Raw genomic sequence first — 72,089 nt, 5'->3', positions numbered from 1 at the left:
CATAATGGTTGCACCAATCTGCATTTACACCAACAGTGCACTATAGTTTCCTTTTCTCCAAATCCTTACCACACCTGTCATTTGTTGATTTGTTGATGGTAGCCATTCTGGCAGGTGTGAGATAGTATGTCATTGTAGTTTAATTTTATCTCTCTGATGACTGGTGACTTTGAGCATCCCATCTAATAATAGACAAACATGGTAATTGACCGTACCTTCATTACGCCTCCCATTGGCTAATCAGCAAGATATGCAAATTAACCACCAACAAAGATGGCGGTTAATTTGCATACATAGGGGCCAAGCAGTGGAGCGAAGACTGAAGGCGGCTCTGGCCAGATCAGCGAAGGCTTAAAGGCAGCTCCGGCCACAGCAGTGAAGGCTTGAAGGCGGCTCCAGCCGCAACAGCGAAGGCTTGAATGCAGCTCCGGCTGGAGCAGCAAAGGCTTGAAGGCAGCTCCGGCCGGAGCAGTGAAGACTGAAGGCGGCTCTGGCTGGAGCGAAGGCCTGGGTCCCGGGTGCCAGAGGAAAACTGGTGCCGGCAGCCAGGGGAAGGGAAGGCCTATTGCACAAATCTTTTCATGCAACAGGCCTCTAGTTTTTTCATATATCTCTTGGCCATCTGTATGTCCTCTTTGGGAAGTGTCTATTTAGGTCCTTTGCCTATTTTAAAAATTGGATTATTTGTCTTACTTTTGTTAAATTGTATGAGTTCTTGCCCTAACTGGTTTAGTTCATTGGATAGAGTGTCAGCCTGCAGACTCGGGGGTCCTGGGTTTGATTCCAGTCAAGGGCACATGCGTGGGTTGAGGGATCTATCTCCAGTATGGGGCATGCAGGAGGCAGTTGATCCATGATTGTCTCTCACCATTGATGTTTCTTTCTTCCTTCCTTTCTTTCTTTCTTTCTTTCTTTCTTTCTTTCTTTCTTTCTTTCTTTCTCTCTCTCTCTCTCTCTCTCTCTCTCTCTCTCTCTCTCTCTCTCCCTTCCTCTATGAAATCAATAAAAATATATTTTAAAAAATTGTATGAGTTCTTAATTTATTTTGGAAATGAACTCCTTATCAGATGTATCATTGGCAAATGTGTTCTCCCATATAGTGGGCTCCTTTTTCACCTTGTTGATGGTTTCTTTTGCTGTCCAGAAGCTTTTTATTTTAATGTAGTTTCATTTGTTTATTTTCTTATTTGTTTCCCTTGCCCTAGAAGATGTAGCAGCAAACATAGTGCTACAAGAGATGTCTGAGATTTTGCTGCCTATGATGTCTTCTAGGATTTTTATGATTTCACGACTTACATTTAAGTCTTTTATACCTTTTTAAAATGAATTAAGAAGTTTTTTTTATCAAATAGCTAAGCATTTTTTAATTCTTTGGGGTCTGAGAAAAGTTAAAATATGACTATCTCAGCCCTGGCCAGCATAGATCAGTTGGTAGAAGCATTGTCCTATGCACCAAAGGTTGTGGGTTTGATTTCCTGTCAGGGCACATTCTTAGGTTGTGGGTTTGATCCCCAGACCCAGTCACATCAATGTTTCTCTCTCCCTCTCTCTCCTTCTCCCTCTCTCTAAAAATCAATGAAAATTTCCTCACGTATTTTAAAAAAATATGACTACCTCAAATAATTTTGCCTCTGAAAATAGAGGGACATGTCTTTTACAAAATTCCTGGCCAGCTGGGTTAAATGGGGCCTAAAAGGAGATGGGCATTTGATCCTCTAGCCTTACTTGGAGTGAAGAAAGATTCTAGAGCAAAGGTTCTATAGCACTGTGTCTGTTGGAAAGAATGAAGTGGGACACCATCTGCTTGGACCTTTTTAAAAAATTAAATTTATTGGGGTGACAGTGGTCAACATGAGCATATAGTTTTCAGGTGTGGGTTTCTATGTTACAAGATCTATGTATTGCACCTTGTGCCCATCACCCAAAGTAAAATCTTCTCCTGTCATCATATATTAGGACCCACTTCTCTCCCACATCGTCTTCCCTCTGGTAACCACTACACTGCTGATTGTATTCATGATTTTCAGTTTTATATCCCACATATGAGTGAAATCACATGGTTCTTAGCTTTTTCTGGCTGACTTATTTCACATAGCATAATATCAAGGTCCATCCATGTTGTTGTAAATGGCACTATTTCATTCTTTAGTATGGCTGAGTAGAATTCTATTGTGTTTATGTACCATATCTTCTTTACCCAGTCCTCTATGGCAGGATACTTTTGTTGTTTCCATGTCTTGGCCACCATGAATAATGCTGCAATGAACATAGGGGTGCACATATTTTTGTGAATACATGATTTTGAGTTTTTCAGGTATATACTCAGGAGCAGGATTGCTGGGTCATATGGTAGCTCTATTCTTAATTTTTTTCTTTATTGATTAAGGTATTACATATGTGTCCTTATCCACCCATTGCCCCCCCCCACCCCCCCACTCATGCCCTCACCTACCCTGGTGTCATGTCCATTGGTTATGTTTATATGCATGCATAGAAGTCCTTTAGTTGATCTTTCCTCCTTACCCCCACCTTCCCCTACTTTCCTTCTGAGGTTTGATGGTATGATCGATGTTTCGCTGTCTCTGGATCTGTTTTTGTTCATCAGTTTATGTTGTTTATTATATTCCACAAATGAGTGAGATCATGTGATATTTATCTTTCTCTGACTGGCTTATTTCGCTTAGCATAATGCTCTCCATGTCCATCCATGCTGTTGCAAATGGTAAGAATTCCTTCTTTTTTACTGCAGCATAATATTCCATTGTATAGATGTACCATCGTTTTTAATCCACTCATCTGCTGATGGGCACTCAGGCTGTTTCCAAATCTTAGCTATGGTAAATTATGCTGCTATGAACATAGTGGTGCATATGTCCTTTCTGATTGGTGTTTCTGGTTTCTTTGCTCAGGCCTCTCTCTTCTTCTCTCTGCATCATTTCTAGATTTCTATCTTTGATATCACTATTTTTTTCCTCCATCTTGTTGGATTTGTTTTATGTGCTCAGTACTTTATTCTTAATCTCCTTAAGTGCATGCTTCATTTCCAGGATTTCTGATTGGCTCTTTTTTAAAGTTTCAATCTCTTTGGTAAAGTACTCATTTTGTTCATTAATTTGTTTTCTATCTGTATTTTCTCCCATCTTGTTGAGTAGTTTCAGAACTGCAATCTTGAAATCTCTGTCACTTATCACATATTTTCATGTGTTCCAGCTTGCTTTCTAGAGATTTTTCATTTTATTTCTGTTCATCGTTGTTACCATGGTTATGCATGGTATTTGCTGTTCTCCTTTACCTATGTATTTACCTCTGTCTACATATATTGCTGATAGCAGCTTCCTCTGAAGAGGTCTTTCTACTATATTCCTGTAAATGACACTGAATCGCAAGATTTTTTACCTCTGTGATCTCCCAGTCTTGACCTCTATGGCTTCTGTAAGACAGTATAGCCATCCTGCTTGGGGTTTGGGGTATGTTTTGCTCTCATCGTAATGGCAACCCCATGACTTCTGTAGGGTCCCACCCCAAGCACCCCACTTGGCGTTCTGCCACAGAGGAAAGCAGTGGTTCTACTGGTACAGCTCTTGGTTTACAGATAATATGCTCTTTGACTCAACTCCAATGGCAACGGGAAGCGAGTTTAGGAGTCCAAGTGGTGTCAGGGCTCTGTGGTTGTTTCTTTGTCTGAAACACCACCACTCGGCCAACTATGGAGAGCCTCACTGCAGACCCTGTGCTCTGTTGGGCATCTACTGATTCAGTCACTGTTCATTCTGCTTGCTGCTTGCTCTCATGGACTGCCCCCTCCCTTGCAGCTCTATGTTCCTCTCTTCTATTGATGGCTTCCTCCCCTCTCCAGGCTGAGTCACAAGCTCCCAGCTGCAGGGCTGCATCTGAGGGCAGTCTGTATTTTCTTCTCTTCTCATCTCCCCATTATTTCCGGTTGCCACATTTAGATGTTTCAATGCTTGGGTTTCTCAGATATGCCTCTGTGTTGAACAAGGATTTTTTTTGTTGATTTATAGCTGCTAAACTTGTTGAAATTTCAGGAGATGACGTGAAGGAGCTCTCTCATGCTGCCATTCCTCTGACGTCACCTGTTTGGATCTTTTGACAGGACCTCAAGGACAACTGAGTATTGCAAAGGTGTGTCTATCTTCTGGTGGACTTCACAGGAGCTGGAGGGTGTAAAGTGGGCTTGGAATTCCAACCTCAAGACTCAGGACACTGCTATCTGTTGCATCTGGAGAGGGTATTGGCAGAGCTCAGTTACTTTGCTGAGAGCAGCTAGCAGCTCAGACAAGAAATAGATCCTGGTTTTTCTCAAGTCTGTAACACCTTTTTCTAGGATGAACTGATCCATTTCTTCCCCACATGACCTTCAGTCAGGTATGATAGCTCAAAGCCTCATTCCTCAACTCCCCCTTCCTCCCACCCTGCATTGGACTAAGGTCACTTGGGTATTGTTTAAAACAAAACAAAACAAAACAAAACACTAAATGGATGCCCAGTTTGGAGGCAGCACTAATTTAGAGCTCACAGTTCATAGATAGGGTGACCATCTGTCTCAGTTTGCCTGGTCATCATCTGTACTTATTGTTTTGGCATAATTATTAATAGCTCTCATTTTCACTCTAAATAGTGTCCAGATTTAGACAATAAATTATATCATTGCTCTAACTTCACCTGTAATGGGACCCATTCTTTGGCTCATACTGACACCTGTAAGCATACAGAATGGTTTTGAAGAACATGAAAAAGTAGAAGGCTTTCCCCATTTTCAATCGCCAGGATTTCAGTTCACTCCCTGAGTATATTGAGAATCCTGATTGTTTGTAATGTTGCAGAAAGGGGCAATGGCAGGGAAAGGTTTCCTCTTGAAGATGTTACACAGTTGGCTGCCATGAGCATCCAGCGTTATACTAACACTTGGAGTAATGTTAATGATTGAAATAGGATGTTTTGATCCCTCCTATTGGTGACAGGAGTCACAATAATTTTGGGGTTTAAAATATAAATCCAAATAGCTCTCTGAGCTATGAAAGACACTGCCTGGGTTGGGAGGTGTGACACTCAGAGCCCTCCCTGGGGGATTGGCATGGAAGGACAGAGGAAGATACCACATAAGCCATGAGGCTATGGGTGTTCACAGTTGGAAAGGCTTGGAAAGACAATGTAGGTGGGTCAGTTTCAAGGCCCCCATCCTCATCTATTAGAAATTAGGTGACTCGAGTCTGCTTTGAGGATGAAGAAGACACAGGACAATGGAGGGCAGAAGTAAGCTGTAGGACACAAGGGCCTTAGCCCCTCAGTTTCCATAATGACACCTGGATTTCAATTTGGACGTCAAACACAACACCACACCACACACTTTAAAAATTAAATCCAGAAGTCAGACAGCTTCTGGCAGGACTAATTTGTGTTCTTGGCTGTTACAATGATGAATCTGAAGAAGATTAACCTTTGGGCTCCTGAGCCCAGCTACCCTATGGGGCCACTTTCCCCTGAAGGAATCTGCCTTCCAGTGGGGCCCTCTATCCCTCACCCCCTTCTGCTGCCTCACAACCCTGAACCAATGGCTTTCAAGCCCAGAAAAATGAAAATAGACCATTACGAAGATAAGAAAAAGGAGGCTTAAAACTGTGTTTGCCCTAGTTGGAGTAAATATCAGGTTAGGGAAGGGAAACATAGGATGTTGTCTGATTTCCAGGTATTCTTGTGGGTTTTTACTGGAGCTTTTATTTTTGTCTTTTGTCTTTTTTTTAAGACAACAAAACCTTTTTTTTTTTTTTTTTTTTTTAGGTCCTGCACAAGATAGAAATCGCAGGGTTCATCAATTCCCTTTGAAAGGGTTTGCACTGAATTCTCCCAGACTCTCTGTGAGAAAATCCTGGCTATGCCCCTTGACCAGCATCTCAGGAACATGGAAGCTGAACAGGCTGCCTTCTGGCTGTCAGTTGCTGAATGAATGAACAGACCATAATGAGTCAATTCTCTGCCGTCTGCTATTTAAAACAACGGGTTCCTTCCTGTTTCCTAAGCGCTGACTGAGGCGTCTTCTGTATTAAGAAAAAAAAGAAACTCGGTGATAAAGTGTGTCCTCTGAGACTGAATGAGCTACACATCTCGGCCCACAGGGGCACAAAAGCTCCTAACTGTTTTATCTGTACAGATGGCTCTAATTTGGTGTTGGTGGCATGACTCTGTGAGCTAATTTCCCAAATACTTGGTTCATTAAAGTGGAAGAAAAAAAAAATAAAAATAACCCTAAGCTAAATTCCTCCAAGAAATAGAACAGGACTTCCTAAATATTTAACTGCAATGCTGCTTCCAGGAGAGGAGGAGGGAGGGTGTGAACATCCCAGGCTGGAACTGAGAATGTCTGTGCTCTGGTGCTTTGTCCTCCAATCCAAGGAAGTCCAATTACCCATTGGGAGAGATGGGCTGGGAGGTGTGGCTTCAGATGATGAGACTGGTGGCAGTGATGGGCTTTCTCTCCATTTCTCCAACCTCCTGTCTGGCATATTAGGAGAAAAGTCAGTTTTCCTTGGATATGTAACAGCTGAGTTTTATGTTTCAAGGGAGGAGAGAAAGTCAGTCCTGCTTTCCTGAGGATGCCGCATGGCTGCTGGTGGGGCCTGGTGGGCATCAAGATTGGGCCATTTCTGATCCTATAGAGCTTGGTGGCTCTGGGGACTGGGGCTTCCTGAGGGTGACAGAGAAGCCTTGAGAGTGTTCAGAAAACTGCACGCCATCCATCACTCACTTATGCAGTAAGTGTACTGGGCCCCTGAACAAGATGTGCAATTAGTGATTCCTGTCCTCATCCGTAGGGCTGTCATTTCCACCGTGGGTAGGAGTGTCTGAGGCACATCAGGGAATTCACTCCACCTGGGAAGCAGACAAGGTATCACAGAGGAGGTACTGTTGAGTCAGGTCTTAAAGAAAGGGGATAGGACCATATTGGGTGGGAAGGGAGGAAGACACTCCCAACAGAAGGAATAATAGGAGGGAGATCCCAGAAAACATGTATGTGACATGTTTAAGAAACGGTAACAGGCATTAGTATTGTGTCCTAAGAGTGCAAATAGTTGGCACCCTGTAAATAATTGCACATGTGAATAAATAAATGGGCACAACTAGTGGTGCACATGCATGGCATGTATATGTGTATACACATGTGCACATGGGTGTACATGGGTATGCATGGATGTGTAGGGGTGACCTATGGAGGAATATAGGGCTCAATGTTCTAGTAAGTATGCTGGAACCAGACCAAGAAAAAGCCTATTGGCAAAAGGAAGCCTAGAAAAAAGTTTTTAGTTTCAATATGTAAGAGGCAATTTGAATGAAACAACCAGACATGTATTTCCAAAAGATTATTCTAGATACTTTATGGGCAGGGGCACCAATTAGGAGGTGACTGTGGAAGTCTGGACAAGATGCAGCTTAGGCTGAGGGAGAGGCAGCGGGGATGGAGAGACATCCAAAAGGCTGGTCTGGTGCTGGAGCTGTTGGGGGCAGGTGGGGAAGGCAGGAGTCAGCAGCAGGGAGGATCTGGACCACTCACAAGATGCTGAACATGGGAGCAGCAGGTCTGGTAAATAAGATGAACTCAATGTCGTTTAATTGGAGGGTCTGAAGGACAGCAGGACCAAGCCAATCCTACATGGTTGTCAGGCACTATAAACCCAGGGGATGGGCAAGTAGGGCCTAGAAGACAATTAAAAGTCTCAGCAGCAATGAGAGGAAGGGCAGGAAGGAAGCAGAGACCAAAGAGACAGATGCCTGGGGATGGGCAGGGAGCCTCTGCCTCAAAACATGGGAAAACAGGCAGCCCACCTGATGGCTAGGATGGAGAGAGCCAGGGTTCTACAGTGGCAAAGCCAGTCTGGGTGGGCAGATGGTACAAGGCATTGAGGAGGTGGGACAGGCCTCAATCATTACCACACATCCCTCCTGCTTCATGGCTCAGGCTCAGAGATGGGACGCTGATGGGGCTAGATGGTGCAGAGGACAGAGGCTTGGGGCTGCATTGGAGTGAGGGAAGAACGTGCATTCCTCTGATATGATCACCCACCCATAATCCCCAAGGCCAGCTCCACAGTCAGGACCTGAGCTCTGCCTACAAACCTAGGGACACTAAGGATTGGCAATAACCACTAGAGACTATGATGGAGTCCTGGAACCATCTCTCCCAAAAACTTCAGAAAGGATTTAATCCTGCATACACCTTGATTGGGGCTTCTAGCCTCCAGAACTGTGAGACACTTCAGTTGTTTCAAGCCATCCAGTTTATGGCACTTTTTAAAGCAGCCATAGGAAACTGATATCTTTCCTTTTCCATTTTTCTGGTGTGTTGAGCTCAGTGATTCACAGTCTCTCCGCTTTTTCTCCTAAGGTGTGCACGCTGCTGACTTTGGAGGCCTGAAGGCCTGTGGTGTATTTATGTCTCCACCTCTGTCTTTACTTTGCATGATTAAGACACACAGAAAAAAATCATGGAAAACATCTAACTGGGGAAGTCACACAGCCTTCCACTTGGGAGGAATATAATTGGCTCCAGAGCTGGGAATTTTCTTGTGTGCTAACAAATGCATTGTCATAGTGCACCACAGGTGGGTTGTTGTGGAGCAGATGAAAATGGCCTGGGGAGATATGCATTGGGAGCTCTGCTTCTAGAGCATATCCATCTCTAGGTATCCAAACAGCTTTCAGGTAGGCAGGAATTTCCAGCTGGGTTTAGAGATAATAAAACTCATGAGCAGCAGTCACCCCATAGACTCTCTGTCACATGGCAGCACCATGGGGTGGCTGGCACCAGGAGTGGGAGCTCAGGACTCAGTGAGATCTAGGGAATACAGGTGCTCTCCAGGCTCACAAACAGAGAGACCCATATGACTTGGTGTGAGGCAGCATGTCACCAGAATCCATCTAAAAATCCTCATTCTTTCCTTAGCCTGGGTGCATGTGGCACTCCAATGTCACAGAAAAGGGTTGGCAGCTGGCTCCATGAGCCTCCATACATTCCCCGTGGAGCATTGGCAGCAGCATTCTCACAGGGAAAAGAATGGGAAGTAGGTGGTAGTTTGGACAAAGCAGAATGACCCAAATCATTTGGATCCTGGAGTCAATAGTTGTGAATGAGAAGTCCACAAGGGAATATCATGAAGTACTCAAGGTAATGGAAAGCAAGAATCTGAAACCAAGATTACTATATACAGCAAGGCTATCATTCAAAATGGATGGTGAAATAAAGAGCTTCCCTCACAAAAATGGCTAAAGGAGTACATTACCACCAAGCCAGCATTAAGATAAATGCTAAAGGGAGAGAAACCTAATCATACAGAATTAAAATGGCAATAAATAAGTACTTAGCAATAATAACTTTAGATATAAATGGATTAAATTCTCTAATCAAAAGACATAGGATAACTGAATGGATACAAACACATGACCCAATTATATGCTGTGTACAAGAGACCCACCTCAGAACAAAAGACTCATAAAGGATGAGAATGAAGGGATGGAAAACAATTTTTCATGCAAATGGAAAAGAAAAAAAGCTGGAGTAGCAATCCTCATATCCGACAAAATAGACTTTAAATTGAAGGCCATCACAAGAGACAACAAAGATCACTGCATAATACTAAAGGGATCAATCCAACAAGAGGATATAACTCTGGTAAACATATATGCACCCAATATAGGAGCACCTAAATATGTAAAAAGAAATTCTAAAGGACCCTAAGAGAGAGATCAGCAACAATACAGTCATAGTAGGGGACTTTAACACCCCACTGACTTCCCTGGGTAGATCTTCCAGACAAAAAAATTAACAAGGAAATAGTGACTCTAAAAGACACACTGGAGCAGATGGATTTAATTGACATTTATAGAACATTTCACCCCAGAGCTGCAGAATCTACATTCTTCTCAAGTGCACATGGATCATTAAAAAAATAGAACATGTGTTAGGACACAAAATAAGCCTCTACAAGTTCAAGAAGATTGAAATCATACAAGCATATTCTCAGATGACAGTGGAATGAAGTTAGAAATTAACTACAGTAAAAAAACACCCCAAAACATTCAAGGTTATGGAGGCTAAATAGCATGTTATTAAACAATGAATGGGTTGCCAATGAGATCAAGAAAGAAAGAAAAAACTTCCTGGAAACAAATAAAAATGAGCACACAACAACCCCAAATCTCTGGGATACAGCAATAGCAATCCTGAGAGACAAGTTCATAGTTCTACAGGGCTATCTCAAAAAACAAGAAAAATTAATAATAAACTATCTAACCCTACAACTTAAAGAACTAGAAAGAGAATAACAAGAAAAGCCAAAACTAGAATGAAGGAAATAATACAGATTAGAGCAAAAATAAATGACATAGAGACTACAAAAACAATACCCCCCCCACCAAATCAAGAAACCAATAGCTGATTCTTTGAAAGGATAAACAAGATTGATGAACTGTTAGCCAGATTCATCAAGAGACAAAGAGAGAGGACCCAAAATAAATAAAACCAGAAATGAAAGAGGTGAAGTAACAACTGACCCCTCGGAAATACCAAGGATCATAAAAAATACATTATGAATAACTATATGCCAACAAGCTGGATGATGGGATGAAATGGAAAAATTTCTAGAAAAGTACAATTTCCCAAAACTGAATCAGGAAGAATCAGAAAACCTGAATAGGCCAATAACAACTGATGAAATAGAAGTAGTAATAAAATAATACTCCCAGCAAACAAAAGCCCGGGTCCAGATGGCTTCATAGGGGAGTTTACCAAACATTCAAAGAAGAAATAACACTGTACTCCTCAAACTATTGCAAAAAAATCCAAGAGAAAGGAACACTTTCAAGCTCTTTTTATGAGGCCAACATTCTCCTAATTCCAAAACCAGAAAGAGAACTATGGACCAATATCCCTGATGAACATAGATGCTAAAAATCTCAACAAAATACTAGCAAATCGGATCCAGTAATATATTAAAAAGATCATACACCATGACCAAGTGAGATTTATTCCAGGGATGAGAGGTTGGTACAATATTTGGAAATCAATAAACATGATACATCACATAAACAAATTAAATGACAAAAATCATGTGATCATAGTAATAGATGCAGAAAAAGCATTTGACAAAATTCAACACCCATTTTTGATAAAAACTCTCAGCAAAGTGGGAATAGAGGGAGCATATCTCAACATGATAAAGGCCATATATGACAAACCTACAGGGAACAGCATACTCAATGGGCAAAAACTAAAACCATTTCCCTTAAGAATAGGAACAAAGACTAGGATGTCTGCTTTTACTACTCTTATTCAACATAGTACTGGAAGTCTTAGTCATAGTGTTCAGAGAAGAAGAAATAAGAGGCATCCAAATTATTTGGAAAAGGAGGAAGTAAAATGCTCATTATTTGCAGATAACATGATATTGTCCTTAGAAAACCCTAACGACTCCACCAAAAAACTACTAGATTTAATAAATGAATTTGGCAATGTAGCAGGATACAAATCCAACACCCCAAAGTTGATGACTTTTTCATTCACCAATATTGAGTTCTCAGAAAGAGAAACTAAAAAATCAATCCTATTTACTATTGAAACAAAAAATTAAGATACTTAGGAATAAACTTAAACAAGGAGAAAAAAGACTTGTACTCGGAAAACTACAGGATGTTGATAAAAGAGATATAAGAAGATATAAACAAGTGGAAGAATATTCTATGTTCATGGATTGGTAAATCAACATCACTAAAATGCCCATACTACCCAAAGCAATCTATAGATTCAATGCAATATCTATTAATATATACCAATGGGGATGAAATGGAAAATACTCAGATCTAGAACAAATACTCCAAGAATTTATATGGAACCAAAAAAGATCCCAAATAGCTGCAGCAATCTTGAGAAAGAACAAAGTTGGATGAATCACAGTACCAGATATCAAGTTATAGTACAAAGCCACCATAATCAAAACAGCCTGGTACTGGCACAAGAACAGGCACATAGATCAATGGAATAGAACAGAGAACTCCGAAATCAACCCAAGTCATTATGCTCAATTAATATTTGACAAAGGAGGCAAGTGTACTAGTACACAATGGAGTCAAGACAGTCTCTTCAGTAAATGGTGTTGTGAAAATTGGACAGATACATGCAAAAAATGAAACTAGACCACCAACTTACTCCATACACAACAATAAACTCAAAATGGACAAAAGACCTAAATGTATGTCAGGAAACCATAAAATCCTAGACAAGTGGATAAACAAGTGGATAAACAAGTGGATAAACAAATGTACAGTTGTGTCTGGTACATTTATCCCATGGAATACTATGCAACAGTAAAAAAGAGGACTCTCTTACCCTTTGAGACAGCATGGAGGGACCTAGAGAATATCATGCTAAGTGAAATAAGTCAATCAGAGAAAGACAAATATCACAGGTTCTCACTCATATGGAATCTAATCAACAAAAGAAACTGATAAATAGAGTGGATCCAGAGACATGAAAGCATGGAACAGACTTCAGAATCTTGGAGGGAAAGCAGGGGAGAGTCGTTGGGTGGGAGGTAATCAATGAAAGACCTTGTGTGCATATAGGCATAACCCAATGATGCAGACAGAGGGTGCTGAGGGCCTGGGGTGAGGGTGGGTGTGGGCTGTAGGCAGTTGATGGGGGAGAAAGGGGGACATATGTAATACTTTCAAAAATAAAGATTAAAAAAAAGAGAGAGAGAAAGAGAAGAATGAATGGCCTAGGGCAGTGGTTGGCAAACTTCAGCCCGCGAGCCACATGTGGCTCTTTGGCCCCTTGAGTGTGGCTCTTCCACAAAATACCACGTGCAGGTGCACATGTACAGTGCGATTGAAACTTTGTGGCCCATGCGCAGAAGTCGGTATTTTGTGGAAGAGCCACACTCAAGGGGCCAAAGAGCCTCATGTGGCTCGAGAGTCGCAGTTTGCTGACCAGAGGCCTAGGGGAGTCACTAATCTCTCCCCTCAAACAGATGGGTGCCATATCCAGATGAGGCAGGGCCACCTACTCTAACATAGGTATCTTAGGATCAAGGATGGAAGTGTGGGACAGAAAGTGTGGGTGGAGGGGTGCCAACCAGGTGAGATGAGAGATAGAAGGAAAGACTGGGTAGAGAGTAACTAAGATTACTGAAAGGTAAAGTCTGAGTCACACTAGATGAATTGTGGGGTAGCCAAGAACAAGGTCAATGATGGGATAGGAGCAAGTCAGTCAGAAAAGTCTAAAGCACAAGCAAATATCCCAGGGGCTTTGTACCAGGGAGAAGCAAACCAGTCCAGGGAGAGGGCTGTGGTGGGGGGCCTGGGTGTACAGGGCTCAGGTGTCAGGGTATCCCAACTGAATTTTCCACTAAGACCCAGAGAAAATTAGCAACAACTACAGAGCTGGAGCAGTAACAAACTATAGAATATTGTTTTCTTTATGGTAAGAGAGGAAAAGGTGAGGATGTCTAGCATGGTCTGGGATAAATAAGGGTGGAACTAGAATTACACGAGTGATGAAGCCAGCCAAGAGGTTAGACTTACGTGATTGTCAGTTATCCCAGTCCTTATACCCTAAAGAAAACTGGGAAAGTAGCTTATCACCTAAATTACTAATTGGGTATATGTTACACAAATTATTCCCCGGAAAACCAAGAAAATTTCTGTCCCACAGTTGTGTCTGAAGGAGAAATCCTCACTTCCTTCAAAGAGTCTGGGGGAACCTAGTAAGGAACATGTACCAGTGAGCCCCCTGGTCATTTAGAGGTTATGTGTTCCAGATGGGGTAGCTGCAGCACAGAGAGTCACCCAGATTGCTTCAAAACTCACAGGAGCAAAAGGAAAACCTGTATTTAATGGGTTTTAAATTTGTTTTGTGTGTATGTGTGTGCATACTCTGGACCATTTTATCAACTTGGAGAAGGCTATGGACTTTTTCTCAGAAATGTTTTTAAATGGATAAAATAGAATACTAGATTAAAATTTGTACTCAAATACTGTAATTAAAATATAAAAATCATGATAATTTAATGTACATGCCTCTTTATTAATCCATTATTAAATAACTAAAGGCCCGATGCATGAAATTCATGCAAGGGGCTCGGCCCTTGCAGCCCTGGCTTCATCTTGAAGGTCATTCAGCCATCCGGTCTAATTAGCATATTATGCTTTTATCATTATAGATTAGAAATAGGGTAAGGTTTAATAACCACCATACATTTGAAGTAGTGATGAGTGTAAGTGATATTTTGACATAGATGCAACAATTGTAACTTGATGTGAAAATACCTTTTTAAAAAAATGTTTTTATTGATTTTAGAGGGAGAAGGAGAGAGAGAGAGAAGAAATATCCATCAGTGGCTTCCTGCACATGACTACTGGAGATGGAATCCACCACCTGGGTATGTGCATTGACCAGGAATTGAACCAGTGACCTCTCAGTGCATGAGATGATGCTCAACCAACTGAGCCACACAGGCCAAGGTGATGTAAAGATATCTTAGATTTCCAATGGTGATAACATACAGATACTGTCAATACTAATGTGATTTATTGACTGCATTTATTATTGGAAAATAATAAGTTTAGAGAAAATAAAGGTGTAAGTTTTTCCATCTGAGTTCACAGATCCTATGAATTCCATCTAAGGATTCTTTGGGGATGCCAGACCCAAGTTAAAAACTCCTATTTATTGTATAAAGCCATGGAGATTTTGGGGTTTGTAAGTTCCAGCAGCACCTAGCATTAATTAACCTACCACATTTGTTTATCTGATTTGGCCTAGAAAGGGGCACCTCCCTGTACAAGGAACTGGACCTTCATGCAAAGTTACAGTGATAGGCTGAATAATGCCCTCCACAAATGTCCATCTCCTAATGCTCAGAACTGTGATGTTACCTTAAATAGAAAAAAGACTTTGCAGATGTGATTAAATTAAGGATTCTGAGATGGAGAGATTATTCTTGAGTGTCCAGGTGTGCCCAAAGTTATTACAAGGCTCATTATAAGAAGGAGACAGGAGGATCAAAGGCACAGTGGTTGGAGATGTGATGCCAGAAGCAAGAGGTGGGAGCGATTTGATAAGGGACCATGAGCCAAAGAATGCAGGTAGCTTCTAGAACTGAAAAAGAAAAGGGAAATAGATTCTTCCCTGAAGTCTCCAGAAAGAACTCAGTTCTGCTGATACTTTGATGGTAAAATTCTGACCTCCTGTAAGAAGAAATTTGTGTTGTTTTAAGCTACTAAGGTTGTGGTAATTTGTCACAGCATCAATAGGAAGTGAATACATGTGTGTTATACCATTCCACTTTAAAAACATTTTTGCTATCCACTTATCTACATTTACACAATGGAATACTATGCAGTTGTAAAAAAGAAGGACCTCTTACCCTTTGAGGCAATAGAGAAGGTCCTGGAGGTTATTATGCTAAGTGAAATAAGCCAGTCAGAAAACGACAAACATCCCATGATCTCACCTATATGTGGAATCTAATGAACAAAAAGATGAACAAAAAGATCCAAAGACATTGAAGCATGCAATGTACTGATGTATTTTAGAGGGAAGTGGGGTACAGGAAGAGATCAACCAAAGAACTTATAGACATACTAGAGGCCCAGTGCACGAATTCATGCATGGGTGGGGTCTGGCCAGCCCGGCCCCAATTGGGGTGGATCAGGGCCAGGCCTGTCAAGAGGAGGAGATGGTGGGAGGTTGGCTGGCTGGCCCCCCCCAATTGGGGCCCAATCAGGGCCAGGCCAGCTGGGGGGAGGGGCTGTGGGCAATGGGCTGGCTGTCCCTGACCCTGATTGGGGTTGGAGGGGGTGATCGGGAGCTGAGCTGGTTGGGGGGAGGAGCCGGAGGCCAATCTGAGTGGTGGGGGCTGATCAGGTTGGGGCCTCCCATGGGGAGGGGCTGTAGGTGGTGGCCAGGCTGGCCCCATCCCCGAATGTGGTGGAGGGGGCAATCGGGGGCCTGTGGCCTAGGGGAGGAGCCATGGGTGGTTGGCCACTGGCCCTGCCCCTGATAGGAGTGGGGCGGCCAATCTGGGGTGGGGCCAGGCAGGGGGAGGACCTGCAGGAGGTTGGCCAGCCATCCCCACCCCCCAATCAGGCTGGTTCACTGGCTGCAGTGGGCGTCATAGCGACTGGTTGTTCCGGTCATTCCAGCGTTCCAGTCGCTGGCTTTTTATATATATAGACTAGTAGCCTGGTGCATGAAATTCATGCACATTGAAAGGGAATTAATTAGAGGAATGTAATTTGGACTCACTATCTAATATCAATAATATGTGAGCGTGAAGCAGTCCGCGTTTCTGAAATTCAATGACGTGAATTTAGGTATTACTTTGCCAAATAAATGGACTTTACAGATATCATTTAAAAGGGCATTCAGCTTAATATTAAAAACTCTGGCTACTAAGTCAGGTCTGTTTTCAACTTTTTGCCAGCGTTGTAAATTGTTTGCAGTATCTGCCCATTTGGGGTTGTATGTCATAGTTATGAATAAATCGGGCTTGCCATACTTCATTACAATTGCCATAGCATCCTGATATCTCTGCTGCATATTTCTGGGACAACCCTCAGAAGATGACAGAAGTATTATCATTTTACCAATCAGCACATTGTCATTTTCAGATCTAGATTTGAGATAATCCATCAGACCACTATATTTTTCAACTCTCAACTTAGATTGGTTTGCTTTGATGAAATTTATCCAATTGGCCTCCATTTTTTTAATACAAATCCATGATAAACTGTTGAGCTAATTTTCCTGCATTTAAAATAGGATTGAACGTGTCCTGCACAGAGAGATGAAATCCATAATACAGCACTTGTGTGACTCGTGTCCTTATATTTTGTCTAGTATTATTTTTGATTACACTGTTGTCTCTGAGTCTTAATGCAATATCTGTTCTCCAGCCTTGTTCACCATGTGGAAAAAGAATAGGATATGTCATTGCATCTAATGTAGGAAACAGGATATTGATTTGTTTCATTTTAGTGGCATTTGGATTATTGGGATCTGGTTTACAATTGTAAACCAGCAAGTCCCTTTCAAAAGGATGTTCTCCATCTTCGTTTCTGAATATGACAGCAACCTCGGTTACACGGGGAGAATTATATCTACCTGGGTCACTGTTACGCTCTTATTTAATCACCATTGTTACTTCTGTGCAAGCAATACCTTTGGCTGCTGCTTCAGATTGGGCTTCCTTTTCTACTTCATGTAGCATCTTGTACGATTTTGTTAATTCATTTATTTCATGCATGAGGTTGTTGATGTTGATGAGTCTTTCTGAGCAGCCCTGGTTTTCTGGCATTGCTAATCTTTCACTTGTAGCTTCGGCTGTATCCAAAATATAGAGTTGAGCAAACTTCTGAGAAACACCATCCGAAGGATGTAAAGTTCCAGTACAGTGATAAACTTGTCTGTGTATTCTAAAACAATATGGCCCATATCCTGATGGCGATGCAGTATTTGCACCCATGGAAGCAAAAGCAAAAGAACTATTTATGGAATGAATATTTTCCATGAAATGTTTACTGTCAGAATCTTCGTTTGTCATTAATCTTTTTAAATATGCCAGGTAATCTGGAAAATGTTTATCATTTGGACAGACTTTCCGTTTGTTACAACATTGAGTAAATTTCCCATTGGATGGTTTTTCATCAGAGAAATTTAGTGATAGGCAAAATTCACATTGAACAGTCATTCCACCACAACTATGTTTGAGGATTGCATCGTCATGTACTCCATTTTCACTGAGAAGGCAGTTCCTACTGGTATTGGTAGTACTTGTTGATGACTGTTCTCTAGACATATTCTGTCGTTGCCACCGCCTTCTTTCAACTTCAAAGGCACGTTGGTCTTTAGACATATTCTGTCGATAATGCCGGTGTTTTTCGGCATCAGAGCGACATTTTTCCAGTAGCTGGTGTTCAGATACATCCTGTCATAGGCGCTGCCTTCTTTCAAGATCAGACACACGCTGCTCTGCAGACTTTTTCTGTTGATAACACTGGCATCTTTTGGCTGTAGAGCTATGTTGTATCAACAGTTGTTCTTTAGACATAGTCCCACCTCTCTACTGTCATGGTCTGAGATGCAGGTGAATGAAAGTCCTGGCTATCAGGCCACTGAGAACTGTCTGACCAATGGCTGATTCTGTGGGGGTGGGACTTCCTCCTCCCTGCTGTCAGTTTCCACAGCTGTGATGAGGAAGCTGGGGTGACAGAGGAAGCTATGCCCTCCAAGCCACCCTCTCTCTCTCTCTCTGCTCTATGTCCAGCAGTCTCCTGCTCTGCCAAGTCCTCCAAACCTCCCACTCTCCGCCGGCAAGGTCCCAGGAGCCCGTGGGCTTGGCTAGGTGTGGGCGGCCTTGGCTCCCCCACCAGCAAAAGTCCTGGGAGCCCACAGGAGTGGCTACGGCCTCGCCTCCCAGGGCTGGTGAAGGTCCTGGGAGGCTGTGGGCATGGCTAGGTAAGGGTGGCCTCACCTCCCAGGGCCAGCTAAGGTCCTGGGAGCCCGCGGGCATGGCTTGGCGTGGCAGGCCTCGCCTTCCATGCTGGCAATGGTCCCGGGAGCCTGTGTCCGCAGCCGCCATCACCTCCTGGGACGCCTGACACCTGCGTATGCAAATTAACCGCCATATTTGTTGGGTTAATTTGCATAGACACTCTGATTGGCTTGTGGGCGTGGCTTGAGGGTAGCAGATGGATGGCTAATTTGCATGTTTCTCTTTTATTATATAGAGTATGCATAACCCATGGACATAGATTTTAGTGTGGTGAGAGCCTGAGGAGAAGGGTGTCAATGGGGGTAAAAGAGAACATATGTAATACTTTCAACAATAAAAATAAATTTTAAAAAAATTTTGTTGAGGTTCACTGACTTGCAGTGAAGTACATCGGTCTTACTTGCACAGCTCGATGACTTTTTACACATCATACTCTCTGTAAGTACATCCCCGACCAACACATGGCACATCCAGCACCAGGAAGGCTCCCTTGTGGCCCCTCCCAGTCAGTATCCCAGTGGCGTCTACTCTTCTGACGTTTGTGTCCATAGATTAGTTTTCGATTGCCTGCTTTTGAACTTCTTATACTACTAAATGGAATTGTACCGTAAGTGCTCATTTATGTCTGTCTTCTTTCACTCAACATTATGTCTGTGAGATTAATCCATGTTGCTGCTTATCATTGTTCCATATTCAACTTAGTCTTTAATCAATGTGGTAGGAAATTCTTACAACCATGTAAAAAAAAAAAAAGAGGTGGAAATAAAGACAAGATCCCATATTTTCCCCAATTTCATGGCTTCCCTTAAATGGCTTGGGCTCTCCAAACCCAGACCCCAGGGCCTGGCTCAGCAGCCTGGATGAGGTGTTATTTGGACTTGGATTTCTCTCTCTCCAGAATCCTAATGCTCCAGGCTATTGGAACAGCATCTGTGCAGAGCTCCCTGTGCCATGGCCCCTGGCTTTCTTAAGAAAAACCATGTTTCTAACACTATTTCCTGAGCTTTTTCTGGCAAAGATTCTCTTCAGCACCAAAGATTCTTTTTGCATCTTCTCCCACGTACCCTCAGACCTTTCCCTTAGAGTCGCTCCATCCCACTCAGAACTGCCCTGCACTCTGTTCCTCCTCTCCCCAACGTAATCACTGCCTCTGGCTTTCCTCCTGGACTCCTCTTTCTTTCTGCATTGTCATCTACTTCAATCTCCGAGTCCCAACAGGAAGCCCGCAAATCCCTCCATACTTTGTCAACATTTCCATAAGGTGGTACAATCATCCTGGCTCTTTCAAGGTGCACCTAGAGTCTGTGTGAGCTGGAAGATGAACTTTTCCTTGTACTCGGCCATCCTCGAGGGCCCTTCTGCCTCCTTGGCCCTCTGTCCTTGCCAGGACCCAGGAGCCCTACAGCCTTCGCTTTCCATTGCCGGGGCAGGGGAGAAATAGCAGCCCAGAGAGGCTGGGCTGAAGAGGGCAGCAGGAGGAGAAGGTTTCAGGAGCCGAGGTCAAGGCTTTGAGTCTAGGATTTCAATCCTCTTGCCAGACTTCCAATCACTGTCCTTTTTGTTATATGACCAGTCTGCATGCAGTTGGTACATTCATTCATGGACAGTTCATTGTTTTTAAGATCAAAAGATCCTATTTATTAGTAATAGGACTGATTGGAGAATGGGGCCTTAGATTTGCACCAAGAGAGCTCTCCAAAATTCCTCACACCTTTTTATATTTTAAAAATATATGTTTTTATTTTTTTATCAATTTCAGAGAAGAAGGGAAAGGAAGAGAGAGACAGAAACATCAATGATGAGAGAAAATTATTGATTGCCTGTTTTCTTTACACCCCCTGTTGGGGATCAAGCCTGCAACCCAGGCACATGTCCTTGACTGGAATGGAACCCAGGACCCTTCAGTCTGCAAGCCAACACTCTATCCACTAAGCCAAACCAGCTAGGGCCCCCACAACTTTTTAAATTGAACATATCACCCCGACTTCCAATCTTCTCCCTTATTCTTAAATCCTAGGGTGCGTTTTGTTTTCACACAAGTGACCAACACAATGGAGAGTATTTATAAGTTTTATTTAGGGATGAGGAAAGTAGAATAGAGAGAAGAAAGTAATTCTGATGGTGGAAGCCCTTTCCCAGCTCAAAAATATGAGCACACACAAAGATCACAGACCGAAACCCTCTGAGACCATCTGGAGAATTTTGTTTTGAAAGCTGTTCCCTGCCCCTGGTTAGCGAGAAGGAAAAAAGGATGGGGGCTGCAGGACAGGGACCCCATCATTTACTCCTGCACCTTTTCCCACCAGGAAGTGCAGGTGCATTGGCCTCATCCAAGGTTTAAATAATAAACATTTGTTATCCTTGCTCTTGTTAGTTAACATATTTGAGGAGGAAAATAAGCTAAACAAAGCAAAGAAATCTGCACAGAAAAACCTCTCTACCCCAGCTGGAGAGGCAAGGAAGGAAAGGCCACCTACAGTGTATCTTTATAAACACCATACTAAACAACATGGATTTCAATCAATGGCTGTAAGTAATATCTGATGCTTCCACTCAAGATTGCCCAGGCTCTGAAGTGACTGCCTGGATGGGCCCAGGGGCCACCAGCCCTCCCCTGCTGGCTCCCCATCCAGGGAGGTTCACAGTTGTCAGAAGTATTTCTGCATCTTGCTCAGAGCCTGTTTGCAGGCCAGTTCCTCCCTCCCTCAGCTTTGCCTCCTCCCACTGGGGCCACCCCACCCTGGGCCATCTTAGGGACCTTCCCCTTTGCCTAAGGGTCACCTTCCTCAGCGACCAGGCCTGGGACTTGCAGATGTTCTCCTTGCGTTTGTTTTGATAGCTTGTTTTAAAAACAGTTCCTATTTACTAACTGTTCTGATAATAATGTTCCAAGTGGTAAGCAACTGTGATTATTTTAGTTGCTGTTTACCCTGACAGGGACAGCTCAGATGGAAAATATGGGACCAGGAGTCTCCTTTCTGGCTCTTCTGATTGTTGCCTGGATTGATCATAAGGAAGTCTTTTGTTTTTAGCTTTCCTGACCTGGGAACTCTGTGCTTTCTGAGGAGAAGCCAAGGGAAAAGAATCAGATGGAAGCAGGGCAGTGGGCATTATTGGAATCGATCACCATCAGGCCAGTTCACAGCCATGCCTGTGCAGAGATACAGGGAGGCCTTGCTCCTGGGTTGAGCTGGTACATTGAATTGACTCTCTAATGACCCCAACCTTCCAAACCTTCAATCAAACTTCCCAATGCCCACCCACTCCAGGCACCCCTCGCATCTTCTCTGAGTGTGCAAAAAGGCACCCATTGAATCCCAGGCACCCAGACCAGTCCTGCTGTCTCCCTCTACGGCAGTCCTCTCCCTTGACTCCAAAGTCAGTGGCTTGCCATGCATTGATCTCTTTTCTCCATCCTCACTACCTCCACCCACAGTTGGTCCCATTACCTGTTCCTTTCACTGTCTCAGCCTTCATCCCCTCCACTCCTCCTATTCACCATCCAGCTGTTAGGCACAGCTTATTAAAGCTTTACTTTGCTGTCACTTACCTGTTCAAAAAACCTTAGCAACTGCCCACTGTGTACAGAGTGGAGTCCAGGCCTTCCACACTTGGGTTCTAACCTACTTTTCCACTTCTCTTTACTGCTCTGTACAGGTTCCTCCCTCTGTCTAGTCCTGCTCACTATTTCCTGCACGTATCTGTGCTTCCCAGCAGGGCCGCTATGTAGCTGATTTCAGGGGGTGCTCCTTATTTGATAAACTCTGTGAATGTACTTTCTGCAGTTGTACAGCCTGTGTGACAACAGTGTCTCTGGGCCTTTGTACATGCTGCTTCCTCATTTTGAAATGTCCTACTCTCTCAGCTCCACCCATCAAAACCATATTATTTTCAAATGTGAAGCCTTTGATAATCATCCTTGCTGGGAAGGGTAGCTCTTGTTTATGAATATCTGAAAAAAAAGTACCTAAAGTGCTTCTAATTTTCTTTGTATTTATATGTCAGATTTTGTTAAAACACAAACTTCCTTAGGAATAAAGAGCATGAATTACTTTTGTGCATATAATTTGCTGTGCCTACCTTGGGGCTGGCATGTAGTAAGAGCTTAGTAAATTTCTGTTAGACAAATGAAAGAATAAATGATTATTCTTTTGGGCCTGTCACATTTCACGGTTGACCTCTGGTTGCCTTTGAATCCAAGTACATTTTTCAGATGTCTTCTCATCCTCACTTGCTACGGGACTGCAGAGGATTGAGTAGAGCCCTAGGTATGTTCCCTCTATAATCCAGACTCACTTTATGGTGAATCTGGGGTTCTCAGGTATATGAGTTCATGAGATACTAATTGGTCCAGTACTTCACAAACCACCTCTCAGAGGCCCGAGACCCAGGATATATCTCTAGAACCAACAGTTCAGTGGGGCTGGAGGCTATGGTTGAGGGAGCTTTGGGCCCCTGCTCTCACTTCAACCAGATAAGCTCTGCTGGTATCTGTTTCACATCTTGAGGTTGGGTAAATGCTATATTCAACCAGGGGACTCCAATTTTTTTTTTAAAATGAGAAAAACACACACAAAAAAACCAAAAACAAATAAATAAAAAAGAAATCCAAAACTTTAAAGAGACATTCCTGTCTAAACCTGTTTGTAAGGATCTGAAAGCACATTGCTCAACTTCTAATCCAGAGCAACCACTGCACTATCACAAGACAGCCAAAGAGGCATCAGGTCCAAATGTCCACATGTCCAGGGAAAGAGCAGGAGGGTAGGGGTCCAGGTTTTAGCTCCCGCTCTGCCATGAACAAGTTGTGCAACTTATGCCAAGTCCTTTCATCTCCCTAGACTCTGTATCTCATTTAAAAGTGCGGAGTGGCCCTAGCTGATTTGGCTCAGTGGCTAGAGCATCAGCCCTCGGACTGAAGGATCCCAGGTTTGATTCTGGTCAAGGACATGTACCTCAGTTGTGGGCTCAATCTTATGGCCCTGGTCAGGGTGCATGCGGGAGGCAACCAATCCATGTGTCTCTCTCACATCGATGTTTCTCTCTGTCTCTTTCCCTCCCTTCCACTCTCTAAAATCTATGGAAAAATATACTTGGGTGAGGATTAACCAAAATACATACATATATAAATATATAAGTAAATACATAAATAAAATAAAAGTGTGGAATGGCCCAGGTGGTGAAGGCAGGGTGGCACAGAGGTTAAGGGCCCTTGGTGAGCCTGGTGCTGGGCAGGAAGTGACAGAGGGTAGGAGCCAAGTGCCAGCATCTTGGTCTCAGCCTGAGCTTGTTGACCTGCAAGGCCCTCACCAGCTCTGACCCTTTGAGACTCTGATTCAGGTGGCTGCACATGGACCAGGTTGCTGGGGGAAATGCTGCCTGCACACTTATTCTGGGTTTGGATATTTAAAGAGTCTGGAGTGTTGTGAAGTTTCGGAAGTGCTTGGGGAGGGAGCGGCTGCAGACAGGCTTTTCTTTAAACAGTTATAGATATCCTGTCCTGATCTCTCGGTCCACAAAGAGTAATTTTCTTTCCCTATGAATCTGACGTGGGTCCTGCTCATTGTGTCTGCCTGGCTGACTCCTGGCTGTGGCGTGCCACCTGGCAGGAAGCAGGTGGAGCATGTGCCCACCTGCCACACTGGCCTGTCAGTGGGTCCCTGCCCACTGACCCTGGGCAAAGCCTGGCAGTAGCCCCCTAGGCACTTGGGAGGGAAGCAGAGCGATGGCCTGGTTCTGCTGGGGAGCCTGGAGTTCGGAGCTGACCCTGCACTTGGGCTGACAAGAGGAAGACCTCCGATTTCTCTGAGGTCCTGGCGAGGGGCAGTGGCAGGGGCCTCCTCAGGGACACCAGGGAGCACAGGCTTCCTCTTCCAGGCTTGCTGTGTTCACTGGCTCAGGAAACTCTAACTGAAAGTTGGGACTTTGTTTTCAACCTCCTGCGTCATTTTTACTATTTGAATGGCCACTTTGGGATGCTTTTAGGTTGGTTCTTTTGTGGCTTTTCCCAGTCAGGATGTTATTTCCAATAGATTTCCTCACAGACTCTGTCTGCTGCCTTTGTTTTCCTTTCCAAATACATATAGAGAAATCTTCCAGAACTGAGACAAAATCAGTGAATTGAGCCTGTGGTGCTGCTTTGAGTGGGTGCGTTTAACTTTTCTCTTATGGCATTTATTGTCTCATTTCTGCTCACAGAGGTCATTCTGTGCACATGCTCATTATAGCACATTTGAGAAATATAGGAAATACAGATAAGTGATACAGGATGAAAATTAGTATCACTTGCAGTTGCACTGGCCAGAGACCTATTGCTAGCATTCTGGTATTGTCCTTTTAGCACACATATTGTTGAGGACCCAGAGTTTTACACCCAACACTGTCTCATTAACGTTTCCCCATGCGCTGGGGTGTTTTGTAGGCAGTTTTTAAGCCTCTGGAGCTTTTCTTTGGCCCTGCCATTAGCAAAGCAGCATCAAAAACGTTAGCCTGGATCAAGGAGCAAAGCTATATAACATAATCTGGATCTCTATGCAGAGTCTCAGCGGGTGGGACAGTGGGTGACTTTGATTTCTTCTGTAACACACCCAGGAGAAGCAGAATGATGAAGTGGCGAGAAGCATGGGTTCAGACAACAGTCGGCTGTGTTCAATCCTACGTCCAGGGAAGTCACTTAACTGCCGGCCTCAGTTTCTTTATCTCCACAGCATGGACACTAAAGCTCCTTACCGCAATAGGTTATGAAGATTAGATGTAGGTGAAGGATGCACAAGAAGCCCACTAAATGGTAACCACTGGTTTTACATTAGAGTTCTAATCATAAAAATTGGAAAACTTATGGACTTATGAGAATATAACAGTATTTGGAGATAGGGTCCTTCAAAGGGTAATTAATTTAAAATGAGATCATTGGTGTGGACCCTAATCTCATATGACTGGTGTCCTTATAACAAGAGTTGATTAGAACATAGACACCCACACAAGGAAAAACCGTGAGAAGACATGGGGAGATGGCCAGCTACAAGCCAAAAAGAGAGGCCTCAGAAGAAACCAACCTTACCAACACTCTGATCTTGCACTTCCAGCCCTCAGAACTGTGAGAAAATAAATCCTGTTGTTTAAGCTACCCTACCTGTTGTCCTTTGTTATGGCAGTCCTAGCAAACGAATATAGTTTCTTAATATCAGCGTCACTGTTGCACACGGCCTGAATCTCAGCCCTGAGTTCCCTATAATCTAAGAGCAGTAGTGGGAGACCACGACTGGGATTGCAGGGTAGGATTCTGAAGACATTTGCTATATCTCACACAAGTAGAAAACAGCCCCTGCCGTGAGCCCAGCAGAACAGGCTCTGTTGTCCTTTCCCACTCCTGGAGTCCTCTTTGTAGGGTGCCCAAATGTCCTGGGGTTGTCCTCAGGGAGCTCTCATGCTCAACCTCCCCAGGACTGTTTCTCCCCACTTAATAGCCAATGCTCTCGGTTCCATTTGAAGGAAATTTGCTCCTTCCTCCTCATGAGCCTCAACCAACCATTTTCCCATACAAGATGCCCTCTCTCATGAAGGTGTGTCTGCCTTAAATGGTCTTTTAACTTCCAAATACCACCACGAGAATGCGTTCATGCATGTTCCACGTGAATTACTAACATCATGGTCTCTTAAGGATTTTTTTTTTAAATACCAGGAAGCTTTTTTTATTTTATTTTATTTTTTGTTAATCCTCACCCGAGGATATTTTTCCATTGATTTTTAGGGAGAGTGGAAGAGAGAGGGAAAGATAGAGAGAAACATTGATGTGAGAGAGACACATGGACTGGTTGCCTCCTGCACAGGCCAGGGAGAAGCCTGCAACCGAGGTATGTGCCCTTGACTGGAATCGAACCCGGGACCCTTCGAGCCACAGTCCAATGCTCTATTCGCTGAGCCAAACCGGCTAGAGCATCTTAAGGATTTTTTGAATGTTTAACTTTATTATTTAAATTTTTTTCTTTTATTGTGACAAGAACACTTAACATGAAATCAACCCTCTTAAAATTTTAAGCATGTAATACACTATTGTTGACTGTCAGTGCAGTGTACTACACCAGATCTCCAGGGCTTATTCACCTTTCTTGACTGAAACTTTTTTCTCATCAATGAGTACTCCCCACTTCTCCCTCTTTCCAGTCACCGGCAACCACCATTCCACTCTTTGATTCTATGAATTTGACTTTAATTTGAGATACCCCATATAAGTGGGATATAAGTGGGATCATGTCTTTCTGTGCCTGCCTTACTTCACTTAGCATAATATTCTCAAGGTTCATCTGTGTTGTCCCATGTTCAAAAATTTCTTTCTTTTTAAATCTAAATGATATTCCATTGTATGTATATATCACATTTGCTGTATACATTAATCTGTCAATGGACATTCAGGTTATTTTCACATCTTGGCTACTGTGAATAATGCTCTAATGAATACAGGAGTTCTGATATCTCTTTGGGATCTTGATTTCAATTATTTTGGATAAATACACAGAAATGGATTGCAGAGCAAGATTCTGAAGACAAGGAGAGGAGACCACTGGAGGATGCAGTGCTTCTTCAGGTTGTAGACGCGCATAGCCCTCCACTGAGAGCACAGGGACTGTGGTTATTGGGTAAGAATATTTTTTGTCTTTACAAACTAGGGGCCAGCTCTTTCTCCTTATCTAGGGAGTTAACCAATGCACCTTGTCCTCTAGGTCATCCCTATTTTCTCAGGTGATAGTCTTATAAATCTGGCTAACTCCCATTTCATTTCCCCAAACTCCATTAGAGAGAAATTATAATGAAGCTCAAACACTTGCCAGGTTATTCATGGGAAAGATCTTTGGCTTAAAAATGCTTTTTAGATAGCTGGATGAATCTAGTGGCACATTATAATATGGCCCTGCTGAAATTTGCAGGGGATTCCTGGCACCTGGCATTGTGCATTGCACAACACTGCTGGAGAGCATGAAGTATGTTTACCGGAAGAGGAAGTAATTAATATGTCAGATGGAAAGGATTCACTAGAAAAACTGGGACTTTGTTCTTTGTCAAGGTTCTGTAAGGTTGGAGCCATAATCACATAACTCCAGAGCAAGCACCCCTTCCGAGAAGGACACAGCGCAGAGCATGCACTGCCCTCCTCATTGGGCCCTGTTCACTCACAGGGGTTGCAGTAAGAGTATTTGCAGCCTTGGAAAGAGGAACTTACCTTGATGCTTAATTTATGACAGGCACATTAAAAAAATGCAGATTTTATTCCTTTGATTACATCCTGGCACAGCAGTTAATTAAAAAAAAATGTATGATTGCTGCTTTGTGCTCACTTGAGGTTGATTTGCAATGTAAATATATGCTTTGTATGGTGCATGCATTAATAGAAAAGTAATCAAAATGATGATAGTATCTTTCACTAAATGAGCTCCAGATCCTGAGGAAGGAGTTATACACAGATATTTGTCACCCTGCAAACCAATATTATTCAATTCATTTTGTTGATGAAGAAACTAAAGTTCAGAGTGGTTAAGGAGCTTGTTCAAGGTCACACTGCTGACATGTGGTGTGTGGAATTAGACCTAAGTTATAAGGTACTATTCATGTCAGGATGAAGTGAAACTTCTCTCTGTATTCCCTGGTCCAATCCCACCACCTGCCCACACCTGATCCCTACCACAGTCCAGGGGAAAACCTGGGCATTAGAGAGAAGCAGACACTGTTCACTGTTATGTGGTGTGAGGTAGTTGAGGAATGGTTCTGGGAGCAGACTCTATGCTGCTTACAAGAAATCCATTTTAGTAAGACACGGTAGATTAAAAGTAAAAGGGTGAAAAACGGAATACTATGCTAACAAATAACCAAAATAAAGCTGGAGAGAGGATATTAATAACAGACAAAGTAGATTACAGAAAAAGCAATATTTCTAGGGTTTAAAAATGTCCTTTCATACTGATAAAGAGATTACTTAATTAAGAGACATAACAATTCTAAATATTTGTGTACTGAATAATAGACCTTTAAAATACATGAAGCAAAAACTGATACAACTGCAAGGAGAAAGAGACAATCCCACAATTATAGTCAGAGATTTCAATACCACTCTGTCAAGAATAACAGGAGATTAGTAAGAATATAGAAGACTTGGGTAGCACTATCCACCAACTTGATCTGATTGACATTTATAGATTACTTCACTCAACAACAGTGGAGTACACATTCTTTGCAAGTGCACATGGAAGATTTACCAAGATACATGATACTCTGGTCCATTAAACAAGTTTTTAATACATCTGGGAATTCAAGTCACATAAAGTATGTTTTCTGACCCTGGTGGAAGTAAATTACAAATCAATAACAAACAGATATTTAGAAAATTTCAAATAATTATAAATCAAATAACACATTGATAACTAACCAATGACTCAAAGAAAAAATTACATTATTAAATCAATATCCTTAGAAAAAGCATTTAACAAAATTCAACATTTGTTCCTGATTAAAAACAAACAGACTCATAGGAAACTAGTAGTAGAAGGGAATTTTCTCAACCTAATAAGTGGCATCTACAAAAATGTATAACTAGCAATATAACTTACAGTTAAAGATCAAATCTTTTTCCTCCCCTAAGATCAGGAATTAGACACAGATGTTAGTTCTCACAATTTCTATTCAACATTTTACTAGAGGTTCTAACCTAGAAAATTAGGAAAGATAAAGAAAAAAAAGGCATTCAAGTTGAAAAGGAAGACACAAAGCTATCTTTACCTATAGACAATACTAGAGGCCTGGTGCACGGATTCATGTACTGGTGGGGTCCCTCGCCTGTCCTGTGGGGATCAGTGGACCTCCGTGCTGCCTCAGCCCGGCCTTACCTGCCAGTTCATCAGGCTCCAGCTCGCTCTCCGGATTGATCCCTCACAGCATGAAGTAGTGCGTGAAGCAGCAGGTGGCTGGGGAGGAGCCCAAACCCGGGCTGGGCACCACACCACTGCTGCTCATCCTGGCCTTGCTGTGCCTGCCTCCACCACCAGCTCGCCCCTTGGGTGTGCAGGGGGAGTGTCCGCAGGAGAGGCTCATGTGGCCACAGCTGCGCTCACCAGCTGTGAGCTTGTGAGCTTGGCGTCTGGCACCTGTGGGTCAGCTGAGCGGCGCTCCTGCTGTGGGAGCGCACTGACCACCAAGGGGCAGCTCCTGCATTGAGAGTCTTCCCCCTAGTGGTCAGTGCACGTCATAGCTACCAGCTGGTCATCTGGTCGCTTAGGCTTTTATATATATAGATGATCACCTATGATCAACATGATCAGCTAATAAGTGAATTGTTGCAAGTCTGCAGGATACAATAGTAATATACAAAAATCAATTTTATTTCTGTATATCTGCAATAAACAATTAGGAATTGGAATTAATTCCTGATCCAATAACATAAAAAACATGAAATAGGAATGAATTTGACAAAAGATATGTAAGATCTGTAGACTATAAACTACAAAACATTGCTGAATAAAGAAACTAAAGAAAAACTAAATAAATTGAGAAATACCTTATTATAAGTTAGTAGACTTAATATTGTTAAAATGTCAGTTTTCCCCCAATTGATCTATCCATAGATTTAACACAATTCCTACCAAAATCCCAGCAGTTTTTGATTCTAAAATTCATATGGAAATACAAAGAACCTAGAATAGCTAAACAACTTTGAAAAAGATTACTACCTGATTTCAAGACTGCTGAAATCAGGACTTCAAGCTCTGTCTTATAAGACTCATCTGTTTTTAAGAGAAAAAAACCTTGTCCACACCTCCCCGGAACTCTTCTCACTGATCTGAGGACGAGCACTGAGATTATGGGGAGGGTGGGTAGAGGTGAGACAGGTAGGAACCACAGATACACATTGCAGGAGGGCCACTAGAATCAAGAGAATTCAATCTGAGCCATGGTCCTCTTCTCTGGTAACTCCCAATAAAACAACTGTAGCTTCAGAGGGGGCTACAAACCTCAGGGCCACAGAGCCTGGGAAAACAATGGAGGGAACATCTAGGAGATAGCCCTTCATAAGGATGTAGCTAAGAAATTCTTTAAATAATTATTGAATTTATTTATTTATTTATTTATTTATTTATTTATTCATTCATTCATTCATTCTTTATTGTTGAAAGTATTAAATGTCTTTCCTTGTAAGGCACTGAAAAACCCCAAGTGAGCAAAGCCTCTACCTTTGTCCCTCCTCCAGTGATGTAACCTTTAGAACTGTCCCCATTGTTGAGTGCAGACTTCTTATACTTGGCCTGGTGGAGATTGGCAGGACTGCATGGCCAGAGGAAGCAGAAGGGACTGCTCCTCCCTCCTCCTGGTCTCAGATGGAGGACAATGGTAAAGGTGGCCATAGGAGAAAGGCTAGGAACCCTGGGGTGCCAGAAAATCCCAACTTAACATCCAAGTGGGAAATAGACATAGAAACAAAACTGATGCATGGTATTTACAGTGGTTGATAGGATGCCAAGGCCAACAGAGTCCCGATGCCCCGGGGCACAGAGGGAAGACCCCTCACTAGATGGACGCTATGACAGGCAGTCTTCTAACATGGCCCTGAAGACCCCGCCTCCTGGTGCCCAGGCCCATGTTTAATCCCCTTCAAGAGGGGGCTGGACCTAGTGACTTGCTTCTGACAAACAGAAAACAGCAAAACTGATGAGATGTTATTTCTGAAATTATGTTAAAAAAGATTATGACCAGCCCTAGCTGGTTTGGCTCATTGGTTAGAGCCTCGGTCTGTGGACTGAAGGGTCTCGGTTTCTATTCTGGTCAAGGGCATGTACATGGGGTTGTGGGCTCTTCCCCCAGTAGGGGCATGCAGGAGGCAGCCAATCAATGATTCTCTCTCATCATTGATGCTTCTATATCTCTTTCCCTCTCCCTTCCTCTCTGAAATCAATAAAGACTATGACACTTGAGGACATTATGCTGAGTGAAACAAGTCAGTCACAAGAGGACAAATATTGTATGATTCTTCTTATATGAGGAACCTAAAGTAGTCACATTCATTGAGAAAGAAAGTAGAATGGTGGCTTCCAGGGGCTGGGATAGTGGAAGACAGGGAGTTATTGTTTAATGGCTAGTTTCTGTTTTACAAGATGAAGGGAGTTATGAGGGTAGATGGCGGTGATGGTTACACAGCAATGTGAATGTATTTAATACCGCTGAGTTGTACATGTAAAAATGGTTAAGATGCCAAATTTTATGTGGTGTGTACTTTGCCACAATTTTTAAAAATTGGAAGAAAAAGAAAAAAGAAAGTCTATGAGGGAGAGCAGGATTACACTGTGGATTGGAACAGCCAGCTTTTGGTAGTAAAAAGGACTGCTACCTGTCCCTAGATCCAAACCTGTTCCCAGGGTCCCTTTCTGAACCTCCTTTCTCCCAACTCATTGGCCAGGTCCATGTAGTCAGGGAAAATGCGCCCCCACTGTTAGAAACTTCCAGGCGGCTATCTCCTTGGGGCAGGTTCTGGGGAAAGCAGATGGGAAGCCTCAAATAGGAGAAGACACTCCAGTTTCATTTCTTGCCCTGCAACGGGCGTCTGCCCAGGTCACACACAAAGATGCGTTCCTGTCCTTTGGCCTTCAGAAAGGCATTCCCAGTACATGGAATGAAATTAAAACTGCTAAACATACTTAATGCTCACTTGTGTGCCAGGCAGTATTCAGAGTGCTATACAAATACTAAATCCGAGAATGCTCAAAACTTCCTATACTATTTATGGTTATTATCTCCATTTAACAGTTGAGAAAACTGAAACTCAGACATGTTAGGTAACTTACTCATGACCCCACAATAAGTGGGAGTTGAGCCTAACAATTGAATTCAGACAGTTTGGCTTCAGAGCCCTTGTTCTCGACGACTGTGTTCCCACAGTATGCATCATTCCAGTGTTGGGACATTCTGGACTCTTCTGTCGTAAATATCATTGCATGTGAGACAGCCAGATGACTCGGGCTTCTAGAGCTTCTTGGCTTTCCTCCACAGCAAGGGGAGTTAACAGGCCCCCATGTCTTTCCTGCACTCCCTTTCATCCAATTCCATCCTTCTTGGAAGCAGCTGCTTAAAGAACATACCTGGTGCTATAAGAACACCAGGTAATACATAGGCCCAACGCAGTCTAAGTTCTAAAAAATGAGGCCTTTGTGAAAGAAAATAACCTACATGCTCTAAATACGTACACTCAATTCACATTTCTAAAGAGAAATCTTAACTCATGGTCTTTTTCAAGTTACTTTACTACAATCAGGTTTCTCAGCAGGTTTTACCTTAGTACCATTAGCCCATAACAGTGATTTTTACCCCAGTGTAAAGAAACATTTTGTCCCAAGATAACTTGGTATCTCCTTAGAAGACTGAAACGGCTAGAATTTTCTAAGTGGTAGTTTCTCTCTAACTACCAAATCCATGGTGGACAAGACTGTGTGTGAGGTGTAGGGGGAGAGGGAGAGCCACCCTCGAGTCTGACTACAGAATCCTACCACAGAGGACAGTAGACCTAACATCAGAAACCAGGCAACCAGATTCACACCTCTTCTCTTTTCTTTTAACTTTTTCTTTAGAAATAATTATAGGTTCACAGGAATTTGCAAAGATAGTAGAGAGAGGTCCTAAAACCATTTATCTAGTTTCCTCCAAAGGTAACAGCTTACATAACCACAGAATATAAAAATCAGGAGGTTGACACTGGTACAATTGTATTATATGTCAGTGCCATTTTGTCACATGCAGACATTTGTGTAACAATCACTATGATCAACATCCAGAATGACTATCACCACAAAGATCTTCCTCCTCCCCCTCATCACTCCTACCCCTTGGGAATCACGAATCTGTTCTCCATCTCTTTCATATTCTAAATTATAAATGTTCTATAAATAGAATCACAGACTATTTACCTTTAATATAATTATTGGTATATTAGGGCCCAAGTTTAATTTTTTTGTTTTCTATTTATTCCCTGTTTTTGTTTTCTTGTCTTACTGTTGGTTATGTGAACATTTTTTAGAAGTCCATTTTGATTTCTCTATAGTGTTTTCAAGTGTATATCTTTGATTAGATGTTTTAGTGGTTGCTGTAGGTATTACATCATGCATGTATACAATGTCCACTGCTGCTGACATTGTACCAGTTTGAGTAAGTGCCTAAGCCTTACCTCCCTTTAATTTCCTTTACTGTCCCTTGTTTATAATGTAATTGTCATAAGTATTTCCCCTATATATATTCAATGAGCCATTCGCAATTTCACTGTACCAGCCGTGCGTACTTAGACATGCATCGAGTGACCAAAGGAACCATAACTGATTTCCCTATATATATTTAGAACCACATCAAACAATGTTTTAATTTTTGTTTCAACCAAACACAATTTAGAAAACTCAAAAGAAGTCTATTATATTTATATAATTTATATTCTTTCCATTGTTCTTTCTTCTTTTCAAATGTCCTAAGAATCCTTCTTCTATCATTTTTTCCTGTTTAAGAATTCCTTTAGCCATTTTAGGTTATGTTTGCAGGCAACAAATTCTCTTAGTTTTTCTTCATCTCAAAATGTCTTGATGTCCTCTTTCCTCATGGAGGTCATTTTCACTAGATACAGAATTCTGGGTTGATAGTTATTTTCTTTTAGCACTTGGAAAATGTTGTGCCACTTCCTTCTGGCCTCCATGGTTTCTGATGAGAAATTGCTGTCATTCAAGTTCTTTTTTCCCTAACAGTAAAGTATTATTTGTTTCTCTCTTATTACCTTTAAAATATTTTCTGTCTTTAGTTTTCAAAAATTTGACTTTGTTGTGTCTTGGTATGGGCTACTTTGGGCTTGTCCTGTTTGAGATTCATTCAGCTTCATGAATCTATAAGTTTGTCTCTTGTTAAATTTTGGAAATTTCTAGCCATTTTTCTTCTTTTTTAGCCCTCCTCTCCTCCTCTACTTGTGGGACCCTGATTACATGAATGTTAAATCTTACATTATAGCCCCACAGGTCCCTGAGGCTCTGTTTATTTTTTCCCCCAGTCTATTTTCTCAATTGTTCAGACTGGATAATTTCTATTTTTCTACCTTCACGTTTATTTATCTTTTCCTTTATCCTCTCTATTATGTTGCTGAGCCCATCCACTAAGTTTTTAAATTTTTGGTTTTCATATTTTTTCAGTCCTAAAATGTCCATTTAATGCTCCTTTATATATCCTATTTCTTGGCTGAGATTTTTTAAAAGAATGTTTGTAATTGCTTTTGGAGCATTTTTGTGATGACCACTTTAAATGCCTTGTCGGCTAACTCTAACATCTGTATCATTTTGGTATGTATCAAAGTGTCTGTTGAATGTCTTTTTTTATTCATTGAGATTTTCCTAGTTCTTGGTGTAGTAAGAGTTTTTGTTTGTATCCTGTACTTGGGGTATTATATTATGAGACTCTGCATTTTATTTAAACCTTTTTTTTTTTTTAGAAAGCTTCCACTGATACCACATGGGCCAGTGCAAAGCAAAGATCTGGATGGTGGTGAAAATTGTGGCTTCCTACCCATCATCCTCTGACACTAGGGAGGAGGGGGAGGCATCTTGTTGTCACTAGGTGGGTGTAGAAGTACAGGGTCCCTACGTGGTCTCCACTGACCCTGGGGCAGGGGGTTCATAAGTGCTTGGTTGGAACTGCAAGTCTCAGATCACCTACTCAGTCCTTTTTTTTTTTTGGTTAGAGAATCTTTATTAGGAATCTGGTATCTTTTTTTTTCTTCTTTAACATTTTATTTATTTTAGAATTTTTTCTTTATTGATTAAGGTATTACATATGTGTCCTTATCCCCCATTATCCCCCCCCCCCATGGATCTCCACTCATGCTCTCACCCCCCTGTTGTCTGTGTCCATTGTTTAGGTTTGTATGCATGCATAGAAGTCTTTTGGTTGATCTCTCCCCCTTACCCCTCCCCTCCCCTACCTTCCCCCCTGAGGTTTGATAGTCTGATCAATGCTTCTCTTTCTCTGGATCTGTTTTTGTTCATCAGTTTATGTTGATCATTATATTCCACAAATGAGTGAGATCATGTGATATTTATCTTTCTCTGACTGGCTTATTTTGCTGAGCATAATGCTTCCCAGTTCCATCCATGCTATTGCAAATGGTAAGAATTCCTTCTTTACCGCAGCGTAGTATTCCATTGTGTAGATGTACCACAGTTTTTTAATCCACTCATCTGCTGATGGGCACTTAGGCTGTTTCCAAATCTTAGCTATGATAAATTGTGCTGCTATGAACATGGGGGTGCATATATCCATTCTGATTGGTATTTCTAGTTTCTTGGGATATATTCCTAGAAGGGGGATCACTGAGTCAAATGGGAGTTCCATTTTTAGTTTTTTGAGGAAACTCCATACTGTTCTCCACAGTGGCTGCACCAGTCTTCATTCCCACTGGCAGTGCACGAGGGCTCCTTTTTCTCCACATCCTTGCCAGCACTTGTTGTTTGTTGATTTGTTGATGATAGCCATTCTGACAGGTGTGAGATGGTACCACATTGTCGTTTTGATTTGCATCTCTCGGATGATTAGTGACTTTGAGTATGTTTTCACATGTCTCTTGGCCTTCCTTCTGTCTTCTTTTGAAGAGTTTCTATTTAGGTCCGTTGCCCATTTTTTGATTGGGTTGTTTATCTTCCTTTGTTAAGTTGTATGAGTGCCCTGTAAATGTTGGAGATTAAACCCTTATCAGAGATAACATTGGCAAATATGTTCTCCAATTCAGTGGGCTTCCTTGTTGTTTTGTTGATGGTTTCTTTTGCTGTGCAGAAGTTTTTATTTTGATGTAGTCCCATTTGTTTATTTTCTCCTTAGTTTCCATTGCCCTAGGAACTATATCGGTTAAGATATGGCCACAACATATGTCTGATATTTTGCTGCCTATGAAGTATTCTAAGATTTTTATAGTTTCACATTTTACATTTAAGTCCTTTATCCATTTGTATAATTTGAGTTTATTTTTTGGTATGGTGTAAGTTGGTTGCATGTATCTGACCAAATTTCCCAGGACCATTTATTGAAGAGACTACCTTGACTCCATTGTATGCTTTTGCCACCTTTGTCAAATATTAATTGAGCATACTGGCTTGGGTCAATTTCTGGGTTCTGGGTTCTGTTCCATTGATCTATATGTCTGTTCTTGTGCCAGTACCAGGCATAAGAGAGAACAGTGGCTTTGTAATATAGCTTGATATCTGGTATTGTGATCCCTCCAACTTTGTTCTTCTTTCTCAGGATTGCTGTGGCTATTTGGGGTCTTTTTTTTATTTCAGATGAATTTTTGGAGAGTTTGTTCTAGGTCTGTGAAATATGGCATTGGCATTTTAATGGGGATTGCATTGAATCTATAAATTGCTTTGGGTAGTGTGGACATTTTAATGATGATTATTCTACCAGCTCATGAAAACGGTATGCTCTTCCATTTTGTTTATGTCTTCCTCTATGTCTTTTTTCAGTGTCCTGTAGTTTTCCAAGTACAGATCTTTTACATCCTTAGTTAAGTTTATTCCTAGGTATCTTAATTTTTTTGGTGCAATGGTAAATGGGATTTTTTTTTTTTTTTTAGTTTCTCTTTCTGAGCGTTCGTTATTGGTGTATAAAAAAGCTATAGATTTCTGGGTGTTAATTTTGTATCCTGCTACATTGCCAAATTCATTTATTAAGTCAGGTAGTTTTTTATGGAGTCCTCAGGGTTTTCTATGTACAATATCATGTCATCTGCAAATAATGGCAGTTTTACTTCTTCTTTTACATTTTGAATGCCTTTTATTTCTTCTTCTTGTCTGATCGCTATAGTTAGCACTTCCAGTATTATGTCGAACAGGAGTGGTGAAAAGGGGCATCCCTGTCTTGTTCCTGTTCTTAGGGGAAATGGTTTAAGTTTTTGCCCATTGAGTATGATGTTGGCTGTAGGTTTGTCATATAAGGCTCTTATTATGTTAAGGTATGATTTCTCTATTCCCACTTTCCTGAGAGTTTTTATCAAGAAAGGGTGTTGGATTTTGTCAAATGTTTTTTCTGAATTGATTAATATGATTATGTGATTTTTGTCTCTCAATTTGTTTATGTGATGTATTAAATTTATTGATTTGTGTATATTGTACTATCCTTGTATCCCCAGAATAAATTTCACTTGGTAATGGTGTATGATCTTTGTAATGTAATGCTGGTCCAATTTGCTAGAATTTTGTTGAGAATTTTAGCATCTATGTTCATCAGGGATATTGGATTGTAGTTCTCATTCTTTTTGGTGTCTTTATCTGGTTTTGGTATTAGGGTAATGCTGGCTTCATAGAAAGAGCTTGGAAGTGTGCCTTCTTCTTGAATTTTTTGGAATAGTCTGAGGATGATAAGTTTTAGTTTTTGTATGTTTGGTAGAACTCACCTTTAAAGCCACCCAGATCAGGGCTTTTGTGTGCTAAAAGAACTTTGATTACTGCTTTAATTTTATTGGTAGTTATTGGCCTATTCAGGTTTTCTTATTTTTTGATTGAGTTTTGGAAGCTTATATTTTTCTAAAAATATGTCCAATATCTTGGAATAGAGTTGTTCATAGTATTTTTTCATAATCCTTTGTATGTCTGTGAGGTCAGTTGTTACTTCACCTCTTTCACTTCTGATTTTGTTTATTTGCATACACTCTCTTTGTTTCTTGGTGAACCTGGCTAGAGGTTCATCAATCTTGTTTACCCTTTATTCAACTCTGATCTTTATTATTTCCTTCCTTCTGCTTACTCTGGGCTTTTCTTGTTGCTCTCTTTCTAATTCTTTTTGCTGTTGGGTTAGGTAATTTATTACCATTTTTTCTTGTTTGTTTTTGAGATAGGCCTGTAGAGATATGAACTTCCCTCTCAAGACTGCTTTCATTGTGTCCCATAGATTTTGGATTGTTGTGTTTTCATTGTCGTTTGTTACCAGAATGCTTATTATTTCTTCTTTGATCTTGTTGGTAACCCAATCATTGTTTTATAGCATATTATTTAGCCTCCAAGTGTTTCAATTTTTTTTTCACTGTTTTTATTGTAGTTGATTTCTAATTTTATGCAATTGTGATCTGAGAAGATGCTTAATATAATTTCTATCATCTTGAATTTGGAGTGACTTTGCCTCTGTCCCAATATGTGGTCTATCTTTGAAAATGTCCCATGTGCACTTGAGAAAAATGTATATTCTGAGCTTTTGGGTGAAATGTTCTGAAGATGTCAATTAATTCCATCTGATCTAGTGAGTCATTTAGGATTGATGTTTCTTTGCTGATTTTTTCTTTACAGGATTTATCCAGTGGTGTTAGTGGGGTATTAAAGTTTCCCACTATGACTGTATTGCTGTCAATCTCTCCCTTGATATCCTCCAGAAGTTTTTTTATGTATTTGGGTGCTCACGTATTGGGTTCATATATTTTTACCAGAGTTATATATATTTTTTGAATTAAATATTTATTGTTCAGATTATTACATTTGTTCCTTTTTTTTCCTCCATACCTCCTCTCCTCCCAGTTCTCACCCCACCCTCCACCCTCACTCCCCCCCCACCCACTGTCCTCATCCATAGGTGCACGATTTTTCTCCAGTCTCTTTCCGCATCTCCCACACCCTTCCCCCCCCCCAAGAATAGTCAGTCCATTCCCTTTCTATGTCCCTGATTCTATTATAATCACCAGTTCATTCTTTTCATCAGATTATTTATTCACTTGATTCTTAGATTCACTTGTTGATAGATGCATATTTGTTGTTCATAATTTGTATCTTTACCTTTTTCTTTTTCTTCCTCTTCTTCTTAAAGGATACCTTTCAGCATTTCATATAATACTGGTTTGGTGGTGATGAACTCCTTTAGCTTTTCCTTATCTGTGAAGATCTTTATCTGACCTTCAATTCTAAATGATAGCTTTGCTGGATAAAGTAATCTTGGTTGTAGGTTCTTGGTGTTCATCACGTTGAATATTTCTTGCCACTCCCTTCTGGCTGGCAAAGTTTCTGCTGAGAAATCAGCTGACAGTTGTATAGGTATTCCCTTGTAGGTAACTGAGTTTCTTTCTCTTGCTGCTTTTAAGATTCTCTCTTTGTCTTTTGCTTTTGGCATTTTAATTATGATGTGTCTTGGTGTGGTCCTCTTTGGATTCCTTTTGTTTGGGGTTCTCTGTGCTTCCTGGACTTGTAATTCTATTTCTTTCACCAGGTAGGGAAAGTTTTCTGTCATTATTTCTTCAAATAGGTTTTCAATATCTTGCTCTCTCTCATCTTCTGGCACCCCTATAATTCTGATGTTAGTATGCTTGAAGCTGTCCCAGAGGCTCCTTACACTATCTTCGTATTTTTGGATTCTTTTTTCATTTTGCTTTTCTGGTTGGGTGTTTTTTGCTTCTTCGCATTTTGAATCTTTGACTTGATTCTTACGCTCCTCTGGTCTGCTGTTGGGAGTCTGTATAGTATTCTTTATTTCAGTCAGTGTATGCTTAATTTCTAGTTGGTTCTTTATCACAACATTGAGGGTCTCATTAGATTTCTTGAGGATCTCACTATATTTATCGGCGATCTCACCAGTCTTTTCGAAGGCCTTACTAAGTTTATTGGCGGCTTCTAGACAGTTCTTGAGAGACCTTAAAATTGTGGTGTTGAACTCTATATACGCCATTTCTGTCATTTTTGTCCTGTTTCTTTGTCTCCGCATTTTTTATGCTTTCTCGGTGCACCCCCTTTTGGTCTTTGTGCACAGTCTTGTTGTAGTTAAGCCTTGATTGTTGTAGGTAATACTGGGGGGAATTTGACCTCCAGGCCAACTGGCTGTGAGAATCAGCTGTGTCTGCAATGGGAGAACTTCTGTCCTCTAGGGAGGTGCTAATCTAGCCTTTGCCTAAGCCTATCCCACAAATGCCTCTGTGCAAGGCTTGGGCAGGGCGGGTCCCAGGGGATAAACAGGGCTGGCAGAGTGAGCAGTTATGGCTGCTCTCAGTCCCGTCCCCAGAGGCTCTGTCTCTCAGAGTCCCAGCAACCGCTGCAAATCTCAGAGAGAAAGCTGCCCTCGAGTTCCGACCGATGCCAGACAGTCCCACTTCTCCCGTTTGAGTCTGGGTCCTCAGAGACTCGCCCGGAACTGGAACTCAGAGCCTGAGACTCCCTCCGGATTGAAACAGACAACCGCGCCCACAGCCGCCAGCCCGCTCTGCACGCACCTCCGCACCTTTGTATTTTCCGCACTGCGCCTCCTCTGAGTCTCAGTATGCTTTTCTCTTTCCTTCTAGTTGTAGAATTTCCCCTCAGCCAGCCTTCCTGTGGTTCTGGGTGATGTCCGTTCCGTCTTTTAGTTGTATTTTTGAAGTGGTTGTGTGAGGCAGCAATCTCCAGTGTTTACCTATGCCGCCATCTTGGTTTCTCTCTCAGAGTTATATCTTATTGTTGAATTGCTCCCTTTAGTATTATGAAGTGGCCTTCCTTATCTCTTGTTATGGCCTTCACTTTGAGGTCTAATTTGTCAGATATATGTATTGCTACCCCAGCTTTTTTTTTTCATTTCCATTCACCTGAAAAGCCTTTTTCCATCCCTTCACTATGAGTCTCTTGTTCTGATGTGGGTCTCTTATAGACAGCAGATATATGGATCATGTTTTATTATTCATTCAGCTACCCTATGTCTTATGATTGGAGCATTTAATCCATTTATTTTCAAGGTTATTATTGATAGGTACTTGTTTGTCATCATTTTTATTCTTTATGCCTGTGTTCCATCTTCTCTTCCTATTTCTTTTTTTTTTTTTTACAGCTATCCCTTTATCATTTCTTGCATTGGTGGCTTGCTGGTAATAAACTCCCTTAGCCCTTTTTTGTCTGTGAAGCTCCTTATTTCACCTTAAATTTTGAATGATAGCCTTGCTCATTATAGTAGTCTTGGATTCAAACCCTTTCTTTGCATCACTTTGTATATTTCATTTCATTCCCTTCTGGTCTGATATGTTTCTGTTGAGAAATCAGTTGATAGTCTAATGGAAAATCTCTTATAGGTAACTTTCTGTCTCTCTCTGGCAGCCTTTAAGAGGCTTACTTCGTCATTGGTGTTTGCCAATTTAATTATGATGTGTATTAGTGTCAGTCTTTTTGGGTTCATCTTGTTTGGGACTCTGTCTGCTTCTTGAACTTGTGTGCGTTTTTTCTTCCCAATGCCAGGGAAGTTTTCTGTCATTATTTCTTCAAACAGGTTTTCTATTCCTTGCTCATTTTCCTCTCCTTCTGGCACCCCTACTTTGTGGATGTTGTTTCATTTTGTGTTGTCCCAAAGCTCCCTTGGCTCTCCTCCTGCTTTTTAAGTTTTTTTTTTTCCAGTTGCTGCTCTGCTTGGGTGCTTTTTCCTACTTTGCCTTCTAGCTCACTGATGCAGTCCTCAGCTTCTTATAATCTACTGTTCATGCTTTCTATTGTGTTCTTTACTGCAGCTATGTCATTCTTCATTTCCTCCTGGTTCTTCTTCATTTCCTCTTAATTCTTATACATTTTGTTGAATTTGTCTTCCATCCTTTTCAGCTTCCTTATGACCACTGTTCACCAACCAGTGGTTCGTGGACCACTGGTAATCTGTGAGGTCTGAAAGGTTGGCAACTGCTGGTTTAAGAAAACCTTTGGATCAGTGGTCACCAACCGGTTGGCGACTGCTGCTTATGACAAATGCTCTGAATTCTTTCTCTGACAAATTGATTGCCTTCATTTTCATTTACTTCCTTTTCTGGTGATTCCTCCTTTTCTTTCATATGGGGGTTGTTTCTTTGTCTCCCCATTTTTGCTCCTCTCAGGGTGTCTGATTATGTGGCTCATTCTCTACCACAATGACCCAAAGGCACAAAATATAACTTGACAAGACACAACACATAGGGAACAAAACACAAATGTATTCACAACACCGATAACCCCAATAAAGGTGACCACCAGAGAAAAGAGAATTAAGGGAGAGAAAAGAGAGCAAAAATGATTTTGAGAAAACTAAAAAAGGTAAGAGAGAAAAGAAAAAGAAGAAAAAAGAAGGGGGGGGGGATATACATATATGAGGAGAAAACTCCACAAAACAAATAAACAAAAAAAATGCAAACAACAAACCCAGAAAAAAACGGGGGGTCGTGGGGGGAGGGATGAATCTGATGAGGCAGAGCTTATTTCCAGAAAGTAAGGTAAAGAAATTCGATTAATGGGGGAATGGCCATGGTTCAGTATAGAGGAGGTAGAAAGAGAATGAGTGGATAAAAAAAGGTAAAAAACAAAATAATCAATAAATTTTAAAAAATCCCCCTTCTTAAATCTATTTATATATTCATCTGTTTTTGGAAAAGGGGAATAGAGTAGAGAGAAAATAGGCTTGAATTTGGTGAGTGAAACTAATTAAGGAATTAGTAGAAGAATAGAATAAGTGAGGAGAGGAAAACAAAGCATAAAAGATTAGCTAGCAAAGAAAGGGAAAGAGAAGAGTGCATAAACTTGGAGTAGGGGAGAGGAAATTAGATATGTTAGTAAGCCAACAGAGACTACTATAATAGTAACACATCAATAAAGCAGATAAAGAAGATCATTTTTTAACAAGGAGTAAAAAGAAAGGAGAGAGAAAAACTAAAGCAGGAATAGGAGAAGAGAAACTGTATGGAAAAGGTAGAAGTGAAGAAAAGTTTGGCAAAAAAAATCATGTAAAGTAAAATAATGATAAAAAATAAAAATAGAATGTAGAACACTAATCCAAAAAAATAAAAGGTTAAAAGATAATAATAATAGTAAAAATAAATACATAAATAAATAAATAAAATAAGGAAAATAAATTCACTTTTCTTTCTTAAGGAAAAGATAAAAAATAAAAAAGTGAAGTAGTGAAGTGTCATTTGCTTAAGCTGAGTTTTTTTCATTGTTTTATTGCTTAAAGTATTACACAGAGTGTTATATATGTCTCCTTTTTTTTTCTCCCCTTGACCTTCCCCTAGCCTCCCATACCCCCGAGTGTCCTGTGTCCATTGGTTAGGCTTATATGCATGCATACAAGTCCTTCGGTTGATCTCTTACCCACACCACCAACCCTCCCTGACCTGCCCGCTGTAGTTTGACAGTCTTTCCATGTTGCTCTGCCTGTGTATCTATTTTTGTTCATCAGTTTATAATGGTCTTTATTATCCAGAAATGAGTGAGATCACGTGGTATTTTTCTTTCATTGACTGGCTTATTTCACTTAGCATAATGCTCTCCAGTTCCATCCATGCTGTTGCAAATGGTAAGAATTCCTTCTTTTTTACAGCAGCATAGTATTCCATTGTGTAAATGTACCACAGTTTTCTAATCCATTCATCTGCTGATGGGCACTTAGGCTGTTTCCAGATCTTAGCTATGGTACATTGTGCTGCTATGAACATAGGGTGCATACATCCTTTCTGGTTGATGTTTCTGTTTTCTTGGGATATATTCTTAGAAGTGGGATCACTGGGTCAAATGGGAGTTCCATTTTTAACTTTTTGAGGAAACTCCATACTGTCTTCCATAGTGGCTGCACCAGTCTGCATTACCACCAGCAGTGTACGAGTGTTCCTCTTTCTCCACATCGTCTCCAGCACTTGTTGTTTGTTGATTTGTTGATGATAGCCATTCTGACAGGTGTGAGATGGTACCTCATTGTTGTTTTGATTTGCATCTCTCGGATGATTAGTGACTTTGAGCATGTTTTCATATGTCTCTTGGCTTTCTGAATGTCCTCTTTTAAAAGGTGTCTATTTAGGTCCTTTGTCCATTGTTTGATTGACTTGTTTATCTTCCTTTTGTTGAGTTGTATGAGTTCCCAATAAATGTTGGAGGTTAAACCCTCATCAGTGATAGCATTGGCAAATATGTTCTCCCATGTAGTGGGCTTTCTTGTTGTTTTGTTGATGGTTTCTTTTGCTGTGCAGAAACTTTTTATTTTGATGTAGTCCCATTTGTTTATTTTCTCTTTAGTTTCAAATGCCCTAGTATCTGTATCGGTGAAGAAATTGCTATGGCATATGTCTGAGATTTTGTGGCCTTTGGATTCCTCTAGTGTTTTTATGGTTTCCTATCTTACATTTAAGTCCTTTATCCATTTTGAGTTTATTTTTGTGTATGGTGTAAGTTGGTGGTCTAGTTTCATTTTTTTTGCATGTATCTGTCCAGTTTTCCCAACATCATTTATTGAAGAGACTATCTTGGCTCCATTGTATGTTCTTGCCTTCTTTGTCAAATATTAATTGAGCATATTGGTTCAGGTCAATTTCTGGGCTCTCTATTCTATTCCGTTGATCTATATGTCAGTTCTTGTGCCAGTACTAGGCAGTTTTGAGAACAGTAGCTTCGTAATACAGCTTGATCTGGTATTGAGATCCCACCTACTTTCCTCCTCTTTTTCGGGATCACTGTAGCTATTCGGGGTCTCTTTTTATTCCAGAGGAATTTTTGGAAAGTTTGTTCTAGATCTGTGAAATATGCCATTGGTATTTTAATGGGAAGTGCGTTGAATTTATAGATTGTTTTGGGTAGTATGGACATTTTAATGATGTTGATTCTACCAATCCATGAACATGGTATGTTCCTCCATCTGTTTATGTCTTCCTCTATCTCTTTTTTCAGTGTCCTGTAGTTTTCTGAGTAGCAGTCTTTTACCTCTTTAGTTAAGTTTATTCCTAGGTATGTTAATTTTTTTGTGCAATGGTAAATGGGTTTGATTTTTTAGTCTCTCTTTCTGTAAGTTCACTATTGGTGTATAGAAATGCCATAGATTTCTTGGCGTTAATTTTGTATCCTGCTACATTGCCGAATTCATTTGTTAAGTCTAATACTTTTTTGATGGAGTTTTTAGGGTTTTTAAGTACAATATCATGTCATTTGCGAATAAGGACAGTTTTACTTCTTTTCCAATTTGGATGCCTTTTATTTCTTCTTGTCTAATTGCAATGGCTAATACTTCCAGTACTATGTCGAACAGGAGTGGTGAGAGTGGGCATCCCTGTCTTGTTCTTGTTCTTAGGGGAAATGGTTTTAGTTTTTGCCCATTGAGTATGATGTTGGCTGTGGGTTTGTCATATATGGCTTTTATTATGTTGAGGTATGACCCTTCTATTCCCACCTTGCTGAGAGTTTTTATCAAAAATGGGGGGTGTTGAATTTTGTCAAATGCTTTTTCTGCATAAATTGATATGACCATGTGGTTTTTTTCTTTCAATTTGTTTATGTGATGTATCACGTTTATTGATTTGTGGATATTGTACCATCCTTGCTTCCCTGGGATAAATCCTACTTGGTCGTGGTGTATGATCTTTCTGATGTACTGCTGGATCCGATTTGCTAAGATTTTGTTGAGGATTTTGGCATCTGTGTTCATGAGGGATATTGGCCTGTAATTCTCTTTCTTTGTGTTGTCTTTATCTTGTTTTGGTATTGGGGTGATGCTGGCTTCATAGAATGAGCTTGGAAGTGTTCCTTCCTCTTGAATTTCTTGGAATAGTCTGAGGAGGATAGGTTTAAGTTCTTCCTTGAATGTTTGGTAAAACTCCCCTGTGAAGCCATCTGGCCCTGGGCTTTTGTTTGCTGGAAGCTTTTTGATGACTGGTTCAATTTCTTTCATAGTTATTTGTCTATTGAGATTTTTAGAATCTTCCTGATTGAGTTTTAGAATGTTGTATTTTTCTAGGAATGCATCCATTTCCTCCAGGTTGTCTAGTTTGTTAGAGTAGAGTTGTTCATAGTATTTTTTAACAATCATTTGTATTTCTCTGGGGTCTGTTGTTGTTTCACCTCTATCATTTCTGATTTGGTTTATTTGGGTTGTCTCTCTTTGCTTCTTGGTGAGCCTAGCTAAAGGTTCATCAGTCTTGTTTATCCTTTCAAAGAACCAGCTCTTGGTTTCATTGATTTTATGTATAGTTTTGTTTTTGTTTTTTGTCTCTATGTCGTTTATTTCTGCTCTAATCTTTATTATCTCCTTCCTTCGGCTCACTCTGGGATTTTCTTGTTGCTCTCTTTCTAATTCTTTGAGATGTAGAGTTAGAATATTTACTACCATTTTTTTTGTTTTGTTTTTTGAGGTAGGCCTGTAGAGCTATAAACCTCCCTCTCAGGACTGCTTTCATTGTGTCCCATAGGTTTTGGATTGTTGTGTTTTCATTGTCATTAGTTTCCAGGATGTTTTTAATTTCTTCTTTGATCTCATTGGTAACCCAATCAATATTTAATAACATGCTATTCAGCTTCCAAGTGTTTGAGTGTTTTGGGTTGTTTTTATTGTAGTTTATTTCTAATATTATGCCCTTGTGGTCTGAGAAGATGCTTGGTATGATTTCAATCTTCTTGAATTTGGGGAGACTTTGTTTGTGGCCCAATATGTGGTCTATTTTTGAAAATGTCCCATGTGCACTTGAGACGAACGTATATTCCATGGCTTTGGGGTGAAATGTTCTGAAGATGTCAATTAAGTCCATCTGGTATAGTGAGTCATTTAGGATTTCTGTTTCTTTGCTGTGTTTTTTTTATCTAGAGGATTTGTCCAGTGATGTCAGTGGTGCATTAAAGTCCCCTACTATTATTTTATTGTTTTTGATCTCTCCCTTGATATCTTCCAGGAGTTTTTTTTTTTTTTAATGTATTTGGGTGTTACTGCATTGGGTGCATATATGCTTATCAGGGTTATATCCTCTTGTTTTATCGATCCCTTTAGTACTATGAAGTGACCTTCTTTATCTCTTGTTATGGCCTTCACTTTGAGGTCTACTTTGTCCTATATAAGTATTGCTATCCCACCTTTTTTTTTCATTTCCGTTTCCCTGAAAGATATTTTTCCATCCTTTTACTTTCAGTCTGTGTGAGTCCCTTATTCTTAGGTGGGTCTCTTGTAGACAGCAAATATATGGGTCATGTTTTTTTTAATCCATTCAGCCCCTCGATGTCTTTTGATTGGAGCATTTAGTCCATTTACATTTAAAGTTATTATCGAAAGGTACTTGTTTGTAGCTGTTTCTATTTTTTGTGCCTGTTTTCTTTCTTAGCTTTTTATTTCTTCTTTTTACACCAGTCTCTTTAGCATTTCTTGCATTGCTGGCTTGGTGGTGATAAACTTCCTTAGCCTTTCTTTGTCTGTGTAGCTTCTTATTCCCCCTTCAATTTTGAATGATAGCCTTGCTGGATAGAGTATTCTTGGATTAAGTTCCTTGCTTTGCATCACTTTGTAAATTTCCATCCATTCTTTTCTGACCTGATGTGTTTCTGTTGAGAAATCATTTGATAATCTAATGGGAGATCCCTTGTATGTAACTTTCCATGTCTCTCCTGCAGCCTTTAAGATTCTCTCTTTGTCCTGTACATTAGCCAGGTAATTATGATGTGTCTTGTTGTGGGTCTTTTCGGGTTCATTTTGTTTGGGACTCTCTGTGCCTGACTTTTTTCTTCCCCACCTCAGGGAATTTTTCTGACATTATTTCCTCAAATAGGTTTTCTAACCCTTGTTCCTTTTCCTGTTATTCTGGCACCCTATTATTCATATGTTGTTTTGTTTCATGTTGTCCCATAGCTCCCTTAGGCTCTCCTCCTGTATTTTAATTGTTTTCTCCAGTTGCAGTTCAGTTTGGGTGTGTTTTGCTTCTCTGTCTTCTAATTCGCTAATTCAGTCCTGCCCTTCTCCTAGTCTACTGTTGAAACCTTCCATGGTGTTTTTTATATCACTCTTCATTTCTTCTTGATTCTTACATAAGTTATTGATTTTTTCATGCATTTCTTTTTGATTCTTGCATAAGTTGTTGATTTTTTTTTTATCCATTCCTTCTTGATTCTTGGATAAGTTGTTGATTTTTTCCTCCATCCAGTTTATGCACTCTAGGACCCTTAATCTGAATTCTTTTTCTGACATGTTGCATGCCTCTGTTTCACTTAGCTGCTTTCCTGGCGAGTCCTCCTTTTCTTTCCTTTGGGGGTTTGTCTACCCATGTTTGATCTCACCTACAGATCTAGATGTTGAGTCGTTCAGGGGCTGCTCCTTGGGTGGCAGTGGCTCCTTGGGTTGCAGTTGCTCCTCGGGCGGCTGTGGTAGTAGCGGCTCCTCAGTTGGCAGCTGCTGCTCTGGTGGGTGCTGTCCACAGCTGTGGTGGCTCCTCTGTCTGATAGGGGGAGGCTTCTCACCCAGCTGCTGTTCCTCAGACAGAGGGTGTGCTGATCATGAGGCTGCTCTTCCTTGGATGGGGGTGGGCTACCCATGCAGCTGCTAATCCTTGAACTGGGGTAGACTGCTCACGTGGCTGCTGTTCCTTGGATGGGGGCTGGATGCATTCTGCTGTTGTTCCTCTGATGTGGTGGGCTGCTTGTGGGGCTACTGCTCCTTGGACATGGGCAGGTTGATTCCAAGGCTGCTGTTCCTCGGACGGGGTGGGCTGCTTGCGCGGCTGCTACTCTTCAGACGGGAGTGAGCTGCATGTGTGGCTGCTCCTCCTCGGATGGGGACAGGCCACTCACCTGGCTGCTGCTCGTCAGACAGGTGCAGGCTGTGCGTGGCTCTGCTCCTCGGACCGGTGCGTGCTGCGCAGGGCTGCTGCTCCTTGGATGTGGGCGTTCTGCTCGTGTGGCTGCTGCTCCTTGAACCAGGGTGGGCTGCTGCTGCTCCTTGAATGGGGACGGGCTGCTTGCAGAACTCCTGCTCCTCGGATGGGGGCTGGCTGCTCACACAGCTGCTGCTGCTTGGACGAGGGCAAGATGCTTGTGCAGCTGCTGCTCCTCAGACTGGTGCAGGTTGCGGGCTGTGCGCAACTGCTGCTCCTCAGATGGGGGCAGGCTGCACAAGGCTGCTGCTCCTCAGACGTAGGCAGACCTCTTGTGCAGCTGCTGCTCCTTGGACGGGTCGGGCTGTCAACCGCCATCTTGGATTCCTGGATTTAATTTTCTTTTGGTTTCCTGGTAGAGTTTGATGATCACCTTGATCTGCTCAACAACTGGTTACTTATTTCATGTTTTCCCTTATTTCCATGGAGTAGTTCTTCCAAGTTCTCACCTGGAATCTCCGGTGTTTATCAGTGTATTTCCTTCTTAGACACTCTTAAGTCCAATTTTTGTGTCTCTAGCACAGTGATGGCTAACCTTCTGAGCTTGGCCTGCCAGCATTTTGAAAAACCCTAACTTAACTCTGGTGCCATGTCACATATAGAAATTTTTTGATATTTGCAACCATAGTAAAACAAAGACTTATATTTTTGATATTTATTTTATATATTTAAATGCCATTTAACAAAGAAAAATCAACCAAAAAAATGAGTTCGCATGTCATAGGTTCGCCATCATTGTTCTAGCACCATAACACTACTGAATTTAATGCTTAGCTTTTTAACTTCTTAGAGGCTCATTTCTTCTTGGTTTTTCAGTCTCTAGGTATGATGGATGCTATAATACTAGATGCCCCTTCAGGAATGAAAGATGATGTCCATCAGCTAAGTATCAGAAACCGCCTTCAATTGTCAGTCCTCTTTGGTGATTGTCTCTCCTGAAAAAAACTGTTTTCCCCAAGGTCTACCTCCAGCCTGCACCCAATTATTTCTTGACTTGGGAGTATAAATATGTGCCCCTGTGCAGCAATTCAGGACAGCTTAGAAGTTTTTTTCTAGCTCTAGAGATGCCTGTGGGGTCAATAGAGGATGAGCCTGCAATACAACTCTGCCTCCTTTTCCTTTCCACAGAGGTTGGTCTCAAAACATCCCCTAATGAGCCCCGTGCTTACTAATCTCTATCTGAGGGGACCCAACCTGCAATATTAGGTCTGTATACGCAAAAATTGCGAAATCATAAAATGCCTCAGGGGAAATTTTGCACAGAATATTAGGCACATTTCAATGCATTTCTCATGTCTTCAGGATCTTGGCCCCTTTGGAGCCATGGATGATTTGGTTGCTATCCAGTGCTTTCCAACAGTTGGCTTTTGTATTCTATCCAGCTTTTATAGTTGTTTTCAGCGGGGAATTTATCTGATATCATTCACCCATCATAGCTGGAAGCAGATCATGCTGACTATTTTAATTCTCAGAAGTCAGAAGAGAAATGAGGGAAACTGTTGTCGTGGACTTAATTCTCTTCAACAAAGAATAGCTGATTGGAGATGCAAGAATGATGAGAAACTGAGGAGAAAATGATGTGGCTGTGTTTGACTATGCAACAGTCAGGAAGAGGGTTACAGAGCCTAGCCAGATATGTGCACTGAACTTTAGAAATACAGAGTTCAAATCTTCCAAGGGCCAGTAAGTAAAATTGAAGAATTAACAAAAGACATCTCAGAGTAAAAGGAAATTTCTACATTATAATGACAAAATAAATAAAGAGAAGCAAATCTAAAAAATAGACTGATATGTGGTTTGCTTTTTGGTATTACATCTTGGAATATAAATAATAAATCCTAGACAAGTTAATGATTTGGAAAATAGCAGCAACAACAATGGGGCCTAAAGAGATGCTAATAGGCTGGGTGAAATCTAATAAGTTGAGATTAAATAGGGATAATGAATTTACTCAGATTGTGAGAACCCAACCTCAGAAAGGCAGGTTGATAAAAAAAAAATCAGGTTTAGGTCGGAGCTCTTGGACGCGCACGTGCTGACTGTGCCTGCTCTGCTGCGCCCCCGAAGATTTTGAAACATGAATCCTTCATTCTTCTTGATTGCCCCTTAGGAATAGCTACAGCTGCTCCAAAACTTGATGGAAGTTTAGAGGCACGAGGGCACTGGTGGAAGGCAACAGGCAGAAAACTATATGGATCGAATGAAGAAAGATGGAGGAGAACAGTGTGGGAGAAGAATATGAAAATGATTGACTTGCACAACCAAGAATACAACCTAGGGAGACAGAGCTTCACCTTGGCAATGAATGCTTTTGGTGACATGACCAACGAAGAATTCATGCAGGTGATGAATGGCCATCAAAACCAGAAGTGAAAGAAAAGGAGAGTGTTCCAGGAACCTTGCCTCACTGAAATCCCCGCAACTGTGGATTGGCGAAAAGAAGGCTATGTAACCCCTGTGAAGTACCAGGGTCACTGTGATTCTTGTTGGGCATTTAGTGCAACGAGTGCCCTTGAGGGACAGATGTTCCGGAAAACTGGCAAACTTATCTCATTGAGTGAGCTGAACCTTGTGGATTGCTATCAGGCTCAAGGCTATGAGGGCTGCAATGGTGGCCTAATGGATAATGCCTTCCAGTACGTGAAGTCCAACGGCGGCCTGGACTCAGAGGAGTCCTATCCATATCAAGTGAAGGTTGGACCCTGCAAATACAGGCCTGAGGACTGTTGCCAATGGCACTGGCTTCGTGGACATCCCTGAGCAGGAGACTGCCCTCATGAAGGCAATGGCAACCGTGGGGCCCATCTAGGTGGCTATAGATGCAAGCCATCTTAGCTTCCAGTTCTATGAAGATGGCATTTATTATGAGCGGCACTGCAGCAGCATGGATCTAGATCATGGCATTCTGGTGGTTGGCTATGGCTTTGAAGAAGAATAATCAAGTAACAATAAATATTGGATTGTCAAGAACAGCTGGGGTGAAACTTGGGGCAAGAATGGCTAAAGATGGCCAAAGACCGGAGCAACCACTGTGGAATCGACACCATGGCCAGCTATCCTACTGTGTGAGATGATGGTGATAAAAAAAGACTTGATTGAAAACAGGATATCTAAAGGAGGAATTTTTATCTTAAAACTGACCACATTTTACTTAATGGGATACAACACTTGAATCTTGAAGTTCCAAACTGTGATTTGAATTCTGTGATGTTTTATATTGGTTAAAATGTTACCACTTCTTTTTATAAGAATGTATAAATTTTTACCTTTTAAAATAAAGCTTAATTTTTATTATTAAAAAAAAAATCAGGTTTAGTAAGTGTTCATGTGAAAAACAAACAAACAAAACACCTTAAGCACTTAAGTTTACTTTAAACATAATCTGAATCAATAGTATGAATTTGCCATAAAAAAGAATCTTAAATTATGTTAATAGAAGTATACTGACTCAAGTGAGAGAGGTGAAGCAGTCCTATGATATCCTGTGCTTGTAATCTGACCTTTGACCCTAATTGTCACATCTGAGGGAGACATTATCCCACTGGGGTGTGTTCAGAGCAAGGCATGCAGGATGGTGAAGAGAACAAATCACATGAGGTACGTCTGAAGAAAGGAAATGAGAAGAAGTAGGTGTGCTGCCGTAATTGTCTTTAAGTGCACTATCAGATGGAAGGGATTTCAATTTGTTCCCTTCACATCCTAAGGGACAGGTTGTTGGGAGACAGATTTAGGTTCAAATATATGAAGGAATTTTAAATGACCAGAACTGTTGGAAGACAGAATGGACTTCCTTAAAATTGTCTTCCTCACTGCTATGTGTTCAGGAGGGAATAGAGACTGAGGGTCATCAGTTGGATGAAAGGTGGAGGAGAAAAAGAAATGTTTTGGTTAGCCCACATTGTTCAAAAAGTTTGAGCCACTATTACAGTTTGGGAGATTTTTACATAAAATCAGTTTTCTGGGTTCTGTTGAAAAATTAGATCTACCAATACTAGGTCCTCTTTTCTGCCTGCCAGCCAATCAACTGGAGCTAGTTTCCTCATTCTCTTTGCACCAGGCTGTGCTTTCCAGTTCCCCAAAGTCTTTCCTACTCACACCATCCATATTCTTGACTTGGCCAGCCTGATTCATTTCCAACAGGCACTCGAGTTTGAAACCCTGAATGTAGAGGAAACTCAACTATTAAGTGAGGGCACAATCCCCACAGCCCTTTCTTTCTAATTGGAACTGCCCACCCAGCGCTCCTGATGCCAAGATGGCTGAGTTTTGTACCATGTTGCACCACCTTAGGCTGAGCAGTCAAGGTTGACATCTGATCCCAAGGTTGTCAATTCATAGGCTGACAGTGACATATAATTGGGCTTGGTATGGGAAAATGTGCAGAACCAATCAAATTTCTCTCTTGGCTTTAAAAACCTAAGAAATAAAGTATGAACCAGCAAGTTTGCAATGATTTTGATGCTAGGGAGAGGCTAGAAAAGTCATGAAGGACCATGAACAAATAGAAAGTGTGAGGCAATTAAGAGGAGTTCATTTTGAGAGGGTGGGACATAACATGCAAACAGAGGCAAAGATACCTTGAGAGAGAGAGAACATGTGGTCTGAGAGAGACTAATGAAATCACTGGTGTAGCGCTGTCTTGGTTCCTTGTCATTTTTTAGCTTTAGACCCAGTTCATGTGTATTCTTACAATTAATTCCATTATCTTGAGCTAAACTGAATGTTCTCTTGACCTTGAGTGTTCTCTTGTTAAGAAAAGCTGATCAGAGCCACTCTTAAGACCCCTGCTAACCTGAGAGTCTGCGGTTCTACAAATTGAGATTAAGGGTTTAATTCCATGATACAAACTTCCCACCTCCCACCCCACCATGGACAGATAACACACTATGGACTTACTCTCTTTTTACTTCTGCAACAAAGGTAGGCATATAATTTGAAAGGCATACACATGCAAGCATCTTAAGATCTAGTTTTATCTCATTATATTCCCAACAAGAAAAAAAGTCTGTAAGTAAAGCTACTTGCTTTCTTATATACATCTGTCAGCCCTAATCAAACAAATTTCTCTTAAGTGATAGAAAACTATTCAGATTATGTTATCATTCTTGTGAGCCTGAAACATTTAACTTGTTAAGTGATTGCCATTACAAATTATTATAAAACTGTCCATCAGTTGTGGTGTGATTATTCTGGAAATGTAAGTTTTTAGGTTGCTATGATAATGAATAATCTTTGTGGCATTTAAGGCTGCCTTCTTGCATCAGCGGTTTTGAGAAGTTACTATATGGGCTCCAAGGAGAAAAAAGAAAGATGTATATTATGACTCTTCATAAAGTCACTGATTTGTCTTTGTAAAGTAACTGTTGTTGAAATGAGATGACAAAAAGCTCTAGGCTGTGGCTGCCTAGGGAAGGGAGTGAGGAAGTGTAAAGAAAATTTGCTATTGGGGAAAGCTGCCAACTATGATGGCGTCTCCCTGGCACCAGCCAAACAGTCTGAAACCTGTCTCTGAACAGTCATATAGATTGGGGGACACATAGAGACAAAACAGCTGGGTAGTTGACTAAACTTTCCACTTTGCAGCCAAGTATTTTGGCGTCATGGAGATTAAGACTTGACTGATCTCACTGGAAAATTGTTCAAGCCTTTGCTATACTCTGTTTTTATAGACACTAGTTTAGCATTCCCAGGGAAAATAAGCTACACCTGTTCAGTCATTTCAAAAACAGCAGACAGGGCATTTATTGCCAATCAGTGAAACCAGCAATTGTTTCCCCAACCTCCATTTTTGTTAGAATTTCAAAGATTTCCTTTGTCAGAAAAAGATATCAGAAATTTCTAGCGATAAAGACAAATGAACAAGAAAAACTGTCAGAGTGTGTGCAAGTTTTATTGTTCTCTTTTCAAATCTATTTTTAAATTACATTCAGTGAAATACAGTAAAATTTGCTCGTTGTGGTGTACAGTTTTAAGGGTCTGGATGACTGCATAGTATTGTATATCCACTGCCACAACCTGACGGGAGAGGTCTATCATCCTCCATGTTCCCTTTGCAGGCAGGCCTTTCCTCTACCTCACCCCTGGCAACCACTGATCTGTCCTCTGTCTCTATAGTTTTGTCTTTTCCAGAATGTTATATAAATGAAATCATACAATGCATAGCCTTTAGTTAATTAATTATTCATCCAACTATTACTTTTGCTAACGTTTTCACAGCTATACTATTCTGTGCAGAGAGGAAAAGCAAGGAAAATATTTTGGGCTGAAATATCTTAGGAGACAAGAATGAAGAAGTGGGAAGTTGATGTGCTCATCTGCAGAATTATTTTCATCAAAGCAAAGATTGTATTTTAAAGGTGGTGAGAAGGGATCACAAAGATTTACGCACATAAACTTAGCCTCTGTAAAACATTCAAGGAAGAGTCTCTGCAGCTAGCACTTGGCTATCTTTAACCAACTTTGAGATCTGACCCAGGGCTGGGTAATTAACATGAGTAATTAGCTCCTGTTTAGTTATGAGGGCATTTGTGGTGGACGTAGCTTCAGGCTTATGGAGAAAAGTGCAAATTAACTTTGAGTTGTGCTCCATAGAGGCCACCTTTATTATGCTTTATAAACATAGCAGCTGGATTAGCTCTTCATTCAGTTTGCTTTCCCTCATTATGATAATTGCCTTCTGAACAATGGCATATGTCAGTTTGATCCTCCTTACTTGGGGAACATGATTTGTTTGTACAAGTAAACTGCTGGCAGGGGGGCAGCTGGTGAGTCTAATAGTTGGGTCTTGAGATTAATATTAATATTTAAAAATAGAGTTAGATTTGGTCTATTAGAGGTTCTTGGACAAATCACCATGCATTAGACTCTATGCTGCATGCATCCACATGCATATGATTACCTTAATTTTTCAGATGAGAAAATGAGTGCTTCAAGGAGTTCCTTCTAACTTCTCTGCCCCCTCCCCTGTCCCCACACATTTGCCCCATGCTTGCAGACTCTGGATGGGTTTGCTCTTCAGGAGCTTTGGTTGATCCCACTAAATGGGCACCATAGTGGCCAACTTCTATAAAATGGCCACATATTGGTCAGCTTCACAGGAGTCAAACATTATGTTTTGCCAAAATCCAGGAAACCTCCTCAACATTTCATAACCACCCTATGAAGTAGACTAAAGGCCCGGAAGCCAAGTTACTTCAGCTCCTTGGATCCCCCTTACAATGGCCACCCTACATGCCTCTTCAACTGTTGTTTGCAAAGATGTTTAGGAAAGATTGCTTAGCCCTTTGCCTTCCTAACAAACAAGGAGTGCCCTCAACTCAGACTCCCTAGAGGAGACTTTGATCCCTCATGACTCAGAGAAGTGAGTGAGCACCCACCTGTGCAGCTGCCTGGAAGGGGCTCTCCTGAAACCCTGATTAGTTCCATTCAAAGGGTTATTTCAGGAGGCCTATGCATGCGTGTGGTGTGTGTGTGTTTGTGTGTGTGTGTGTGTGTGTGTGTGTGTGTGGTGTGTGTGTGTGGTGTGTGTGTATGTGGTGTGTGTGTGTGTGGTATGTGTGTGTGTGCGTGTGTGTGTGTGCGTGTGTGTGTGTGTGTGTACACTGGTGGAAAATGGGAAGGAAGGAAAGTACAAGAAAAGAGTAAAGACAGTCTAGTCTGTTCCTTGGAAGAGTTTGCTGGGGAACAAAACCATAGACATCTCAAACAAGTTGTTGACATAGATCCTTAAGATTTACAAAACCCATGGATCATATCCTGGTAGAAGTAAGTGGTAGAAGTAACCTGGCAGGAGATGAAAAACACAGGTTCTGGATTCAGGTAATCATGGTCTCAGTTTTCAATTTTTACTTACTCTCTGTTTGACTTAGAGTAAGTTCCTTAACTTCGGTGAGCCTCAGTCTCTCCATTTGTAAAGTGGAGGATAACATTAACTCCCTCATGGGGTTATTATGATAAATAAGCTCATGCTACTAAAGCTGATTCACTGAAGGCCATTTGACTCCAGAATACATGCTCTTAGGCTCTAGGCAGGTACATATACTTTTTTTGTGTGGGGGTAATAAATATGTGATTGTGTGTGAAAGTATTTCTATTACCATGAGCTCAGCTGCAAAAGAAATTAATTTAAGTTTTTTTGTGTGTTTTTTTTTTTTTCCAATTCTGAGGGTCTTGGGATAGAGCCAGTAGGTTGAATGTGGGCATGAAAGACTTTAAGGACGTATTAATAAGTATTTAGAGTACAAATAGGTATTTGGCTTAATTGGGGAATTCCATCTACTGGGACTGAAGGGTGGTCTGTTGTAGCATTGTGATTAAGTAGTTCTACCAAACCTCAGGCAGCAAGGGGTGAGCATATAGTTATCTGAACTGAGAATGAAAGCCTGATTATGAAGGTAATACATGCCCTAGCACCAGTCAGCTATTATCTAGTGGGTTTATTTATGGTTAATCAAATGAGAGTGACAACCCAGAGAACCACCCTTTATGTAAATTCATGTGGGTAATGCGGTGTTATCAGACACCATTTGGGCACCTCATGTTCTACTGTCACACTGCAATAAAACAATATAACAACAAACAACATATGCATCTCCCCTAAACCAGCTCTACCCTACCAAAAATCTGAACTCTGGGCTTTCAATACTTGTTTATAAGAGATCTGCCAAGTGTTGATTAAAATTAACATGAAAAAATTCTCCAAGTAATATATGTTTATTGTAGGATAAATGGAAAAATGTGGGTAGGTAAGTAAAAAGGAAATAGAGTAGTCACCTATAAGCCCTCTTCCACTTTCCTGCAAGATAACCATTGTTAACATTTGGTGTGTATCACTTCAGGATTATTTAAGTGCAGGTACACAGCACGTGTAAAGACAGGCATATATTGATTTATAGAAATGGGATTGCTCTGTACAGTTTTTTACCTGAATTCTTCACATACTATATCATGATTGTTTTCCAAGTTATGCAATCTGTGAGATAACTGTGTATTTATAATAAGGGGGTGTTTGTTCCAACATTGGACATTTACAATGTCTTTACAAACTGTGGCCCTCCAAAGAGGCCTGGCCCCTAGGTCTACCCCCTGGGTATATTGTGAATTCAGGAGTTTGAATTGGCTATGGGTACCCCACATGCAAGAAATCGCCTTTCATAGACCCTAAATAAGAACCAGAGTACTGTGATTTTTTCATAAAAGTGAGCTGGAATAAGGAATGCTGCCTGACATCTCAATCAGCAGGGACCCTTTGTGATGCATGTGCATTTGCAATCCAAATAAGGCATTGAAACCTGAGCAGAGAGTGGGTGACAGCCTGTGAGGCTGGGAAATACTTCCTTGTCACTTTTTTGGCAAGGGAATGGATCTTGCCACAATCTTCTTCCCTCCATCATCCCATAAACCAGCAATATATCTCTCTCTGTGGGTTTATGGCTGCCAGACCACCAGCCTGTGGGTATAAGACTTCAGTTCATTGCACCAGCAACTGCTACAATCCTCTAGTCTTAAGAATTTTTGTGTTGGCTCAGATCAGTGAGTCTTGGTGTCTTGATTCTGACAGGAGCTTTCTTGAGGCAGAGAGAGGGGTTTGATGTCATTTGGAAAATTATATTAATGGAATTAACCATCATTTATTAACCAGCAAATGATAGAGGTTTCAAAAGTTGTTACTAACAAATAAGGATGGACTGTTTCTGAGATGTGGGTATTTTCTGTGCATGGGCCACGAAGTTTCAATCGCACTGTATGTGCGCGCCCGCATGTGGTATTTTGTGGAAGAGCCACACTCAAGGGGCCAAAGAGCCACATGTGGCTCACGAGCCATTGTTTGCCGACCACTGTCATAGGTGATTGGGAAGGTACCAGATCACAGTCAACCCCACTGTGGGCATTCATGTTCTCTCGTGCCATCTTGTTGTGTGCACAGGAATATTGGTGGAAAGTTATACTCTCTAGAACAGAGAAGGCCTAAGGGGGAAGGGATATATTGGGGAGGTTCATACACTCAAACCACAGAAAGGACAGCAGTGCAGGTGGGCTCCAGGTGGTCTCAGGTGCCATGGACTGTGCCTGTTGCCTCTCTTGTCTTTACTGCTTTCCGAAGGCTTTCATTCTCTATATATGAACATTTCTGTAGCATCTGCCAGAAAGTGCCCTTGGGGATCAGAGTGGGGGTGTGTGTCTGACTGGCCTGATTTGGTTCACAGGTCCCTGGTGGGTGGGAGTGGGTACTATGATGGCAGCCCTTCTATGGCCTCATGGATGGAATGCAAGGGAGGTGCATCTAAAGGCAGAGAGTGTGTTTCTCAGAAGTGGGCAAATTTAAAAACTAGATACACTCAACCCTTCCCATCCAGTTTTATTTTGCAGTTCTTCCAGGCATAAGCCATCCTCACACTGGTCTCTCTTCCCACCACCTCCACACCCCAGTACTCTGAACACCTCTGGTCACTTGCTTTTGTTTACACTGGCTCCCAGGCACAAATGCATCCTCCCTTCTGCATTTGTTCAAGTCCTGCTCATTACTTGAAAACTAAATTTCATCAGGAAGTTCTTCCCACCTATTCCAGCCTCTGTTTGAATTTTTTTGCCCACAAATGTTTAACAATAATCTCTCTGGTGTTCTCTTTACTCCCAGGTTTCTTGAGTTGAATATTATCTATCTCTACAGCTCTCCCTGCTCCTTCCAGGAAGAGGTGACCACCCATGCTATCTCTGTCTCCTCATTTTCTATGGGCAAGTTTAACTCTGGCTTCTAAGTCTTTCTCTTTACCTGAGTGCTTTTGCTAGATTCACCCATGGCATCCATACTACACAATGGCTGCCTCTTAGTTTTTATTTTACTTGACCTTCAGAAGTATTTGACTCAGTTTACCACTATTTCACTCTTAAACCCTCTCTTCTCTTGAATTTCATGACACCATGCTCTCCTTATTTCTCCTCATTTTAGATGCTCCTACTCAGTCTTTTTTTTTTAATTGATTCCTTGTCTTCTACCTGACCAAGGTTCCTGCTTTCTTTCTGTCCACAATTTCTCACTGCATAATCTTAATCATTTCCATGGTTTTATTTATCAACACATGCCATCAACTCTCACTTTTATACCTTCACCTAGCTCTTCTGAACTCCTGACATATATATCATACTGTTTATTTGACATCTCTACTTACACGTCTCATAGACATCTCAAAGTTAACAAGTCTAAAAATCAATTATTTTACCTCTACCTCCACAATTTGGTTCTTCTGTAGGCTTCCCTATCTGAGTAAATGGCATCTCCATACACCCAGTCGCTTGTGCCAGAGTCTGGTTTGGCACTTTCTTCTTCCACATCACTCATATCCATCACCAAATAACACCTCTAAAACATATGCTATGTTCATATATTTCTCTCTAATGAATCTCATCTCTTCGTTCTACACCACCATTTCCTCTTATCTAGACTAATCTCTTAATTCATCTGTTTCCTTCCAAGTCACCCTTCCCAACACTTTCCCACTTACCAGCCAAGGATATTTTTATGTTATTCCTCTGTTTCAACACTTTAATAGTGAGGTACTGCACTTCAAAAAATCCAGACTACAAAATTCAGACCTGATTAGATGCCTGCTTCATTCTCCAGCCTTATTTGCATCCCTAGTCACATTGGCTATCTTTGTGTTCTTATGCCTCTAAGCTCCTTGATCTCAGGACTTTTCACAGACCTTTCCCATAATTCCTCTGTTAGGAACTTTTTTCCCCTCACTCTTTACCTGTATCCTTGAGGTCACAGATTAGGTCACTCCTAAAAGAGGCCTTCCCAGACTTCCCCAAACTAAATTGAGCCTATGTATGATACTCTATCATAGTACTCATATTTTCCTACATAACATTTATTATTACAACTTTATTACTTGCATGATGTTACTTGAGTGATTGTGTTCCATTAAATGGTCTGTTTCATGAAGCCAGGAGCTCTGTGTTGGTCATCACTGTTTCCCCAGGAACAGGGTGTGTGCTCAATAAAAAATACTGAATGAAGAAATGAACAATTAAATGTAACTAGATTTTAATATCCCTAAAGGACAGAGTAGTTTCTCATTCTTTTCACCCTCAGGCAGAAGTTTAATAAATACTTGTTGACCTCCATAGTGTGTTGTGAAAAAACAAACAAACTATAATACCTATAATAAGAAAGAAAATATAGCATTGTAAATGAATGTGATAGAATGAAAGTCAGGTATTTTTAATATAATTAGTCTTGGCAAATAAAGGATAGGATTATATCCACAGATTGCCTGAATTTGTGAAATAGCAATGTGCCAAATAAAGTAAGTTTATTATATTTTGAAATAGCAGATGAATTGGACATGCACATCTGGATATTTGTCATTTTTTGTAGATGTTTTATAGAAAAAAACATCAGTATTAATGGCCAAATCTTTCAACTTAACTAATGTGTTTTGGAGCCGTGTAAACAGTCACAGATTATTCTGAAATTGTTTCTTGGGAGGTGGCCACATAAATAGATGGAGAAGGATATTTTAGTTCCAGAAAGATAATGGGCTAAGAAACTTGAAATCAGACCCTCCTGCCGAACAAATAGAAATTCTGGATACATAAACCCATAAAAATTGCAAATTGCATGAGAATCTGAAATGAGGAGGAGACTGAAAATCAGTAATATGTTCACGAACTGACCTTGGAGTTTAGATGTGTTTCTAGTAAAATGATGGACTTAGGTTTTAACACCCACTTGAGGGCAGAGACAAGATCTTGGAATCCTGGGAAGTATAAGTCAAGACTTTTGAAGGTCTGAACTCTCAGTGGAAAGGAGGAATTAAAAGAAATCTGTCTCTTAGCACTGTGAGAAGACACAGAGCTGTCTTAGCTTGAGTTTAGGGAAACAATATCGCTAGAGAAAATTTAGCCCTGGGCATGCCCTTGGGCTTCAAGTCCAAAACATATCTTTCATCCACGCAGAAAACATGGAAATATCTGCATGGCTCAGGAGACTCCAAGTGGAGAAAGGAACATAACAATGCATCCCACAGTGGATGCCACTGGAAGGCCTGAGATCCTGAATCACCATGAAGTGACACTCCACCAACAGAGGCTTCACTGTATTTTCTCAGAAAATAGGCCCTGTTAAAGATGTGCTTATGAGTTAAAAATAATTAGAAAACGTATAATGTAATAATTCATTGTGAGCAAGAGTCAACAGACACAACAGTAAGATTCAAGTCCCATAAACTTGAGATAATAGAAAGCCAACCAGAGATAGAAGTATGCTAAAAGTATTTTAAAACATAATAAGAGGAATCAAACTCTGGAGGAAAGACCAAGGAACTATAATTAAAGAAGAGAAGGTTTGAAAAATAAATAAGCCTTCTTAGAAATGAGAGATGTACTCATTGAATGAAAAAACTCAATGGATTACACAACACATTAGCGCACCTGAAGAGAGAATTACTCAACTAAAGATTAGAGATATTACATAAATGCAGGAGAGAGAAGATGGAAATTATGAAAGAGAGGTTAAGACAATAAAAAAAGTCCAATACAAATCTAATAAGAGTTATAGAAGGAAAAAATAGAAAGAAAGGATCAGAGAAAATGTTTGGAAAAAAAGGATGATAATTCTGAACTGCTTAAAGATGCTCAAATTGAAGAATCCTAAGAAATCCCAAGCTGGGTAAGTATAAAAAAATTCCGCATCTAGAAACTTCCTAGTGAAACTATTTAAACATTAAATGAAAAAAGACAATCTGCAAAGTGAGGAGGGATAAGGGAGCACAAAGTATCAATGATTAGGATGATAGCAAAGTTCCCATTTCTAACAGTAAAGATCAGAAGATAATAGAATATCTTATTAGAGTTATATTACTCAAGAATAAGGAAAAATCAAGGCAGTTTTAGTTAACAAATAACAGAGAGTTTGCCACTCACAGACATTAAAAGAATTACCAAAAAATGTATCTAAGTAAGAAGGAAATTGAACTCTTACTACTTTGTCTAAGGAGTAATATATAGGTTACTATCATCTAGTCTGAAGGAGTGTGAAAAAGATGAAGCTGGAACAAGACAGAGCTGAGAGCTGGTACTGCTATGATGTAAGGTGAAGAGCTCATAGAGAGCTCAGATATAGCTACCATATTAACCAACTATAGTGTGCTAGGCAGGAGAGACACGAGAAGCTGCTGAGCCAGAGAGGCTAATGAGGCTGTAGCTCTAAGAGAGAGCTCAGGTACTGCTACAATGTAAGTTTAGAGGGAGTGTGCAGCTGCTCAGATAATAACTGTGGGTACAGAGATTAATGCTGCTTTGTAGGAGAGATATGTATTTACCAGCTGGTGTATGGCTCCCTATATGGAATTGCTCTGAAGGACTGTCTTGTCTGATGGCCATGTGGCCATTGGCTTCTGCAATAAAGACTGATTCTTATACACCCATAACTTCTCATGGCTTCTCAGTCTAAGACCCAGCGTCCTAGGAGGTCCAGCCCCAGGCAGGGGGCTCGGACCCAATACCTGTAACTAGTGAGCAGAGGATAAAGGAGCAACTTGGACTAAGTTCCCAATAGTTAGTACAGGGTTCAAACAGGAAGCAGCCCTGGCATAGTTGGGAAGAATTTAGAAGAATACATGGACTCAGAGCAACTCAGACCAGCAAAGCCTAGTAGTGCTCCTACTGTGCTCGGACAGGAAGGAAGTAGGATATAAGAAGCAATATTGAGCAAATAAACAAGAAAATATGTGGGCAAGTCTAAACAGGTACTATGTAAAAGAACAACAACAATAATGACTTATTAGGGGGTCTAACAACAAGATGAATTGAAATAGTAGATCATAGTAACGGGTAAGATTGGATAAGGAGGCAAGAGTTAAGGGATTTTAAAATTCTTGTATTGTTCCATGGAGATTAAGACTATAACTTAACATTAGATCTTGTTAAATCAATATGACTGTTGATATTTTAAGAGTAAACACCACCATAGTAAAATTAGATATGTAACTTCTAAACCACTGTTGGGAAGAAAGAGGAATAATGAAAATCTGATTACTTCAAGAGAAGACAAGCAAAGAGAATAAGAAAAAAAGGAAAATCATGGTAAATAAAAAGTATAAAATATCATCTATACTAATAAAAAGGTAATATGCTAATTAGACTGGGAGACCTTCCAGACGTCCTTCTTGACAAAGCCATGGTGGCGGGGCTAAGGCAGAGGCGGTTAGGGGCAATCAGGCCAGGAGGGGCAGGAAGTTGGGGGTGATTAGGCCGGCAGGGGGGAAGTTGGGGGCAAGCAGGCTGGCAGGAGGGACCAGTTGGGGGCAAGCAGGCCGGCAGGTGGGGGGCAGTTAGGGGTGAGCAGGCCAGCAGGCAGAGTGGTTAGGGGCAATCAAGCAGGCAGGCAGGTGAGCAGTTAGGAACCAGCAGTCCCAGATTGCGAGAGGGATGTTCAACTGCTGGTTTAGGCCTGATCTCACTGGCAGTTGGACATCCCCCGAGAGGTCCCAGATTGGAGAGGGTGCAGGCCAGGCTGAGGAATTCCCCACAACACACACACACGAATTTCGTGCACCGGGCCACTAGTAATGAAATAAATTCAAATACATCACTAATCATAATACATTTAAACAGATTAAATTAGCAGATTATTTTTTCATTATTTTGGGGGGATGATGACTTAACCCCATCATTTTTATTCCTTTTAAATCAGCTCTACTGAGGTTTAAATTACATACAGTAAATTTACAAAGTTATTAGTATACATTTTGATGAATTTTAAGTTTCCTATTGTGCAACTACCAAAGTCACAAAACAGAATATGACCATTACCACTAAAATGTCCTTTTTGCCCACTTTCAGTCAATCCTCTCCTTCCATTCTATTCACCTCTGGTAACTACTGACCTACTTGTAGTAACTATAGTTTTATTTTTCTAGAATTTTATATAAATAGAATCACAAGGCATGAACTGCTTTGTGGGGGGTTTGCCTTGTTTCACTTAGCATGACACTGTCTGAGATGTGTCCATATTGTTGTGTGCATCAGTAGTTTATTCCTTTTTTATTGGTGAGAGGTATCACAGCTTTTTTATTCATTTACCAGTTGATTGACATTTGTCAGTTGATGAACATTTAGATTTTTTTAGGTTTTAGCTACTATGAGTAAAGCTGCAGTGAACATTATAAAAAGTCTTTGTGTTTTCATTTCTAGTGGGCTAATATCTAGGAATGATAATCCTGGGTTGCAAGGTAAGTTTTTGTTTAATTTACAATAAACTGCCAAAATATTTTCCAAAGTGGCTATACCATCCTGTATTTCATCACTGGTGTCTGAGAATCCCAATTCTCCCATATCTTTACCAGCACTTGATATACTCCCATGACAAGTTACCACAAATTTATGGCTTAAACAACACAAATTTAGTAGTTTAGAAGGCTCACTGGAGGATCCATTTATTTGCTGCAAATTGTCTTCTGGCCCTCTTCCTCCGTCTTTAAGACTATCAATGGTCTGTCAATCCTTATCACATCACATTTATAACTCATCTTCCACCATTACATCTCTGTCTGACCACAACAGAGAACGATTCTCAATTTTTAAAGAATAACATAATTACATTGGGCCCACCAGAAAATCTAGAATAATCTCCCCATCTTAGCATCTGAACCCTTAATTGTACTTGCAAAGCCCTCTTTTAACTGGAACCCAAGTTCAGCTGCCTGGCACTATGAAACCCAAACTTGAGAGACAAGGGCCTGTAAAAGGAAAGTGATTTATTCAGGTGTTGGCGACATGAGAAGATGGCAGGCTCATGACTCAAAGAGGTTTTTATAAGAAGGGAGAAGGGAAACAGAAAAAAGAGATCCAGGGGAGGGAATTGAAAAGTTCTCTATATGTAGACTGGCATAGTCCACTCTGGCAATGACCTTGAAACTGGTCAAGTGATGGCCTGGTATGTTTTATTAAATCTCTCCCTAAGTACTTCATACATTTTGATGCCACTATGAATAGTATTGTTTATCAATTTCAAACTGTTTAGTTCTTATATTTTGTATCTTGATCTTTAATTCTGACACTTTGTTAAAATTATTATTTATAGCAGATTTTTTTGTAGATTCCTTAGGTTTTTCTACATAGATAGTCATATTATCTATATGCATTTTATTTTTTGTTGTTGCTTAATTTCCTTGGCTAGATACCCCAATGAATATTAAATGGAGATAGTATGAGTGAACATTCTTGTCTTGTTCCCAATCATTCATTTTTCTATCATTAAATGTGATATTAGTTTCAGGTTTCCATACATGCCCTTTAGCTGGTTGATAAAGTTTGTGTAGAATGAATACTATTTATTTCTTGAAAATGTACTAGAATTCACTAGTGAATCCATCTGGGCCTGGAGCTAACTAGCTTGCTTGCCTTCTTCCTTCCTTCCCTTCCCTCCTCCCCTCCCCTCCCCTCCCCTCCCCTCCCCTCCTCTGCCCTCTCCTCCCCTTCCTCCTCCCCTCCCTCCCTCCCTCCCTCCCTCCCTTCTTTTCCTTCCCTTTCATCCCTCCTTCCACTCTCTCTAAAAAAAAAAAAAAATCAATGACTGAAGTTTAGAGTCTGAATATTCTGAAGTTAGTTCCCAGGATTCTTATACAAACACGCTATTTAAAATTGTTTATAATATTTTCTTATTTTATCCTTAATAATGCTACATCTGTAGTGATAGCTTCTCTTTAATTTATGTCATTGGTAATTTGTCTTTTTTTATTTTTTATTTTCCCCTCTAATCAGTATAGCTAAATGCTTACCAGTTTAACAATCTTTCCAAATAACCAACTTTTGGCTTTATTGATTTTTATTTTATTTTAAAGTTTCCTTTTTATTTCTATTTCATTGATGTCTGCTGTTACTTTTATTATTTCTTTCCTTTTGTTTACTTTGGTTTTAATTTGCTCCTGTTTTTGCTTTCTTAAGTTGGATACATAGTTAATTAATTTGAGACTTTTATTTTCTAATATAAACATTTAATGCTACTAATTTTCCTCTAGGCACTGCTTTGGCTATATTCCATAAATGTTGCTTTGTTGCATTTTCATTTTCATTCAGTTAAAAATGCTTTTTCTTTGACTTACGGGTTATTTAATAGTGTTTTCTTAAAAATTTGAATATTTGCTAATATTCTAAATATATTTTTGTTATTTATTTATTGTAATGTGAACAAGTATATTATGTTCAAATAAGGTAGTTTGTATAATTCCAATTCTTCTAAATTTATTGAGACTTATGATATTGTTTACCTTGGTGAATGGTCTCTGTGCCCTAAAAGACATGTAGTCCTATTGTTGTTGTGTGGATCTAAGTGATCAATTAATCACTTATAAATGTTCATTTAGGTCAAGTTGGTTGATAGTGTTTTCAAGTTTTCTAGATAATTACTGATTTTCTATTTGTTCTAGCAGTTACTAAGAAAGGAGTGTTGAAATTTCCAACTGCAATTGAGTACTTGTCCATTTTTCCTTTAACTTCTACTAGTTTTTGCTTCATGTATTTTGAAGCTCTCTCTGCTAATGAGTGCATTTACATTTAGTTTTATTATATTCTCATGATGAATTGACTTCTTTATAATTATGAAATGGCCCTCTTTATCTCATATAATTTCTGATAATATTTCTTTCTCTGCAATCTATTCTGTTTGATAATAACAAAGCCATTTCAGCTTTACTCTTGATTATTGTTTGCATGAAATATCTTTTTCATCATTTTTAAGCTACCTGTGTCTGCACATAAAATGGATTTCTTGTAGACAACATGTGATTGAGTCTTGCATTTTCCCACAAAATGACAATCTCTGCCTTTCAACTGCAGTGTTAGACATATATATTTAATATATTTAATTATGTCATTGGATTTTAAACCTGTCATCTTGCTATCTCTTTTCAGTTTGTTCCACCTTTTCTATGTTTCTATTTTTCTCTTTATCTGCCTTCCTGTGAACTAAGTATTTTTAATGATTGCATCTTATCTTCATTATTGACTTACTATTAAGCCTCTTTTTTTAGTGGTTGATCTAAAGTTTCTAATGTGCATCATCTATATATATAAAAGTCTAAGCAACCAAACGACCAGTCACTATGATGCGCACTGACCACCAGAAGGCAGACACTCAATGCAGGGGCTCCCACAGCCAACCTCCCATGGCCCCTGCCCCCTGCCAGCCCCCCCTCCCCCTGGCCAGCTGGCCTGATGGCCCCAATCAGGGCAGCCAACCTCCTGTGGCCCCTCCCCCCTGCCCACCAACCTCCCGCAGCCCCTCTGCCCAACAGCCAACCTCCCATGGCCCCAATTGGCCCCAATTGCTGGCCAGGTCAAGGGACCCCACCCGTACACGAGTTCGTGCACCAGGCCCCTAGTTAATTTATAAATGTCTATCTTCAAATAATATTAAATCACTCTACATATGGGTGGAAACTTTATAATATTACACTTACATTTCCCCTTTCCATCCTTTATGCTATTGTTGCCCTAACATTATCTACATCTATAATAATAAAAGCATAATATGCTAATTAAACCAGACGTCCTTCAAGACATCATCCCACATGACCTTCCGGACGAAGCAGGGACTGCTAGGGCCGAGCCCCTTGCACGAATTTTGTACATCGGACCTCTATTATGTCATAAATCACACAATATACTGTTAATACTTTTACTTTATTTAGTCAATTAATCAATTAAAGAAATTTTAAAAATGAGGAAAAGCCTTTTATAGTTACTAATCCATTTACCATTATGGCTCACTTTAGTTCCTTTACATCCACACTGTCATCTGGTACCTTTCTTCTGCCTAAGGAAGGCCCTTGGATACCTCTGCAGTGCAGGTGTTTTGGCAATGGATTCTGTCAGCTTTTGTTCGTATGAAATGAGAATAAAAGCAATGAAAAATGAGAGTGAAACAGTAAATACAAATTTTGTACTAATTGTGACACATTTAAATGTATTTTACTAATAGTTATAATATAAATGCTCTATGAATTTTTTAAAATCCTGTTTTATGCTGTTTACAAGAAACATACCTAAAACATAATGACATAGAAATCTTCATAGTAAAGGCAGATACTAATTAAATTGCTAAAACCATCTTAATAACAGATAAGATACACTTTAAGGCAAAAAGCATTATTAGGAATAAAGAAGTTTGTTTTAATGATCAAAGGAAATTTTAGCACAACACATATTCTGAACTTTTAAGTACCTTATAACTTAGCCTAAAATAATATAAATACAAGATGGTTAGAATTATAAGGAGATAGTCACAAACTTACAACTTTGGTAGGAGATATTAATACCCTTTCCCTAGATAGATGAAATAGGCAAAAATTTTACTGATATAGGGATTTAAATAGTATAGTGACAAAGGTGATGTATTGGAGATATCTAGCTACATATCTACACAGATACAGAACCTCACACACGATAATTAGAATATATACATTCTTTCACTCACACATATAATTTTTACAGAGAAAAATCTCAAAAATATTAAACATTTAATATATCATAGCCCATGTTCTCTACATAAGAAAGAAAAAAATAAATTAAATACCACAAGAAAACAATAAAATAAAAACCGATATTGATAAATTTTAAAATTTACTTCTAAATAATTAATGGTAAAAAGAATTATAATAAAATATAGAAAATTAAATTAACCAAACTTACAGGATATAGCTAAAATAGTTTAAAATATAAATCCATACCTTTAAATGAATATAATTCAAATGGAGAATTATAGTTATTAGGAGAAAGAGCAATATATCAGAAAGATGGAATTACTAAGAGAAGAAATAATCAAAATGAGGACATAAATGAACAAAATAGAAAATAAAGATAAAATAAAAAGATTAATAAATCTAATAGCTGGTTCTTTAAGACTAATAGAATAAATAAATCTCTGGCAAGTTTTAGCTAGAAAAAAAGATATAATATCCATATACCTGACATTTTAGAATTATTAAGCAAATCCTATGAACAAAAATATGATGACTGAGAATAAACATACAATTTCCTAGAAAAATATAACTTACAAAAATCTACTTAATAATAGATAGAAAACCTAACTATTCTACGATCCATAAAGAAAATGAATTTGAAGTTAAATATCTGCTACCTTTACACAAACAAAACCCCATGAGTTATACCAACACTCTGAGGGACAAATACAATTAATTACATGCCAGTTGTTCACAGACTATAGGAAAAAAGAAAAAGAGCCCCTGTAACTCATTGTATAAGATTAGCATAGTCTTGATACCAAAACTCAGAGAAGAATAAGATAAAGGAAAATCATTGTATGATCTCACTTATGAATATTGATACAGAATTCTAAATAAAATATTAGCAAAATAAACCCAGCTATACACAAAATACATTATTACCAAATTCTGGGATTTTCTAAGGATACAAGAGTAACTACCACATTAACAAATTAAAGGAGAAATTTAAATAGAAAATAAATTTGATGTAACTCAAAATCCATTTTTACTAAAAATCCTTAGTCAATATGAATAGAAGAAATTTCCTTAACCTAATAAATTACCAAAAATCTATAGTAAACTTTATACTTACTGATAAAACATTGGAAGCATTCTTTCTTAAATCAGTATCAAAATAAGGACATCTATGATTAAAATTTCTATTTAATATTAATTGTGAAGTTTTAGAAATAAGAAAAAGAACTATGATGATTAAACTAAAAATATTAACTAGCAATATTGCAAGATAATGTTTATCTACAGATAAACAATTAGATAATAAGCTAACTTAACTGCATATAAACTAATAGAATTCAACACGTTTGCTAGATATAAGACCAATGCACAAAATCTAACAGTTCTTCTTTACACCAGCAATAAACTAGTAAATGCAATTACTGACACCATTTTCTATAGCAAAAAAAAAAAATAGCAATAGAATAGTATGTGACAAAAATATGATAGGTTTTAATGAAAATTATGAAATTTATATAAAGCCATCAAACAAGACCCAAGTAAGTGAATAGAGCCGGCAAGTGTGGTTCAGTTGGTTGGAACATCATCCCCTACACTAAAAGGTTGCAGGTTTGATCCCTGGTGGGGTGCATATGGGAATGCAACCAATTCATGTTTCTTTCATATATATATCTTTCTCTCTCCCCCTTCTCCTCTTTCTAAAATCAATAAACATGTCCTCGGGTGAGGATTAATCAAAACACTTAAAAAATAAATAAGCAAAGAGCTATCTTCATAATGGAAAGGTTCAATATTGTGAAGTTAATAGTTCTCCTGAATTAATTTGTAAATGCAATGCAATTCTACTTTTGACTGAGAATTTTACAAATTGATACTAAAATTATTAGGGTAGAGTAGAAAAGGCCAAGAATAGCAAAGGTAGCTTTTTGGAAAACTAATGATGGGGAAGTGGGGGTGGTGGATATTGTAGATGTCACCTTATTATAAAGCTAATGATAGCTATGATGATAAAGACAGTAGAACTGATAAGGGACAGATGCACAGACCAGTCAGACAGGTTATCAATTCAGAAACAAATCTCATATTTGGTAACTTGGCATTTGACAGAGGTTTCATTAGCAATCAACAGAGAAGGCTATTCAGTAATCGGTGCTGGGATAATTTTCCGACTCTCTATAGAAAAAAAGAAAAATGGTTTTTATCTTACTTTATTCACAAATTATGGACTTCTAAAAAAAGCTATAAAATTTAGAAAAAATATAGCGGAGTACTTTTATATTATTAGTATAGGAAAGCTGTTCTCAAAAACAAAAAGAACAGTCCTGGCAAGTGTGGTTCAGTTGGTTAATAATAGATAGAAAACCTAACTATTCTACAATCCATAAAGAAAATGAATTTGAAGTTAAATACACCGAAAGCGTGGGGGTTTGATTCCCAGTCAGAGCACAC

The 72,089-nt window shown here is 40.2% G+C and overlaps 1 pseudogene; it reads left to right on the top strand.

Moving 5' to 3' along the window:
• The first annotated feature begins 51,235 nt into the window (after positions 1-51,235).
• Positions 51,236-52,395, top strand: LOC132226091 (procathepsin L-like; annotated as a pseudogene).
• Positions 52,396-72,089: the final 19,694 nt, after the last annotated feature.

This window comes from Myotis daubentonii, chromosome 1 (assembly GCF_963259705.1).
Source record: "Myotis daubentonii chromosome 1, mMyoDau2.1, whole genome shotgun sequence".
NCBI classification, from domain to species: Eukaryota; Metazoa; Chordata; class Mammalia; order Chiroptera; family Vespertilionidae; genus Myotis; species Myotis daubentonii.
The sequence above is the reverse complement of the archived record's forward strand: the minus strand, read 5'-3'. Positions and strand labels throughout refer to the sequence as shown.